Source organism: Hemibagrus wyckioides, linkage group LG26, assembly GCF_019097595.1.
Source record: "Hemibagrus wyckioides isolate EC202008001 linkage group LG26, SWU_Hwy_1.0, whole genome shotgun sequence".
NCBI lineage: Eukaryota > Metazoa > Chordata > Actinopteri > Siluriformes > Bagridae > Hemibagrus > Hemibagrus wyckioides.
In genome coordinates, this window is record NC_080735.1 from 7531463 (window position 1) to 7603551 (window position 72089).

A 72089-nucleotide genomic window follows, 5' to 3' on the forward strand; every position below is an offset into this window, starting at 1 on the left:
ATGTTTACGTCTAGGCTAAAGACACATTTGTTTAGTGAAGCTTTCAATGTATAATTTTTCTTAGGTAAAGGAGCAGATCTGGAAGATTCATGGGCATAGAGTGTTTGGTGTACTGGGATATTTGGATGCTGTCGCCTTACCACCCTCATAAGTCGCTCAGGCTTTGCTGACTGTGAAGTGGTTGGATGCTTTATATCCTGGGAAGCCTTCATGTCTGTCACCTTCTGGTTCTCCCTTTTAGTTATGCTGTCATGGCTAGTCTTGCCGGAGTCCCTGCCTGCACTTTACACATAATCTACATTGTCTTTAAACAACACATGATCACAAGCATACTTAATATCTTTCTCTCTGTCTCTCTGTCTTTCTCTCTCGAGCTCTATGTCCCACTCCCGAGTTCCCAGTGCTCTGAGTTTCCGGTGTGACCACTGGCTCCATCCCTGGTCAGAGTCTCGTCGCTTGGTGGTGCTCACTGATGCTGTGGATGGATCTGTGTGGACAGCCTGTGACCAGGAGACAGCTGTGGACAGAGCCACTTGGAGACTATCCCACCATCAAGGCTTGCTCATGAGGGATAAAATAGGGATAAAGTAGTAACTTTAATTTAAACTTTATATATAACTTTTTTTCTTCTTCTCTGTTTCGCTACTTCTGTAAAGCTGCTTTGAGACAATGTCCATTGTTAACAGCATTATACAAATAAATTGAATTGAATTGAACTGAATTGAATAGACAATTCTACCTTCATGTTGGTATATAACTTATACAAGAGGAGAACTTTGGACGGTTCTGATGAAGAAAATCAGAGAAACCTATCATGAAATCTCAACAGCAGGAGTTACACAGAAAATATTACAAAAAAGAAATATTACTCGGACATTTTTGTTAAAAACATGCTTTATTTAACATCCTCTTTACTCCACTGTCAAACAAACAGGTTTCCATTTGAAAACGGAGATTCGCCATTTGTTTTCTTTCTCCTTAAATACTTAATTTTTTTCAATCAATTTATTTACAAATGCAATAATACTGATTTGACGAGCTGGACTCGACTACCTGGGACTCAAAACTCCAAACACTCTGCAAAGTGTACCAGGTGAGGATAACGCTGCCTTCCTCACACAAATAAAAGGGACATTAAACCGGACAAAAATGGCAATCTGTAACAAACACAGTGAGGCAAACCAGAACACTGTAGCACCTTGTCCAGAAGTCTGGAAGAAATATAGAATAATAAAGAAAATCAAAAGGAACAATCAAAAACATAGACTTTAGCGTGTGCACAAAAAAAACGTAACAGGATGAACTGAAAATCCACTCGAACTCTAGGTTAGTGTTTTTAAATCTTTAAAAGAAATCAATGATCTTTCTACATGATCTACTCCATCACATTTTCTGCATTTGGATGTTACACATCTTGATATGTGCATATATTCTGAATAAAAGAATTACAACTCCTGTTTAATAAAAATCTGAACTGGAAGCCAACAATTTAAAATAAACCTAAACCCCAATACTGCATCTCAGATCTGAAAATCCGTCCATTACAAATGTTAAATTCATTTAAATACTTTCTGGCCACGTGATTAAACTGTATGTAACAATATTTCTGTATGTTTTCCACAACAACACGTCTGTATGTACCACAGTAAAAATCTCATCAGTCCCTTCAGGATTTCCTGATTTTGCGATCACAGAGTTTACAATTTGTCAAAATTACCTCAGATTTTTCCTCAGATTTGGGCCGAGACGAGTCATGTGACTTCATCACAACATGCATTCAGTCAAAGCTCTCCTCCATTCATGTGTGTGGAACATGAGTGCAGCTCTCATAGAAAGTCATTACATGTGTCTTCACTTGTAGGAGTTTAAAAGAAGAATCCTGTGATTGACATTTCACCAATTCAAGCAGTTTTCCACAAAAAAATCACAAGTTGCTTAAAAAATCAGGCACTTTTGGCCACAACAATTGAGAAAAACATTTTGAAAAAATCTGTGTGAAATCCTGGAGGGACTGAGCAGTGATATGGCGTGTCTGCTGGTGTTCTGAGCATCGCTGCATGTTTTCTCACTTCACAATCATGGACTTTTAACCATTGCAAGTTCATCTGGACATCAGACTTAAATTAGAACGTTCAAGTTGGAGAAACATGATTGTAACAATGCGCAATAAAACATCAGGACCTGTACATGATGCTGCTTCATGAAAAAGCATCCTGGGTTTATTTCCGGTTTAAAACTTCAATCAACTGCAAACAACACAACGTCATCTTCATCATGGTGCACTCCAGCGCTCTCAGGTTTCAGCCTTGGCACTTGAGATGCTGCTGCAATGCAACACTCTCCACGTGCAGACTGCTGGAAGTTGGAGGGTTAAAGGAAGTAGGTCTCCATGCATGTTTTGTGAAAGTGGGCCAAATTTCTGAATCTGTCTCCATCAGCTGCTGTTATGGGAATATTCTGAAGAATGTAGGGTGATCATACTGGGGAAAAAAGTGACGGCCAAAACACACACTTTCTCTGACTCCAAAAAAATCCATCATTTCCATCTTTGTTGTGATTTTCAGTTTCCAGTCAGGTTCAAAAGCTGCTGAATGGAAACTCTGACCTCATCACCTCAAAGCTGAGGCAACTCACGTTAAGGGATTAAAGATGGCAGAATTATCTATAACTCGAGTTATGCCTTGCTACAAGTGTCAATCCTGTTAATCCTGTTACAGGCCAATAAACCAAACTCAGAGAAAACCACATTCTACCCTCCTCTACATTAGTGCAGCTGGTGTTTCAGAGTAAAGTACTCTTTAATATTTCCCATTGCACATGCATGTAAATGCCATAAAAATACTATTATTTATTCACATAAAGTCCAAAACAATTTCAGGTCTCTGTTTTCAAAATTAATATTGCCTTCAATGTCAAAGATGTTCCCTTTTTTATGAAAAGAGTCTTTTTCAGTCTTGCTGAGGACATCAGGGTACGTGCAGGGAGACTTGTAAGTAACAGTTTACTGATAATAACAGAATCCATGTGAATGAATGAAATCTGACGAAATTTATTATATTTTAAAGTTCACACAAAATAGCTGATTCAGCTGGTTTGGTTTATGGCAATAAGCTATGTAAATTCATGTTACTAATAATATAACAGGAGTAGCTCTTAATTTTGTAAGTATCTCTCAGAGGAATAAAGGTTGGAGAGCCCTGGCCTGTGTCGTTCATGAACGATTCGTTCATTTTGAACGAATCTTTCCCATGACTCGAGAACATCGAGTCATCTCGGGGAGTGAATCGTTCATTTTGTGTTGAATGCGCATGCGCAACATCGCATAAGATCAGTAAACAGAAAAGATTCGTTCACCTTTCGAGTCCTCGGGTACGAGTCATTCGTTCATCACGTGACAGCCCTGTATGCTAAGGCAATGCAGTCTGAGCCGAAAACAGAAAAGATTAGTTCATCTTTCGAGTCTTCGGGTTTGTACCGTGACATGACCGCTTTATTGGATACAGAAATGAGTTCATTCTCAAACATCCTTACAGTTTTTTTTACTCTTACTGTTACGTGATGCATTATAGCTTTTTATTTCCTACAGACTATAAATGTGTGAATATCTGTCATTATGGTTCTTTTCCATAACACTAAATGTTTTAATAAAAAGTTGGTTAATGCTTTAAACTTCATTAGGGAAAATCATTCTTGCTTTCTTTCTTTCTTATTTATCTACTTACTTTTTATTTTATTTTATTTATTAACTTACTGTTTTTTTATTCTTTGTATCGTGTATCGGTTACTAGAAACTACATTTTATTAGGAAAACAAACTGTCTATTTTAAGTCACACAGTAAAAAATACACCAAACTATTACACTAGGTAAGGAGGTGCAGTCTATACTACAGGGCAGAAAGGGCAATAAATCACTCTTTATCTTCATTCAATAATATAACAAACACTTTGTCCATACCTTCGGGATAAAATTGGATATGCCAATCCATTTATTGTCCATTTAGCATTGCAAACAAAAAAGGAAGCATTCCGATACTTAAGTCCAACTTTCAACTAAGAAACAAATATTTTATTCAAGACAACACGTAACACTCTTCCAGACTCTCTTCCAGACACAATCCATTCAAAATACTCAGATACGCCCTCTAGTGTCCGGAACAACAATTACACATTAATATAATAACTCCAACAGCTACTTTCATTAATCCTTTGTCTTCAGAGTTAATCACTGCTATATTTATATCGTTTTTTCAATGTTTTAGAGCCTGCTTAGCTATAATATCCACCTCCTCATTACCCTCTACTCCAACATGAGCTATGGAAGTATAATAGTGCCAACATTCCTGAAAGTAAAATATCATATTGAATCACATGAATTGAATAAAACTGAATGCTTCAAGTCTTGTTGAAAATATTATGAAGTGAAAAAACATGGAATTATAACATGAACTCTTTAGAACAACAACAACAATAATAATATTAATGATAATAATGATAATAATAATAATAATAATAATAATAATAATAATAATAATAGGCTTCCCCTACTGTAAATGTGTAACCTACAGCAGACAGTAAGATTTAAGGTGTAATTTTGCATAAGTAAAAACTTCAGCTCTTGATTTTCTTTCAGTAAGTCAAAATGAAACATCTTGACATGACTTGATATTTCAATTTAAGGAGCTTTTATTGTTATTTCACCCGAATACAGCTGATGCAGTACACAGTGAAATGTCAGACGGTGCAGTTCTCAAACTGGGCAGTGACACAGCTACTGGGGATGGGAAATGAGCTTTCCCCAGCCTCTACAAAAAGTCTAGAAAAAGTCATGTTACTATTTACAAGCAATTCTACTGCAACAGCTTTGTGGGCTTGTTTCTCAATCCAGTTGCATTAAAGAGATCAAACATTACTGTAATATTAGCAAGTTTGTTTTTTTCCAATTCACATCACAAGACCTTGGAATGATAAGAATCTGATAATTCTGTGGGTGTAAGATTTTTGAGATACAGACTATTATAGGAGTAGGAAGCAGATGAAATATTTCAGCTTTAATCATTCAATCATTTTCCTTCAGCAATCAGGATCTTGAAAGTCAACATAAAATTCCAGTTTTCTCAAGAACGTGGATGTCTGAATGAGGACCAGCTTCATTCTTCAAGGTGTCTATAAATCAGAAACAGTCTGTTTTTTCAATACTATTCCATATAAACAATTTCACTAACACAAAATTCATGTCATGTCACAGATTTTTATTTTCTACAATTAGAATTATAAACAGACTTTTCTACAATCTGGATCTCTTAACAAATTTGTGAAGACTATAAAAATTAGAATTTTGTTATTTGTCATTTTTCACAGTTTCAGTCATTCTTTAAAAAGGATTATGATATATGTATATTAATGAGAAATTCATTCTGTGTGTTTGGTTTGCTTTTTAAAGGAACACTGTATATTGATGAATAGAAATGATCAGAATGATCATACTATAAAAGATAAAACTATTTACAGATAAAGAAGTATTTACAGATGATTATATAGGATACTGTGTCTATGTTCTACATAGAGGGATAAGGGGGTAATTAGGGTGGTGGGATTGATAAAGGGAAAGAGAAAAATTCTACACAGGCTAAAAAAGATGTTCTTGAGTCCTGAAGACCTGTTAAAAAAAGATGAGAGAGATTTATATACAGTCTTAGCTAAAATATAGCAAAATTTATTTATACCTACTTGTGGAGAGCTTGAGCTATGTGGGGCAAATGTGGGGTTAGTAATGGAAATAAGTATGGAATGTGATGGATGGAAGAAAAGGCAAATAACTTTAGTATAACTTACACTCACTGTCCACTTTAATAGGAACACATATACACCTGCTCATTTATGCATTTATCCAATCAGCCAGTCATGTGACAGCAGCACAATACATACAATCATGCAGATACAGGTCAAGAGCTTCAGCTAATGTTCAAACATCAGAATGGTTTAAGTTCTTTCGAAAATGCTGATCTGAGATTTTCACCCTCAACACTCTAGAGTTTACACAGAATGGTTTGAAAGAACAAAACAGAAAAAAACCTCTGAGTGTAGAGTCTGTATCTGAAACATCTTGCTGATCAGAGGAGAATCACCAGGCTGGTTTGAGCTAACTGGAAGACTACAGCACCTTGAATAAGCACTCTTTACCACTGTGGTCAGCAGAAAAGTGTCATCCATATCAAAACCAGGCTAAGACCACATCAGACTCCACTCCTGTCAGCCAAGAACAGGAATTTGAGGCTAATATGAGCACACATTCCTAGAAACTATTGTTAAAGTTTAAAAAGTGAGTCTCTGGGTAGGTCTGTCCCCATAATAGTCTCAAAACCTAATGTCTACTGCTGTTGTAGCCCATCCAACTGAAGGTTATAATGGTGTAATGGTAGTTCGAACCAATCTGGCTATTTTATTTGAGCTATCTTATCAACAAAGTATTTCCACCCACAGAACTGTCAATCACTCAGTGTGTTTTGTTTTTCACACCACTCTGTGTAAACTCAAAGCCACAGAAATCACTTTTCCTCATTCTGATGTTTGATGTAAGCATTAACAGAAACCCTTGACCTGTATCTGCATGAATTTATGTATTTTGCTACTGCCACATGACTGACTGATTGGATAAATGCATAAATGGACAGGTTTACAGATGTTCCTATTAGTGGATGGTGAGCGCATCATGAGTTAAAACATGGGGCATTGATGACCAGAATTAAAATCATTATTAAATTGTGCTCTGTGTGTGTGTGTGTGTGTGTGTGTGTGTTTGGGGTGAGGGATGGCAGGGAATGGGGAGGTGTAGGGTTAAGGGACTACATAGCTCAAAGCTTCTCCATAGTGTTCATCATCATCTGGACATGCTGCCTGATGAGTCGGGTAACTGCAGTGACCAAGGCTTCTGGGTCATCGTAGAGCTCCAGGGGCTGAGAAAACAGAACTACTAAAAGTTCTGTCAGCTGATCCTATTGACACACACACACACACACACCAAACACAAATCCAACAGTGTCACTGACTTAGAGATACAAAGCTGTGAATTTGTGTATCGTGGCATCAGAAGATATTCCACACTTACAATAAGCACTGTAAAATACAGCTCTGCTGCAGGCTCCCACACATCCAGGTCCCACATGCTGAAGAGTGCCATCAGCTGCTGTAAGAATCCTCCCTCAAACTTTGAGAAAGAAGGACAACAAGCTCCATTAGTGCCATATATTATCACTGGGTAAATTCTAAATACAAGAAAAATATTCAATATTCAGGCATAATGTAGAAATCTTCTGATAAGACACTTACTGTCTCAGGTGTAAAGCCGTTCCCGTAATAGCCGACGATGAGCAGTTCATAGAACACATGCAAAAAGTTGAAATGTTGGAGCTGCACAAATGTGAAAAATTAAAAAAATGACATTACATATACATTGCTTTACATGTGGCAGTTCTATGATACCAAAATCTTTGATATGTAAACAAGTCATTTTCTACAGGCATTTGCAAGCTTACACCGGCCCCGGAGAGCTCTGCTGCAATCGATTCCTGGTTAGACGATGTCCTCAGGAACCGGATCAGCGCCTCGTAGGCCAACTGTTCATGACCTGTGTCCTGTTAAAGCAAAACAAAAACAAATCTCTATAACTCACTTTGTCTACGGTGTTCAACATGGCTACTTATTTTAAACCCTGCATGCATGTCCAGTTTTCCTTTAAAGATACACAGATGATAGAACACATAGCCCAAATTTTCATTATGGACATTTTATTTGAATATTTTTCCTAAGAATGTCCTTCATTCATAACAGACTGTGATCATAATAAAACAGAAAATTAACTACTGATAGAAGAATAAAATTCACCTGGTTGTTAGCTGCTGCCAGTTGCATCACAATCTTCTTTCCGGTCAGAAACAGGAAGTTCTGATTAAGCATGCAGCCGAACATAGTCTGAATATAAGACAGCACACAATATAAGTTAAAGCAGAGTGGACTTTACCTGTGCAATAAAAGTAGCTACACAAAGGTTTTACTCACAGCAAACGCCTGGCGGAGAGCAGGCAGCTTCAAGCCGATATCAGTCGCCTCTCTGTCTGAAAGTAGGCAGCTAAGGAACAATGGAAATGCTTAGTGTATGTTACACATAAATAACACCATTACACCATTAAACTGGGAAGAGGATTGTACCTAATAAAAGGCACCTCTGTCTCCTCTGGGCTAAATCTCTCCTCACACTCCTGCAAGACAAATTAGCAATGAATCATTAAAACTCACACAGTACATTTTACAGACTCCTATCCAGGGGAATAGCATGTATGTGTAGATACACGTGAGTTTGGAAACACAGAATTACCTCAGAGTTGCTCTGTGAACTATGAGGAGAGCAAACATCTTGCTTTGCCGAAGTGGCAGTGTCCACCTGTAGTTCAAACACATGCAGGTATGTGCTATTAAATAAAAAATTTAAAAAATAAAAATTATTAAAACATATTATTAAAAATCCATAAAATACATATTCAAAAAATATATAGAGATACTGAATAAATAATAACTAGTGTAATAAACTTACTACATAATCCTCCAGTGCCACAAGGACGGACGATTCCATGCGGTTACAGCGAATGTATTCTGTAACCCTCCCAGATACACTCTTAAAAGACATTTTAAACATTTTACACAATTAATTACTGCAATTAACAAAAGATTTGTGATGCCATAACAAACAATCCCTTACCTTAATGCCAGTGAAACAGTCCTCAATACAGATGTCATAAGGTAATCCCTGCAAATGCACAGCAAAATCAACTGAAACTCAATACTTTTTTTCACTAAAGTTCTCATCTAATAATCATTAATGTCAATTCTCTTCATCAGAGTAATTAAGCCTGTAATTACCATGTGATTCAAGTAGCAGGTCTTGGTGGTACTAAACCAGCAGGCCCCACTCTCTGGACCCCTTATCATCCTGAGGTAGTAGGTCTTAATTTCCACTGACTAGAAATCCAAAAACAAAAGTAAACATTAGAACTTGTAACTAATGGTGTTTGTATCTCAGCTGCAGCTCTGTACAATACCCTAGACTGGGAGCTGAAGTAGTCATCAGAGAGGAACTGAATATTCTACCAGCAGTGAGAGGCTATAAAAAGTAGAGCATAAAGATCGTAAGTGCTTCTTGTCATGGCAGTTTCATACTAACACATCTAACGTTCTGTCACTTTCCTTACCCCCAAAAAACCCCCCACAACCTTGTAAACTGCACTGATTGGCTTTAGTAAATAAATGAATGGTTTGGTTACCAGAACGAAAGCTGAAGGGTCATCGAGAGATGCGGTGGGCAGCGGCTCATCGACCTTAATACACACAAAAATTAGTCACTGCAGTTAACAACATTTTGTAATGCCACAATGAATGAGCCCTTACCTGAGTTCCAGTGAGATGGTCCTCAGTATCATTAAAATGAGAGAATTCCTGCAAATAACATTTAGATAAACAGATCACAAGTGCTTCATATCACAAGAGTTTTACACTAATACACCGAACATTATAACTGCTCTTAATGTCCACTGACTAGAAATCGAAAAACAAAACTAAACATTAGAACTTGTAAAAATGTGTGTGTGTGTGTCTCAGGTGCAGCACTGTACAGTACCTCAGATCAGCTCACCAGCACTGGGAGGCTGTGAAAAGTAGAGCAAACAGTTCACAAGTGTTTCTTATTCTAGCAGTTTCATACTAACACATCTAACATTCTGTCACATGGACAATCCAGCCATCATCTTTCATTAATAAATTGTAATAAAAGTGTCATGGTGAGGTTCAGTGGGGAGAAGCAGCACTTTGGGCTCAACGACCTTAACACACACACACAATTAGTAGCAGCCTACATGTTTAAATTTAGTTAAAATCTGACTATTTATCTGACACATACCTGGAGGACACAGAGTCTGAGAGAGAGAGAGAGAGAGAGAGAGAGAGAGAGAGAGAGAGACTGTTTATAACCCTGTGAGTTTGATAGCTAGTGAACTTGTGAAGAAACAGAAAATTACAGTATTATTAGTCAGCTTCACTGTGCACGTGACCTGATTAAACTCTCTAAACCCTCCTGTCCATCACCCAAGTATTATCTGTATTAATATTATAGTGTCTAATTATTATAATGTCTAATTATTAAAACTATTATTATTATTATTATTATTATTATTATTATTATTAAACCAAGTTCAGCAATCTTTATACTCACTATGATATTGTGTACATTACATGATTAGTTACATTCTAAAGGCAGATAACACATTTATAACAAAAAGACATTAATGACATTAAAAAGTACATTAATTTAACATGTAATCTGTGTAATAATGAAAGTCATAGACAAATTCTCTAGATAAATAACATTAGGACAACAAATTACACCGTGGCGCGTGAGCTAGCTAAAAGTCTGCGGCACGTGAGTTAGCTAATCACTAGGCTAAGCATGATTTCGTGTAAAACCAGTAGTCATTATTGTTAAAAGTGACCGAACAGTGAGGTAAACATTTTATTGCGGAAATAAAATAAATTCTTAAGCCAATGTCATCAATTCCGTTAAGTATTTTGCTGTGTAGTTTATTCCTATGGCCGAGTTCGCTAGCACGGTAACTAGCATTAGGCTAATTCGCGGAAAAAGAGGATATCGCTGATTAACTAGATAACATTAGACTGTAACACAGTGTACCTTAAACATGATTTATTGTAAAAACACTATGATATTAAAGTCAAATCATCCTCCCGTGAGCTGGCTAAGTGTGGTCAGCAGCAGCGCTTTGTCCATGCAAGTAGCGGTAAATGCAGTAACCTGCACCTGCAGAGACACCGAGCAGCCCCACAGCACAGGCCAGCTTGCGGAGAGTCCAGCTCCTCAGACCCGGGAGAAATCGTCGGAAATCCATCGGGTTTCTTCTTCTTCAATCGCTTTCTCTAGTCACTTCGGTTTCAGTCACTTCAGTCTGCACAGGTTCTGACACCGGGGCTTGAGACCCCACGTGGGATTGTCTAAGACTGGGATTTCTGTATAGAAACTCGATTTATGGATTATTTAATAATGTTGTTGTTGTTGATCTTTCGGCTGCTCCCTACGTGCATGAGGGGTCGCCGGATTATTTAATAATAATTTAAAAAATAAAATAAAATAATACAATTATAAAAGAATAAAAAGAAAAATTTAATAATAATAATAATTATTATTATTATTATTATTATTATTATTATGGTTGTATATAGTATAATGTCTATTTTATCTAATAATACTTTATAGTATTATATAGTAACAATATAACCGAGCTCCCTTAACGGGTTCGCCTAAACACGTTTAGAATAATAAAATAATGAAAACGAGAAGTTCATTGAACAGTACCCACTTTTATTCCACTTTTCTCTGCATGACACAAAACCGGTGTTCTGTCGAGTTTTGCTGCTTTGTTGAAAAATGCTACTGTAGCACGAATCATTAGCAGACTCTATCGATTCGCGCTACCCTATCGAAAAATACTGCCTTACAGGTTCACATGTCCAGTTGTGTATATACTTTAAAGGTATAACTCTTACAGTGTTATGGCATATTAAAAGGGGTTAATTGTACTGTTAGAATGCCAGGAGCATGTTTCGATACTCGATTATAACATTATTAATTAAGATTTCATGGGTAGCATGTATCGACAGACCAAGATCCCCTATCAAATAATGCTCCCAGTATAAAACCACTTTATATTACAACACCTCTAATGCTATCTGTACTGTAAGAATATGAGGAGCATGTTTTCATATTTATACTTCTGACTCCCTAATTATTTTAAGCAGACATTAGGCATGGGCGGATCGATCCTAAAGTATCGATATTTTTGATATTGCCACTGTATCAAAAGAATCGATTCTCAAAAGCAAGTATCGATCCTATCTGTTTTTTTAAACAAGTAATTTTAGAACATTTTCATAGAAGTAGTATGCTGTATAGTATATAAATACACTTCAATCGGAACGTCAATGGGAACTATATCTTCTTCCGCTGTATCAACGCATTTGCTCACTCAGTCCAAGGCAGGTTTAAAAGGGGTTCGTTTGAGTGCATGGCTGCAGTCATGACTGAAAAAAAAAGAAGAAGCATAATCTGGAGTTATTTCACTCCAGCTAATAATGATGAAGCTTTATGTGACATTTGTCAAAAAACAATACGCCACTGTGGCAATACCACAAATATGACTAAGCATTTAAAAGCAAAACACCCTATAGAGCACGACGAAGTACAGCTGAGGCGAGCAGAGGAGGTAACACAGACACGACCCCCATCTTCTGGCTTGAGGCAGAGTTCTTTAGCAGAATCCTTTCAGAGAGGTGGACATTATCCAGGTACCAAGTGGTGACTAGATTATTTGAATACAAAAAGTCGAGTCATATTTATCATAGCTATACTCTGTACAATACAAATTGTTTCAGATATGAAGATATTGCAGTATTTCATGTGGAGCCGAATATTACACTGCATATAAGTGTTTAAACTGGATATTTTATTTTAAACAGTAGGATTTTTATTAAAACCTTTTATACATTTTTCATCAGCTTATATCTATTTTTTGTTTCTGATACCTGGTGGATATTCTTAATGAAATCATTTATATATTGTTTATAGAATTTAAAACACGTTTATTAAATAAATTACGTAGTTTAAGTGTCAAGTAATACCTGGGAAGAATTTACTATCATTATATATTCTTAATGCCTGTAACACAGCTTTAAGAAGATAATATATGTATTATATTTTATAGATGACTCACAGAGAGCATCAGAAATTACAAGAAGCATAGGAGAGATGATTGTAAGGGACCTCCAGCCAATCTCAGTTGTAGAAGACGATCAAGATTCTTGATCCACGTTACCAGATCCCTAGCCGGAAAAAGCTGATGGAGGGCACAATTAACAACATGTATGCTGATTGTAAAGTCAAAGTAAAGGCAGCATTCCAAATGCGAACCATGTCATTCTCACAACAGATATGTGGACCTCAAGGTCCACAGAAGCATATTTATCTGTGACCTGTCATTTAATTGACAACTGGCAAATGCAGACATTTGTGCTAGAAACCTGCCATTTCAGTCTACAGCACACAGCTGACAATATTAGTGCGGAGCTGAAAAGAATAGCTGAAGAGTGGGGCATAACTCAAAAGGTGCTTGCAGTTGCCACAGACAACGGTGCGAATATGGTTTCTGCAGTACATAAGGCTGGGTGGAAGCATTACCCATGTTTTGCCCACACATTAAACTTGGTGGTCAAAGATGCAATAAAAGCATCTCCTGAGACCTCTCACCTGCTGGAAAAATGCAGAAGCATTGTATCCTTTTTCCACCACAGCACAAAAGCCACAGAGAAGCTTAAACAGATACAAAATCAACTAAAAGTGGCAGAACATAAACTGATTATTTCAGTTGAAACCAGGTGGAATTCAGCTTTCTACATGTTGGAGAGGCTACATGAACAAGTAGATCCAGTTACCACAGCCCTCTGTTTACTTGGGAAGAGTGACCTGTGCTTTACAAATGAAGAGCAGTCTCTTATTCACCTGATCATTGAGGCCTTGAAACCTTTTTAGGAGGCAACACGTGAAATATCAGCAGAAAAATACATTTCTGTCTCAAAGGTCATTCCTTTAGTATCACTGCTGCTTAGAGCAACTGCTGCCAGTGAGCATCAAGGTAGCTCTTTTGCCACAGAGCTGGCACAGCAATGTCAGCGTAGATTCCGTGGGATTGAAACCATACACAGCCTTGCTGTCAGCACCTTTCTTGATATTAGGTTTAAACACCTGGCATTTCGTGACAAAGATCATGTAGAAGCTGTGAAAAAGCGAGTCCTATCTGAAATGCGGGATGTCCACTTGGCTGCTGCACCACTAGAAGCTACCTCAACATCTGTATTAAGGTCTGTGTTAGAACCTACAGCAAGCTGTGCCTCATCAGTGACAGTGACTCCTCCAGTGACCCCACATGCTGCATCATCTACAGCTAAAGGAGGCATATGGGGGGAATTTGACTTTCAGGTTCTATCAGCACAACAACAAAAGCAAGAGAGTTGATCAGTCAAAGAAAAAAAGGCTCAGGAGGAAAATGTTAATGTCAACATTCACTTGTTACATCTCAAAAACCTGTAAAGGGAAGAAATGTTGAAATATTACATGACAAATATTGAACACGGTTTGTAGAATATGTTATATATTTGTTGTACAAATTGCTATTTGATTAATAGTGTTCAGTGTTTTTAAATAAATGTAGCAAAAAGAACTAATGTCTATTGCAGTTTATTTAATATTAATAATGATGGCTCAAAAGACACTATAAAATCACTTACATAAAAAAATTTCATAGAAGTATCGGTATCGGTATCAATATCGGCGATACTTGTCTTGAAAGTACTTGGTATCGGATCGAAAAGAAAATAAGTGGTATCGCCCATCCCTAGCAGACATGGTAGCCATGTGATATTATTATTTTTGCTTTTGTTTTCTCGTGATCACGACTTAATATTCTCGTGATTTCGAGATAACAAAAGTTGTTTTCTCATGATCTCGACTTAATTTTCTCGTGATCTCGAGATAACAAAAGTTGTTTTTCACTGTTTATATTTACGACTTATGACAGTAGTTGACTTTAGTCAGGATTTTTTTAATGCTTGATTTAGAAAATATGTCTTAATAAGGGCTCCCAGGTGATGTAACTGGAAAGGTCTTTGCCCAATCAACAGGAGCTGAGACATGTTTAAATCATGACCTTTTGTTCCAGCAGCTGACATAATGGAGTTTCCTCCTGTTTAGTTGTGTCCATGTTCAGCATTGAATGTGTTTGTCATTGCACTCCACAGTGGTGGTTAATATGAAGCTCATGTGAAAGTAGATACTCAGGGCTTTATGTATTTTTAGTTTTTCATAAGTATTTCTTTTTTTTCCTAGCCTACTAGGGGCAATATATTCATTGAAAAGGTCCAACATTTTCTTGGAAATATCAAACCCATTCCTGCTCTCTGAGATGTTATCTTCTGTGTAAGGTTAAACAAACGTCTCACACTAAAAAGCAGCAATGTCCTGATTAATTTTATATCAGACTTGCAGCCATAAAATCATTCATTTGTTTATACCAAGGGTCTCCAACCTTTTTCCTGAGAGCTACTTGTGTTATTATTTATTTATTTATTTATTTATTTATTTATTTATTTATTTATTTATTTATTTATTTAGTTTATTGACATAAACCAAACCAGCTGAATAAGCTATTTTTGAGTGAACGTTTAATAATCCCTTTTCACTTTGGAATATTATCATCCCTAATTATATATTTTCTGAAGTTGGTGGGCTGAATTTTTCTCTAACTTGTGCCAATAAGTTGAGTGAAATTATCCCAGGTAATAAGTAAGTAATAATGATGTTGTAAAGATCTCTATCAAATTTCCATAAGCAGACTCTCTTGGCCTGGTCTCTGGTTTGTAAGTGACATTTCTTTCTGTTTTAATGACCTTTTCTTTGGGTTGTTTGACTATTCAAAAGAGACTATGAGAAAATATTACAAAATAAATTTATATTTCCAGGTTTAAAACCTCTATTTTCTTTATTCAAAATAGCTCTAGACAATATATGGAAACTATCCAGAGCAATGAAAACTATATTTCTATATTTGTCCTATAATTATTACATTGTTCTTTGTTTTCTCTGGTGTATATTTTTGCTGCTTTGCTTTCTTTGTGTCTATAACTGCACTGCCTTAATGTTTTACTAATGTCTATGTTTAATAATAATTACTACTACTACTAATACTACTAATAATCCTCTTTGCTCATTTCACTGGTGAAGTGAACAACACTCCCAAACCCAGGGGTTCATGATATTGCCGTTTTTTATCCTTTTTTTTAAGATGACGTCAGATTCCGAATGAGAATGAGAATTTACGTCATTGATCACGTCACGAGGGATTAAACACTCCAAACATTGATCGAGTGCTCAGTGTAAACTGTATGTTTTATCGAGATGAGTGTAAAACCATCAATACAGAGATTTCCATCGAGAAAAATTAAAATGTCCGAGCAAAAGAATAAGACAGAGGCTACAGTGCCTGTGGGGCAGTTTGTCCGGAGAAAAGGCACAATTAGAAAAGGTGAGTGAATAGACACATGCTAGCGTGTTTACTGACTTAAATATGTATGCATAGACTTGGCCAGATTAGATCACTTCGGCTCATTTATAGTTTATAGAATAGTTTTCTGTTGAATTTAGCCTTAACTCATAACCTGTAACAATTTCCCAGCGATTTATTTTGTCTTCATTCAGACTATTTAGCCGTATTGATTATGGTATGGTTACTAACTGCATTATAGCTTTTCCTAATTCCGACAATCCTGCTAGTTAGCAAGATCCGTTAGCATACACACTCTCAGAAAGAAAGGTACAAAACTGGATCTTTTAAGGTACAAGTGGCCGTCGCTGGGGTGGTACCCTGAAGGGTACAATTTTCTACCTCTATTCAGTACCTTTATAACTCGTTTTGGGAACATAATTGTACCCTAAGGACATATTTTGTCCCTTTTAAAGTTTCAAATAAAGTGCAATAATATCCTAGAAAGCTAAAATGTTCCCCTAGATACTTGAGGTTTTCTGTTAGCATACTAACATACAGTATCATTTCCATCATACCATACGATCTGCTGTACACAGTATACCACAGGGCAAGGAAGGGTATGTTCAGCTTTAGGGCTGTTTAAAAGTCTTATTTATGTCTGCTCTTCTGGAGTAAAACCTGATCAACAAGATCATTATTTATGTATGTCCTAACACTACTGGAGAAAAAATGTTTGAGTGTCTTTGAAAAGAACATTCGATTTTGAAGAACCCCATTAACCTATGGTTTTTATTGTCTATCAGTTTTTTAAAAATGTGCACAAAATCCTCTGTAATTTACATCCTGATTTACATCTCAACAGGTGTTCTACCAGAGGTGATCAATACACCGAAGTTACCTGTAGACCTGCACAAAGTGACCGTGTTGTCCACATCAGACTGGAAGAGAATCCAGGACAGTGTGAATCGTGTGAAAGAAGAGCAGGATCGTCTTGATGCAGCTGCGAGAGAGCGAGAGGCCTTGCACCTGCGCTCCAAAGAAGTGGTCAAAAACTGGCCTGACTCCCTAGCTGTAAGTCAAACTTCCTCAGCTCAGCTATGATGCTGACACTTTAGTCTAATCTTATCCACAAAGGGCCGGTGGTGTGGGAGCAGGTTTTCATTCCGACCGAGCAGAAGCCGCATCTGAGTCTACTGAAAGCCAAGATCAACTGATTAAACAGGTGGAATCAGGTGTGGCTTCTGCTTGATGGGTTTGAAAAGCTGCACCACACCGGCCCTTAGCGGATAAGATTGGACACCCCTGCTTTAGTGAGTGTGGAACAAGTAGGAGTGTCTCAAACACAGCAGTGATGCTGGAGTCTGTAAAGTCTGCACTAATTGCCCACTTGTTAGCCACAAGTGTGTTTTATCAGCATTTAATCAGTCTCTGACCACAGGACTAACAAACTGGACACAGCAACAGTTGGGCTACAGTTAGTAATTGTATACCTGTAAAGTAGGATTATCTGATACGATTTCCGTTTAGTGTACGTACATATGAGTATGTGCAGTTTTCACATATGTATATATCCATGTATCTCGAGTGCCACAGATTGAATAAATGATCTCTCTGAAAATCTCTATGAATATATCAATGCATTGTTCATGTATTTACAGGCACAGCGGCAAAAGAGGTTAGAATTAAAGAGAATTAAAAAGGAAATTGAAGAGGAGAAGTTGAAGCAGCTCGACTTGGAGGAAGCAAAGTTTCAAGCGATGAAAAGAAAGGAAGCAATAGAGAGGGCCAAAACCCTGCAGTTCCTCCAGACAGACAGAGTGAAAAGATTTCATGTTAGTATAGGAATATTTTAATTGGATTTCTTGTCTTGCTTTTCATCACATATACTGTATGCAGCATCATATTCTTTGTGATTTCCTTCACATAAATATTGTGTTCATTTTGTTATCGTTGAAATCATTTCTTCCCCAGAGTGCTGTGCGGATGACTGAAGTCCTGAAGGAGAGGGAGGCTCAGATTGAGCTGAAAAAAAGAAAAGAAATTGAGGCTAAAAAAGAAAAAGACGAGATCTCGGCCATGATCGCACAAAACACGGAGCTGGCTTTACAGGAGCAGCGAGAGAAAGCTGAGGAGAGGAAGCAGAAGCGCCTGGCTCATGCTGAGTTTTTGAAACAACAGTAACGTATCAGATTAACCAACATATGCACAGTATTATAGCTATTAGTTTCTGGTGTAACAAAGTAGTTGACCACAAAATTTTGCTTTGATTTAAATGAGAGCTAACATGTTACCTCTGTTTTGCTCAGTGAGGAGCATGTGTGCTATAACTGTGTCCTTGTTTATTAGGGTTAAGGAGCGTGACCAGGCTAGAGAGAAGGAGATGATGGAAAAGAAGAAAGAGGAAGAAGAACTCAGGCATTTCCAAAAGCTTTATGAAATGGAACAAACCATGCTCAAGCAGAAGAAGCAAGAGGAGAAGAGAAAGCGCAAGAAGGCTTTTCAAGTAATTACTTCTCAAACTTGGGGGCAGCAAGTAGAAAATGTGCAGAAGCTGTATCTCAGTTTTCAGGGGAAAAAATGGTCATTTTATGAAATGTGATTTGATCAAATCTAAGAAATAACCTACAGGGTTGGGTTCAATTCCCTCCTCTGCCCTGTGTGCTCTCCGTTTGCATGTTCTCATGTTATTTAATTGAATATAGTGATAGATTTTTGTCAATGTATCCACCTCTAGGTTGCACTAAAATAAGTCTAATCTCCTGTATGTTTTTTATCTTTAATCAGGAAGAGTTTGCCAATAAGAAAATCTTCGAAGCATCTAACGCCAAGAAACAGGAGATGGAAGAAGAGAAAGCGGAAGCTTGTTGTTGAGGCCAAAGACAAACAGATGAAACTTAGGAAGGAAAAAGAGGCAGAGATGTTCAGGTACTCAAAATATCTTTAAAAGTTGTGTTTTACACTGAAACTTGGTCCATACGCCTTCTCTTTACCGCTTGGTGGATCAGATGCTTTTTGTCAGTTATAGCTACTAGTTTTGTAAACACAAAATTGTGATACTGCAGTGTACAAGACATGCTAGACCATTGTGTGCCTCCAACTTTGGAGAAGACCCAAATATGGGTGTGACGGTCAGGTGTCCACATACATTTGGTCATATAATGTAGTGTTACATATTTGTCTGATGATCATTTATTTTGGCAGAGAGTTTCAGAGACCCAGGGAAATCGTTGCAGACAGACTGGCAGAATTTCTCGCGGCGCAAAGCGACGATGAGGATGAGGTGATCTCCAGGGCAGCTGCAGAAGCTGTGGCCAAGAAGGATAAAGAACAGCGTGAGAAGAGGAGAAGAAGAAGGCTGCTGTGTTGAGGAGTATTGCTGAACACAGAGAAGCTGTGGTAAATTCCAGTTTTGGGAATATGTTAAACTATAAGGAGTCAAAGCAAGACAATATTTTACCTTTAATGTTTCAAAGGTTCACACTTTTTAAATGGTTTCTGTTACTTGGGTATTTTTTGGTGCATTTAAATGTATTTTTGTCTCCAATTATACCATTTTAGCATAAAGAGCTGAAGTGCAGGAAGCAGAAGGAGAAGCAGGAGGCTGCTGAGACGCTTAAAGCAAACAAAGCAGCAGATTTCCTTTACCATCAAACTCAGAAAATCAAGGCCCAGAAAAAGAAAGAGGCAGTCAAACTGCTACAAGACTCATATGTCCATCAGATGGTCAGTCAGCTCATTTTTTCTCTAGTTTTATATCAGGACTTTATTTAACTTTACATTTCTTTAGACTTTATTTAACATAACTACAAACTCCACTTTTGTTTGCATCTAGAATGAGAAGCATGCGAAGAAGCAGCTCAGGGAAAAACAGAAGCAGGAATGTAAAGTGAGGAATGCACAGTTTATTGCAGAGGAAGAGAAGCAGTTTCAGACTTATGCCAAGGATGTGATAGAGACAGCTAGGAAGGGTCAGAGGAACACCTCCATCCTGCACAAGGCCTCAAAGGTGGGCATTGGTGGAGGGCGTGGACCTGTGTTTGGAGTCATTAGACCGAGTTACCAAGTGCAGGATAAATCAGGAGTTCAGCTGCCCAGTTATGTGCGCAGAAAGAAGCTGGATGTGACTACCTACATGCAGGAGTCTAGAAAGCGGCTGGGATTTACTGGGTGATCGTGAGATGTATTGCTGATGTTCTGACAAGATATACAGAACTTCTCTTTGAATTCGGTTCCCAGGCAAATTCGGATAAAACATGTCACATGATCAAAGCTAGCTAATATTTTTCTCTCTCTCTGTTCTCTGTCTGTCTCTGTCGAGCTATACGTCCCACTCCCTAGCTCCCAGTGTTCTGAGTTTCCAGTGTGACCACTCTAGCACTGGTTGGAGTCTCGTGGCTTGGTGATGCTCACTGCTGCTGGGGATAGATCTGGATGGACAGCCTGTGACCCAGTCAGTTCACAGCAGGAAGGAATTAGTGCTATGTCAATAATGAGCTCAGAAACTATACTGACCTATTAGTTCCTCAAGAGCTCTTGGTTGCACAATTCTTCCTGATTATAAACTGTAATAATACTGTACAGGCGAGTTATACACCGATCAGCCATAACATTATGACCACCTGCCTAATCTTGTGTTGGTCCCCCCTTTTGCTGCCGAGGCATGGACTCCACTGAAGGTATGTGCTGTGGTATCTGGCACCAAGATGTTAGCAGCAGATCCTTCAAGTCCTCTAAGTTGTGACGTGTTGCCTCCATGGATCAGACTTCAGCACATCCCACAGATATTGTGGGAACAGATATTTCACAGGGAAATTGTGAGGCCAAGTCAACACTTCAAACTTCTTGTTCTGCTCATCAAACCATTCCTGAACAATTTTTCCTTTGTGGCATGGCGCATTAAAACATTCCCCAAAGCATGACACTGCCTCTGCCGGCTTGTCTTCTTCCCATAGTGCATCCTGGTGCTGTGTGTTTTCCTGGTAAGTGATGCACACGCACCTGGTCATCCACTTGATGTAAAAGAAAATTCATCAGACCAGGCCACCTTCTTCCATTTCTCCGTGGTCCAAATGCCCATTTTTGGCACTTTTGGCAGTGCACAGGGGTCAGCATGGGCACCCTGACTGGTCTGCGGCTATGTAGCCCCATACTCAACAAACTGATGCACTGTGTATTCTGACACCTTTCTATCAGAACCAGCATTAACTTCTTCAGCAATTTGAGCAACAGTAGCTCGTCTGTTGGATCGGATCACGCGGGCCAGCCTTCACTCCCCGCGTGCATCAATGAGCCTTGGCCGCCCATGACCCTGTCACCGGTTCACCACTGTTCCTTCCTTGGACCACTTTTGATAGATACTGACCACTGCAGACCGCGAACACTCCACAAGAGCTGCAGTTTTGGAGATGCTCTGATCCAGTGGTCTAGCCATCACAATCTGGTCCTTGTCAAACTCGCTCAAATCCTTACACTTGTCCATTTTTCCTGCTTCTAACATCAACTTTGAGGACAAAATGTTCACTTGCTGCCTAAAACATCCCACCAACTAACAGGTGCCATGATGAGGAGATAATCAGTCTTATTCACTTCACCTGTCAGTGGTCATAATGTTATGGCAGATCGGTGTCACATCTCCCTTTGTAATTTTTTCTTTCTTTCTATACTTCTTTACAGCTGCTTTGATTCATGTACATTGTTAAATTGCTATAAAAATAAATTGAAATAAAAAAATTCAGTGTCTGAGTATTCATTTAATGCTTGTGTGTGTGTCTTTTTCAGTTTTTTGTTTTTTGTATTTAAAGGAGCAGTTTCTACTTGAACTGTACTATTTATTCTGTACTGTAAGGTGAATCTCATCATGAAAACATCCCTAAGGCTGAAGGTCTGAAGGTGCTTTTACTACCTGCAGTATTTCCTCCTTTTCAGCAGGATGGCTATGTGACTGCTCCTGCTTGATGCTGAATAGAGTCTTGTCAGAGTGGATGTTAATAAGCGAATACATTGCTGATGTTAATTGCAGAATAAACTGCAAAATGCCTCTGTTTCTATCTGACTCTGCACTGCACATGCAACTAAACAGCCAGCACTAAAGTCCACAGAGTGTTAAATACTTTGTGTGAAAGTTTGGCATCAACTACTCACTACACATTTTAATTCAGCTGTGAATGTGATATCCTATAAATATTTTGTATTTCAGTATCCAATCACATAATGCATGTTCAGATGTTCAGCATTGATCTGCTGTATTATTCATTATTTAGATAATAAAGTGTTTGAAGTGAAGCTGGATCCCAGCATAGGAGCGGTCAAAGCTCTTAATCTCACTGTGCTTGGGGCAGACAAACCGGTCAATTTTCATGTCTTTTCATGGAAAACTGAATCCACATAAAGTCAGGATTATTAAAAAAGTTTACCTGATTTTCTCTAAAGCTGACAATGATTTTAGTTATGGCTATCAGACAATTACATCTAATTTTCTTTACAAATAAATAGTCATTAAAGCTGTGTTGATTGTTTATCCACTAAGTAAAACTTGTACTTTCTAAATAAATTACTAGATCACACACCTGTGTTTGTGTTAAATCATACTCTCACATACATGTACAAGTCCACAATTACCGAGTCAAAAGTCAGGCCTGTGGAACATGGAAAATGCTATTGCAGAATAATAAATATACTGAAGAAAATACTGAATAATGACATTCTGAAATAAATTACATTGTTTCTTTTCTTTATAATTGTTTTTATTTATTTATTTTTAAATTATTATTAAATAATCCATAAAGGAAGTTTCTATACAGAAACCCCAATCCTCATCTCAGACAATCCCACGTGGGTCTCGAGCCCCGGGTTCAGAGCCTGTGCACGGATCCTACACTCCGGATCACCATCGGCTATCAAGACTACAGAAAGAGACTTGAGAAGAAAACCCCAATGGATTTCGAAGATTTCTACGGACGTGAACTGGACTCTCCGTGAGCTGGCCTGTGCTCTTGAGGCTGCTGGGTGTCTCTGCAGGTGCAGGTTACTGCATTTAGCGCTACTTGTGGAGATGAAGCGCTCCTCCTGACCAGCTCACGGTAGGATGATTTGACTTTAATATCATAGTGTTTTACAATAAATCATGTTTAAGGTACACTGTGTTACAGTCTAATGTTATCTAGTTAATCAGCGATATCCTCTTTTGCAGCGTATTAGCCTAATGCTAGTTACCTTGCTAGCGAACTCGGCCATAGGAATAAACTACACAGCAAAATACTTAACGGGATTCATGACATTGGCTTAAGAATTTATTTTATTTCAGCAATAAAATGTTTACCTCACTGGTCGGTCACTTTAAACAATAATGACTACTGGGTTTACACTAAATCATGGTTAGCCTAGTGATTAGCTAGCTCACGCGCATACAGTTACCGCTTTAAATGACGGTGTATTTGTTGTCCTAATGTTGTTTATCTAGATAATTTGTCTATGTGTTTCATTATTACACAAATTACATGTTAAATTAATGTACTTTTTAATGTCATTAATGTCTTTTTTGTTACAAATGTGTTATCTGCCTTTAGAATGTAGTTCATCGTGTACACTATCATACTGAGTATAAAGATAGTTAGATTGCTGAACTCGGTTAAGCGTTTTAATAATTATACACTATAATATTAATACTCGACAGCTAAATATTCTATTGTGTAGAATAAAACATTAAAACCAGCAGATCGCAAAATATTATCTTTTATTGTTAATGCTTGGGCATGAAGTATACAGTTTAATAGTTAGCTGAATGCTAATGCACTTGAAAACATGGCTACTCATTTTAAGATCTCAACACGATACAATATTTCTCCTAATTTTACCTACTAACTAATAAACCTGGCTCTGGGTTTTACATGTACAATAGAAAATGTTAGTTGTAATTGAAGTCACAGAAAACTCATTTTTTACAGACTCTGTGGATGTGCTGGGAGAATCACTTGATACTCCCTCTGTCCTCCAGGTATGTGTCAGATACATAGTCCTATTTTATCTACATTTCACACATGTAGGCTGCTACTAATCATCTGTCTGTGTGTGTGTGTGTGTGTGTCTGTGTGTGTGTGTGTGTGTGTGTGTGTGTGTGTGTTAAGGTCAATGAGCCAAACCTGCTGCTCTGTCCCACTGAACCTCACCATGACACTTCAGTTGTCCTTCTGGTAACCAAACCTACAATTTATTAACGAAAGATGATCACTGGATTGTCCATGTGACAGAATGTTAGATGTGTTAATATGAAACTGCTAGAATATGAAACACTTGTGAACTTTTCACAGCCTCCCAGTGCTGGTGAGCTGAAAATTTATATCATCTCAAGTTCTATCATCTGTGTATCTTTAAAGGAAAACTGGACATGCATGCAGGGTTTAAAATAAGTAGCCATGTTGAACACCGTAGACAAAGTGAGTTATAGAGATTTGTTTTTGTTTAGCTTTCACTGGACACAGGTCATGTACAGTTGGCCTACGAGGCGCTGATCCGGTTCCTGAGGACATCGTCTAACCAGGAATCGATTGCAGCAGAGCTCTCCGGGGCAGTGTAAGCTTGCATATGCCTGTAGAAAATGACTTGTTTAAATATCAAAGATTTTGGTATCATAGAACTGCCACATGTAAAGCAATGTATATGTAATGTCATTTTTTTAATCTTTCACGTTTGTGCAGCTCCAACATTTCAACTTTTTGGACGTGTTCTATGAACTGCTCATCGTCGGCTATTACGGGAACGGCTTTACACCTGAGACAGTAAGTGTCTTATCAGAAGATTTCTAAATTATGCCTGAATGTTGAATATTTTTCTTGTATTTAGAATTTACCCAGTGATAATATATGGCACTAATGGAGCTTGTTGTCTTTCTCACAGCAGCTGATGGCACTCTTCAGCATGTGGGACCTGGATGTGTGGGAGCCTGCAGCAGAGCTGTATTTTACAGTGCTTATTGTAAGTGTGGAATATCTTCTGATGCCACGATACACAAATTCACAGCTTTGTATCTCTAAGTCAGTGACACTGTTGGATTTGTGTTTGGTGTGTGTGTGTGTGTGTGTGTGTCAATAGGATCAGCTGACAGAACTTTTAGTAGTTCTGTTTTCTCAGTCCCTGGAGCTCTACGATGACCCAGAAGCCTTGGTCACTGCAGTTACCCGACTCATCAGGCAGCATGTCCAGCTGATGATGAACACTTTGGAGAAGCTTTGAGCTATGTAGTCCCTTAACCCTACACCTCCCCATTCCCTGCCATCCCTCACCCCAAACACACACACACACACACACACACACACACAGAGCACAACAATTTAATAATGATTTTAATTCTGGTCATCAATGCCCCATGTTTTAACTCATGATGCGCTCACCATCCACTAACAGGAACATCTGTAAACCTGTCCATTTATGCATTTATCCAATCAGTCAGTCATGTGGCAGTAGCAAAATACATAAATTCATGCAGATACAGGTCAAGGGTTTCTGTTAATGCTTCCATCAAACATCAGAATGAGGAAAAGTGATTTCTGTGGCTTTGAGTTTACACAGAGTGGTGTGAAAAACAAAACACACTGAGTGATTGACAGTTCTGTGGGTGGAAATACTTTGTTAATAAAATAGCTCAAATAAAATAGCCAGATTGGTTTGAACTACCATTACACCATTATAACCTTCAGGTGTATGGGCTACAACAGCAGTAGACATTAGGTTTTGAGACTATTATGGGGACAGACCTACCCAGAGACTCACTTTTTAAGCTTTAACAATAGTTTCTAGGAATGTGTGCTCATATTAGCCTGAAATTCCTGTTCTTGGCTGACAGGAGTGGAGTCTGATGTGGTCTTAGCCTAGTTTTGATGTGGATGACACTTTTCTGCTGACCACAGTGGTAGAGTGCTTATTCAAGGTGCTATAGTCTTCCAGTTAGCTCAAACCAGCCTGGTGATTCTCCTCTGATCAGCAAGATGTTTCAGAATACAGACTCTACACTCAGAGGTTTTTTTCTGTTTTGTTCTTTCGAACCATTCTGTGTAAACTCTAGAGAGTGTTGAGGGTGAAAATCTCAAGAGATCAGCATTTTCGAAAGAACTTAAACCATTCTGATGTTTGAACATTAGCTGAAGCTCTTGACCTGTATCTGCATGATTGTATGTATTGTGCTGCTGTCACATGATTGGCTGATTGGGATAAATGCATAAATGAGCAGGTGTATAGGTGTTCCTATTAAAGTGGACAGTGAGTGTAAGTTATACTTAATAAGTTAATTGCCTTAACATCCATCCATCACATTCCATACTTATTTCCATTACTAACCCCACATTTGCCCCACATAGCTCAAGCTCTCCACAAGTAGGTATAAATAAATTTAGTTATATTTTAGCTAAGACTATATAAATCTCTCTCGTCTTTTTTTAACAAGTCTTCAGGACTCAAGAACATCTTTTTTAGCCTGTGTAGAATTTTTCTCTCTCCCTTCATCAATCCCACCACCCTAATTACCCCCTTATCCCTCTATGTAGAACGTAGACACAGTATCCTATATAATCATCTGTAAATACTTCTTTATCTGTAAATAGTTATTTATCATTATCATTAATATTTTTGTTGTTGTTGTTCTAAATATTTCATGTTATAATTCCATGTGTACTACTACACAGGGAGCAGGATGTACACTTTAAAGTGCACTGCGACACAAGCCGAGAAATCGGCAATCCATTGCTCTGCCTGTAATAACCCGGATGTTAAGAGCTGAATTTGTCGACCTGAATTTTAATACCTGAATTTTAATACCTGAATTTTATTCAACCTGAATTTGTGAGGTTGAAAAATAATGAAGTTTGTGTTTTTTTGTAAATGTTGTAAGGATGTTTTTCATTCAGATCAAACTTAAAAGCAGAAAAATGTCTTTTTGTGACAGATTTTTATTCAGTTCATGTGATTCAATATGATATTTTACTTTCAGGAATGTTGGCACTATTATACTTCCATAGCTCATGTTGGAGTAGAGGGTAATGAGGAGGTGGATATTATAGCTAAGCAGGCTCTAAAACATTGAAAAAACGATATAAATATAGCAGTGATTAACTCTGAAGACAAAGGATTAATGAAAGTAGCTGTTGGAGTTATTATATTAATGTGTAATTGTTGTTCCGGACACTAGAGGGCGTATCTGAGTATTTTGAATGGATTGTGTCTGGAAGAGAGTCTGGAAGAGTGTTACGTGTTGTCTTGAATAAAATATTTGTTTTTTAGTTGAAAGTTGGACTTAAGTATCGGAATGCTTCCTTTTTTGTTTGCAATGCTAAATGGACAATAAATGGATTAAATGGAATAAATGGATAAAAGTGTTTGTTATTTTATTGAATGAAGATAAAGAGTGATTTATTGCCCTTTCTGCCCTGTAGTATAGACTGCACCTCCTTACCTAGTGTAATAGTTTGGTGTATTTTTTACTGTGTGACTTAAAATAGACAGTTTTAAAGTGATTTTATTTTCCTAATAAAATGTAGTTTTTAGTAACTGATACACATGTTTCATGTTTTGTCCTGATAAATTCCCAGTGAGTGTTTTGAAGCAGCATGTCACTGACCAGGCCAGGGCTCTCCAACCTTTATTCCTCTGAGAGATACTTACAAAATTAAGAGCTACTCCTGTTATATTATTAGTAACATGTATTTAGATAGCTTATTGCCATAAACCAAACCAGCTGAATAAGCTATTTTTGTGTGAACTTTAAAATATAATATAAATATAAAATATTGTCAGATTTCGTTCATTCACATGGATTCTGTTATTTATCAGTGAACTGTTACTTACAAGTCTCCTGGCACGTACCCTGATGTCCTCAGCAAAACTGAAAAAGACTCTTTTCATAAAAAAGGGAACATCTTTGACATTGAAGGCAATATTAATTTTGAAAACAGAGACCAGAAATTGTATTGGACTTCATGTGGTATTTTTATGGCATTTATATGCATGTGCAATGGGAAATATTAAAGAGTACTTTACTCTGAAACACCAGCTGCACTAATGTAGAGGAGGGTAGAATGTGGTTTTCTCTGAGTTTGGTTTATTGGCCTGTAACAGGATTAACAGGATTGACACTTGTAGCAAGGCATAACTCGAGTTATAGATAACTCTGCCATCTTTAATCCCTTAAAACCTCAAGTTTAAAGTCAGTACTCATCATCCTGCAGTTGTCTTCTCTTGTTCAACAGATTTGCCACCAAGCTGAGAATAGAACTTGATCCTTGACCACAGTGGGATGATGGTAGTCCACTGGACCAGTATCATCATTCAGAGAGTCCTGTGCTTATCCTAACTGGAAAGAGGACAGACTCAAGGATTTGGTTTCTACTTATTCAAATTCAAATCCAGTGTAACATTTAGTATTTTGTGCCCAAACAGCACAGAGTGTAGTTATGGTACGGTTGATGAGATTGAAGAAAATAAAGGAAGACACACAAGATCACTCCTCAATACACTCCAGATCCTCTGTGCTCATAGGTCCTCTCTTGTGGACTGTCCAGTTGTTCAGTGGAGTTTAGTTTCAGGTAACTGGAGTGTCAGAAGCTTGATACTATTCTACTTGAAACATTTTTGTGTGGAATTGAGCGTACAGAGCCCCAAGATGAGCTAGTTTGATTATTTATTACAGAAGACATTTGGGTTTCAGTTCAAAAGATGAATATGAGACGATAGATCAGAACTACAGCTTTCATTCCCTGATGTTTACATCTAGACGTGTTAAAAAACATAGAACATGACACCTTTTGTTTGAACTCAAAGATTTTTGCAAGTGATCAGAAATATTGGAATACACAATAGACAGATGCTTCTTGTAGCTCTTGTTTGTCCTGTTAGATTGATTATTTAAATAGTTAACAGATCTGAATATCTACTCTTGGTTAGAGCTCTGGGTTTCACCTGTGAAGACTACATTTGTTGTTAAAAAGATAAATCAACATGAAGACCAGAGAGCTGTCTTTGCAAGGAAAGTAAGCATTTTGGAGCAAAAAAGAGGGAAAATATTTCAGTCAGTGCACAAGTACTGGGTATAACCAATACAACAATTAGGAATGTCCTGAAAAAACAAGAAACCACTGATGTACTAACAACCAGCCATCAAACACGTTGGCCAATGGAAACAGCAGCAGCTGATGACAGAAACATTGTGAAAGCTGTGAGAAGTAAAACCCAAGAACAGTCAGTGACGTCACCAACAACCTCCACAGAGCAGGCTGAAGGTACCACAGACCACTGTTTGAAGAAGCCTTCGAGACCAAACCACAAGATGTACACCCCTCTCAGCCATGTTGAAGTTGTTTAACACATCTACATGTAAATCTCAGTAAATGAAAGCTGAAATTCTGATCTCATGTTCATCTTTTCATCTCAAACCCAAACATCTTCAGTGTATAGACGTGGCCTTGCTGTTCCAATACTTTTGGAGGGGACTGTAGGTCTCGGCTCATTATTCTGCTGGATGATCAAAACTTTAATGTAAAATTACACCCCCACCCCCCTGCTTTCAGGGGCGTGGCCCGTCCTCATAGACGACTTTGTGGAGTTTGCTCGGCCAATCATTATATCAGGCAAGCGCAAAAATCTTTAATCATCACCTTCTGCTTAGAGAAGTGACCTCTCTCTCTCTCTCTCTCTCTCTCTCTCTTTTAGACAGTTTTATATCAAAAAATATTTAAATAGAAAACATAGAAAATACAAGAGACTTTTAAGATGTGCGTCTGTGCTACCAAACATGAGATGAGTGCAGGACGATGCAGAGCTGAACACACCGCGTCAGGACGAGTCCGAGTGCGTCGTGGGCTTCACCACCAGGGGGCGACAGTGACGTGAGTTGCCTCAGCTTTGAGGCGATGAGGTCAGAGTTTCCATTCAGCAGCTTTTAAACCTGACTGGAAACTGAAAATCACAACAAAGATGGAAATGATGGATTTTTATTGGAGTCAGAGAAAGTGTGTGTTTTGGCCGTCACTTTTTCCCCCAGTATGATCACCCTACATTCTTCAGAATATTCCCATAACAGCAGCTGATGGAGACAGATTCAGAAATTTGGCCCACTTTCACAAAACATGCATGGAGACCTACTTCCTTTAACCCTCCAAATTCCAGCAGTCTGCACGTGGAGAGTGTCGCATTGCAGCAGCATCTCAAGTGCCAAGGCTGAAACCTGAGAGCGCTGGAGTGCACCATGATGAAGATGACGTTGTGTTGTTTGCAGTTGATTGACTTTTAAACCGGAAATAAACCCAGGATGCTTTTTCATGAAGCAGCATCATGTACAGGTCCTGATGTTTTATTGCGCATTGTTACAATCATGTTTCTCCAACTTGAACGTTCTAATTTAAGTCTGATGTCCAGATGAACTTGCAATGGTTAAAAGTCCATGATTGTGAAGTGAGAAAACATGCAGCGATGCTCAGAACACCAGCAGACACGCCATATCACTGCTCAGTCCCTCCAGGATTTCACACAGATTTTTTCAAAATGTTTTTCTCAATTGTTGTGGCCAAAAGTGCCTGATTTTTGAAGCAACTTGTGGGTTTTTTGTGGAAAACTGCTTGAATTGGTGAAATGTCAATCACAGGATTCTTCTTTTAAACTCCTACAAGTGAAGACACATGTAATGACTTTCTATGAGAGCTGCACTCATGTTCCACACACATGAATGGAGGAGAGCTTTGACTGAATGCATGTTGTGATGACGTCACATGACTCGTCTCGGCCCAAATCTGAGGAAAAATAGGAGGTAATTTTGACAAATTGTAAACTCTGTGATCGCAAAATCAGGAAATCCTGAAGGGACTGATGAGATTTTTACTGTGGTACATACAGACGTGTTGTTGTGGAAAACATACAGAAATATTGTTACATACAGTTTAATCACGTGGCCAGAAAGTATTTAAATGAATTTAACATTTGTAATGGACGGATTTTCAGATCTGAGATGCAGTATTGGGGTTTAGGTTTATTTTAAATTGTTGGCTTCCAGTTCAGATTTTTATTAAACAGCAGTTGTAATTCTTTTATTCAGAATATATGCACATATCAAGGTGTGTAACATCCAAATGCAGAAAATGTGATGGAGTAGATCATGTAGAAAGATCATTGATTTCTTTTAAAGATTTAAAAACACTAACCTAGAGTTCGAGTGGATTTTCAGTTCATCCTGTTACGTTTTTTTTTGTGCACACGCTAAAGTCTAGGTTTTTGATTGTTCCTTTTGATTTTCTTTATTATTCTATATTTCTTCCAGACTTCTGGACAAGGTGCTACAGTGTTCTGGTTTGCCTCACTGTGTTTGTTACAGATTGCCATTTTTGTCCGGTTTAATGTCACTTTTATTTGTGTGAGGACGGCAGCGTTATCCTCACCTGGTACACTTTGCAGAGTGTTTGGAGTTTTGAGTCCCAGGTAGTCGAGTTCAGCTCATCAAATCAGTATTATTGCATTTGTAAATAAAGTTTATTTAAGGAGGAAAAAAAAACAAATGAAATCTCCATCGTCAAATGGAAACCTGTTTGTTTGACAGTGGAGTAAAGAGGATGTTAAATAAAGCATGTTTTTAAGAAAAATTTCTTTTTGTAATATTTTCTGTGTAACTCCTGCTGTTGAGATTTCATGATAGGTTTCTCTGATTTTCTTCATCAGAACCGTCCAAAGTTCTCCACTTGTATAAGTTATATACCAACATGAAGGATTGTCTATTCAATTCAGTTCAATTCAATTCAATTCAATTTATTTGTATAACGGTGTTAACAATGGACATTGTCTCAAAGCAGCTTTACAGAAGTAGAGAAACAGAGAAGAAAAAAAAAGTCTCCAAGTGGCTCTGTCCACAGCTGTCTCCTGGTCACAGGCTGTCCACACAGATCCATCCACAGCATCAGTGAGCACCACCAAGCGACAAGACTCTGACCAGGGATAGAGCCAGTGGTCACACCGGAAACTCAGAGCACTGGGAACTCGGGAGTGGGATGTATAGCTCGACAGAGAAAGATATTAAGTATGCTTGTGATCATGTGTTGTTTAAAGACAATGTAGATTATGTGTAAAGTGCAGGCAGGGACTCCGGCAAGACTAGCTATGACAGCATAACTAAAAGGGAGAACCAGAAGGTGACAGACATGAAGGCTTCCCAGGATATAAAGCATCCAACCACTTCACAGTCAGCAAACCTGAGCGACTTATGAGGGTGGTAAGGTGACAACAACCAAACATCCCAGTACACCAAACACTCTATGCCCATGAACCTTCCAGATCTGCTCCTTTACCTAAGAAAAACTATACATTGAAAGCTTCACTAAACAAATGTGTCTTTAGCCTAGACGTAAACATTGAGACTGTGTCTGAATCCCGAACGCTAATTGGAAGGCTGTTCCATAACTGTGGGATTTTGTAAGAAAATAATCTGCCACCTGCTGTAGCCTTTACTACTTGAGGTACAACCAAATAACCAGCAACCTTGGATCGGAGTAGGCGTGGCAGATCATAAATAACCAAAAGGTCACTTTTACTAGTCCATACTATTATTATTATTATTATTATTATTATTATTATTATTATTAGTAGTAGTAGTAGTAGTAGTAGTAGTAGTAGTAGTATCTTATATTTAAGTATTAAGTAGTAGTATTTTATATTTATATATTTATCTGTTTGTATTTTTAAATCTATATTATCAGTTACAATTTATAAAAGTCACTTTGTCTTAATATTATCTTTTTCTTTATCTGCTATACCTTTACTGCTGCAACTATGCAAATTTCCCCACTGTGGTCCAAATAAAGAGTGATCTTATCCAATCCTTTTTGTTTAATGGGCTGGAGTTTCACCCAGGGAGTGTTACACCCAGTTTTCCAAGATGGGATCCAGCTCCTCTGTGAATTGCACTGTCTCAGACCGCAAGACCCTTCAGCGTATAGTGAAGACAGCTGAGAAGATCATCTGAGTCTCTCTTCCCTCTATCACAGACATTTACTCCACATGCTGCATCTGCCAAGCTAACAGCATTGTAGATGATCCCACACACCCCTCACACACACTCTTCACCCTTCTGCCATCTGGTAAGAGGTACCGAAGCATTCGGACCCGCACAACCAGACTGTTAAACAGTTTCTTCCCTCAGGCAATCAGGCATCTCAACAGAGAACTGAGCTGTACTGGACACTCGCACACACACATGTACAACACAGAGGAGAACTGAACTGTGCTGGACACGGACACACATACATAACACACGCAAAAAACAAACAAACAAAGAATTGAACTGTGCTGGACATAGTCAGACACACACACACTAAATTGTCGCTTTAATATCTGCAATCACTGTATACACTGTTCTTTGCACATTGTCTTGTTCATTGCACAAAGTCGGCCTATATGTTGTTTGTCTGCACTGTCTTGTCTTCCAGTGCAATTCTGTTGTATGTCTAGTTCTTAAAGACATTTTGACAATGTTTTGACATTCTATTTCCTTAAGTATAGTTTAATTCTTTAGTCTAATTTTAATTTTTAAATTATAGTTTAATTTTTTTTATCTCTGTTATAGCTCTATGTTTGTCTGCGTCACTGTACTTTGTCTGTGTTCTGTGTAGCACCTCTGGTCTAGGAGGAACGTTGTTTCACTTCACTGTGTACTGCATCTGCTATATATGGTTGAAGTGACAATAAAGCTTCTTTAACTTTTGACTTTGACTTTGAAACTAAAGGTAAATTACTGAAATTGTATGAATGAATATAATTATTATGAATTATACTTGCTATGTATGTTTATTACAGAATACACTGGTAAAAAGAAAGTGTAGCCAATTAATTGTGGATAATTAAGAGATATGAACGTCCTGGGTGTTTAAGAGAGTCCCAGTGTGCTGTCCTAAAAGATTTACTTAATAACAGAAAACGTTTACAAAAATTGCCCCAGATTACTTGATGTCATCTCATCGATTCTCCAGCAGATGGGGAAAAAGGATTGTTGAATTTTTTAGTGACTTGCATTTATGAGTACTGTGTTCACATTTACAAAGCTCTTCACACAGTTACAGCAACAGCAGTCTATGTGGACTAAATTGTATAATCACCTTTCATTGTTTTGACACAAAGCATCAAATAACCTCAGCTTTCAGACTTCATCTATTCTTTTCTCGTTCAAACTCACCCTTCAACAAAACTATGTGTATCTACAGATCTACGTTTGCATTCTGTTTTCAAAACTAATCAATATCATTAAAAAACAAGCAAATTCTCTTTATTTGTCTAATGAAATATATTTATTTAAAGTTGTAAACATATAAACCAATAGATTAAAAAATAAATAACGTAATAAAGAAGTAAAGTTTATTATTAATTAAGTGAATTATTAAATGATTAAGTATATATTAATATATAAGTGTAATTAAAGTAAATAAGTGCATTAAAGTGTGTGTTAATAAGAACACCATAATAGTAATTTTTATTACAGTAATAATAAAATAATAATAACAATAATAATAATAATAATAATAATAATAATAATAATAATAATAATAATAATCATCATCATCATCATCATCATCTCCGTGACCCCAATCCGCATCTCAGACAATAGCACGTGCGGTCGCATCTCTTCATCCTTGACGTCATCTGCGTCTTCGCTGCTGTAGAGTTGTTTATTTGTATTTAAACTGTCTCCATGGTGATGACGCGTTCATCCAATAGTTTTCATTCAAAACCTGCATTGAGTTTCTGCCTGGCATCGGATAAACATCGGATAAACATCGTCTCCATCACCACAACTCTACAACTCTACAACTCCACAAGACAACTCTACAGCTCTGCAAGACAACTCTACAAGACAACTCTACAAGACAACTCTACAAGTCATCTCTACAATCAGCGACTTCTACGATCGACGAAGGACTTCTGACCACACCATGTCTTTCCGTGGATTTCTTCAGGGACTGAAGAACTGGACTCTGGGTGAGATCGCCTGTGCTGCGGGTCTGGTCACTCTGTCTGCCGGTGCGGGATACTTCATTTACCGCAGCCTCCGGACAGAAAGAGCTCCTCCTGACCACACTGAGCTTCCTCAAGGTAGGAGGAGCTTTATCCTACCTCGTGACTTTAATGTCTCACTGATTTTACAATAAATCCAGTAGAAGGTACAGTGTTACAGTCTAATGTTATGTAGCTAACAAGCCACCTCATCTACTGCTAACAATTAGCCTCATGCTAGTTATCGTGCTAGCGAACTTGGCTACTGGTTTAAATTACACAATAAAGTCCTTAAGCTTGGTTCAAGAATGTATTTTATTTCCACAATGAATTATTTACCCTGTTAGTAGGTCACTTTTAACAGCCCTGGCTACTGGTTTTACACTAAATCATGCTTAGCCTTGTGATTCTCCAGCTAGCGCGCTAACAGACTTTAGCCGATTTTTACCGATTTAAATGACACTGTAATAGTTGGACTAATCATATCTACAACTTATCATATTCTCAAGCTCTAGAGAACATGTCTATTTGCTGTAATTATTACACAATTAATATAATATAAATATAATGTTTAGCCTAATGTTAGTTAAGCTGCTAGCGAACTTGGCTGTTGGTTTAAATGACACTAAAATCCTGAACCGAGTTGATGAGCTTGAACAAGGAGAATTTCATTTATTTCTACAATATAATATTCATCCCCATTAAAAAGTCACTTTTACCAACCCTGACTACTGGTTTTACACTAAATCATGTTTAGACTACTGATTAATCAGCTCTCCTAAAGGGCTTGGTTACAGGTGTATGTTATCTACCTAGAGAACTTCACTAATCATTTTATTTACACAATATCACAGTGAGTATGAAGCTAGTTAGCTTGATGAAGTCCGTTTTAATAATTACACAGTATAATATTTTTTATAGATTTGGGTGGTGGACAGGGGCAGGAGGTTTTAGAGAGTTTAATCAGGTCACATGTACAGTGAATTTACACAATCTGACTGCTACAATTTGTCTGTTTCTTCACAAGTTAACTAATTATCAAACTTGACAGGTTATTAATCATTAATAGGAAAGTTTGATGTTGTGTAATTGAAGAGTCAGAATTCTGAGTCACATAAAAGTGATTTTGTTACAGAGCCTGTGGATGTGCAGGGGGAATCAGTAGATACTCCCTCTGTCCTCCAGGTATGTGTCAGTTAAATAGTGATATTTAACTTAATCTGAAACCTGTAGGCCACTTTTGTCTAAGTGTGTGTGTGTGTGTGTGTGTGTGTGTGTGTGCACGTTAAGGTCATTGAGCCAATCCTGCAGCTGCTGCCTCCCGAACCTCAGGACGAACCTTCAGCTGTCATTCTGGTAAACAAATCATTCATTTATTTACTAAAACCAATCAGTAGATTTAACAAGGTTGTGTTTACTGTAAAGAATGTTAGTATGAATCTGATTTGATAAGAAGCACTTATGATCTTCATGCTCTACATTTCACAGCCGCTCGATGCTGATGAGCCGAACAGCGCCTGCCGTGACGTCCAGTGCGTGTCTGCAGACTCCTCCCTCTCCCAGTCTGGGGTATTCTACAGTGCTGCAGCTGAGATACAAACACACAAACACCCTTCTTTACAAGTTCTAATGTTTAGTTTTGTTTCTCTATTTCTAGCCAGTGGACATAGTTGGAATGAGAAGGGGTCCAGAGAGTCGGCTCTACTGGTTTGACACCGCAGAGACATGCTGCTTGACTCTCGAGGTAATCACAGTCTTTATTACTCTGGTGAAGAGAATGGACATTATTGAATTGACATGGTTTTTAGTACTTTGTTGAAAGGTGGATCTTGAATTTCATCAAATTGTCATTTGCAGGGATTCCCTTATTATACCAGATATGAGGGGAGATTCACTGGCATTCAGGTAAGGGACTATTCATTGTTGCATTGTAAAATTATGGTAATTGCAGTGACTAATTTTGTTTGTGTGTTTTAAGGTTGTTGAGCCAACTGTTCAGCTGCTGCCCACAGAAGAAGACCAAGACCCTTCACCTGTTTTTCTGGTAACCAGAGCTTTAAGGAAAAGAATATTATTATGAAACTGCTATGATCAGAAGCACTCACGATCTTCCTGCTTTACTTTTCACAGCCACTCGATGCTGGTGAGCTGATCAGTGCCTGCCGAAACATACAGTTCCTCTCTTCAGACCCCTCCATCTCCCAGTTTAAGGTATTCTACAGTGCAGCAACTGAGATACAAACACACAAACACCCTTCTTTACAAGTTCTGATGTCTAGTTTTGTTTCTCTATTTCCAGTCAGTGGACGTAAAGTCCTACTACTTGGGGATGATAAGGGGCCCACAGAGTCGGCTTTGCTGGTTTAAAACCACCACAACACACTGCTTGACTCACATGGTAATCACAGACTTGATTATTCTGAGGAAGAGAATTGACCTTGATGATTATTAGATGCTCACGTTTGTGAAATAGATCTTGAGTTCCAGCTATTTGTCATTTGCAGGGATTCCCTTATCATACCACCATAGAGGACTGTTTCACTGGCATACAGGTAAGGGATTATTCGTTGTGGCATTAGGAAACTTTTGCTAATTGCAGTGACTAATTGTGTTCACTTTAAATTGTTCTTTTAAGTCTGAATCTGGGAGGGTTACAGAATCCATCTCCTGTAACCGAGTGGAGACATCGTTCATCGTGCCACATTACAACATGGTAAATTTATTGCACTGTCATGAAGTGTATATTGTAGTTAGTAACTTTTGGAATTTTGTCAGATGTACTTTTGTCTGCAGTGACAATATATTTTTATATTCAGCACAAAACCGTTAAAACGGTAACCTGCCATTACGTGTATGTGGCTGGAGATGGGCAGATGTGCACCTCCACCTGGGAGTATGACCAGGACGACTCTGAGGTAATTCAGAGTTTCAGATCTGATGTGTAACTACATATGTTGCTATTCCTCTGATTCGGATGCTGTAAAATTTACTGTGTGAGTTTTAATGATTTAATGATTCGGCTTGCAGGAAAATGAGGAGGAGGTGGAGATGGAGGTGCCCTTTATTTGGTACGATCCTATTCATTGTTTATTGATGTAACAGTGTATTGTATGTTTAACATACACTAAGCATTTACATCTCTTCTTTCTTAGCTGCCATCTTTCAGAAAGAGGGGTGACTGACATCGGCCTGAAGGTGCCCGCTGTCCGTGAGGCGTTCGCTGTGAGTAAAACCTTTCTTCAGCTGCTGTTATTGCGCAGGTAAAGTCCTCTCTGCTTTAACGTATATTGTGTGCTGTCTTATATTCAGACTCTGCTTGCCAGCGTCCACAACCAGGACTTCTTTTTCATGGTGGGAAAAAGGATTGTCATGCGACTGGCAGCAGCTAACAACCAGGTAACTTCAGAATGATGAAAGACTGTTTGATTTTTGTGATGAAAATACTTTCAGTTACTCAGTCATAGCCAAAGTGAGTTACAGAGATTTTCTTGTTTGTTTGAACAGGATGTAGTTGGTGTGCAGTTGGCATACGAGGCCCTGATTCGATTCCTGAGGACGCCTTCATATCAGGATTCGATTAAAGCAGAGCTCTCCGGGCCCGATGTAAGCTAATAAACACCTGTGTGAAATGACAGATGTTTAAACAGAAAAGATTTTGATAATATAGAAAACTGAACTTCAATATGTCAAGCTAATTTCTTTTTGTACCTTTACTCCTATGTGCAGGTCTACCACTACAACTTCCTGGATGTTTTTTATGAGCTGATTCTCTTCAGCTGCTTTAAAAATGGCTCAACACCTCAGCTAGTAAGTGTCTTATCAGGAGATTTAAGTTTCAGAACATGGTCTATTTTATCTCATTTTCCCTTATTTTTTAATCCTGATAAGACATGGCATTAATGAAGTCTGTTGTCTTTCTTTTCTAAAGTTTAAGGGAGGATTCTTGGAGCGCGTGCTTCAGCTCATCAGCATGTGGGATATAGACGTGTGGGAGCCTGCAGCAGAGCTGTACTTCAAAGTGCTTATTGTAAGTGTTCCAATATCTTCTGATGCCACGATACACAAATTCTCAGGATTGTACCTTAAACTCAGTGACACTATGTTGAATATGTGTGTGATTTGTCAATAGGATCACCTTACACAGATATTTGAAGTACTGTTCACTCAGCCTCTGGAGCTCTACAGCAACCCAGCAGCCTTAGCCTCCATAGTTCAGATTCTCGTCATGCAGGACGTCCAGCAGATGATGAACATTTTGGAGAAGCTCTGAGCAATGTCTTTCCCTTTGTCCTTTTCATCTTTTCTTCCTCTCTTTCATTTCATATTTCTTCTTTTCTCTCACTTCTTTTTCCTACATTTGCTCAGGCTCTCCACACGTGAGTATGAATTAATTTTATTTCTATTTTAGATTAATGTAATATTTTAAAAATCTTTTTTTCTTTCTTACAGGTTGTACAGTGAACCCCAGGACTGAAGAAGGGCTTAACCCTGAATCATATGTCACCCTAAAATCACCCCTATCCCTTAATAATCATCCCTTATTAATCTATCCCTCTATTCCTGTCCCACTCCCCCATTTCCATAAATACCCTATAGTTCATAAATAGATAAATAGAATTGATTGTAAATAAACTTATATCTGTATAGTGCTTATATGCTTTATTTTAATAAATGTTTATATTTGTTCCTATTTCAGTCTCATTCTGATTATTTTTAGTCATCAGTATGTCTGAATAATTTCCCTTCAAAAAGCAACACAAAATGAATTTTTCACTTATATACAGATCCTTTTTAAAGAATTTCACAACCTTTAAATGGTTCACTAAAATGTGAAATTTTATATTTTATTTATATTATGTAATGTATTTATGAATTGTATAATATGATATATAATCTAAAAACACAAGCATGATCACAATGGCAGAAAAGAATGGAGCTCCACATTGAAGAATAAAACAAGATGAAGGTCTTACAATACACTATACAGTTACTGGGGTGTGGTATAAATAAAAAAATGAGGTAATTATCATTATTTTGTAATCATAGTAATGTAAATAAGAGGATAAGGCCTTCAACCCTCTCTCTGCTTAGTGCCAAGCTGTTCCCCACCTTTTCTACATGAGATATCATGCTGACCAGAGAAAGGGTCAGTCTACTGCTCATGATTTTTGAGTCAGTGGTAAACACAAGTCAGTGTCGTAGGAAGTCTCTTTCTGTTCCCATCCTCTCCTGTTTTCACTACAGCCATGTAAGTTAAATGCCCTGTAAGTTAATGATACTGGAGCTGCACCCTCGTTGCCGGACACCCCAACTTCCTGGCCTGCCCTTTAGATACACCTCTACTGTGTAATAATTTAAGATCTGTGTAATACTCTGTAATCTTGGCATGTAATGCTAAGGAGGAGTCTTCATCTATCTTCATCAATAAATAAAAGCAGGGGGCAACAATTACTTGTGTATTATGTGGGAGAAACTCTTACTCAGATCATAAAGAGGCAATGTTTGTGACATGTAATCCTGGAAAAAGTGTTATATGAGATGGATATTATATCATTATTATTAACCTATCATTTTTAATAAATGTAATCTTTTGTAAAACGTTTATTCATATTAAAAAAACATTATTTCATGTTATTTTATTCATTCATGTTCTTATTTTCTTTTGGGTAATGAACCAGTATTTTATTTCACCACCTGAATAGCTTGTTCTCTTTTCATAGACAATTATATACTCTTTATCTTATCTTAGGCCTACAGACTGCATAATGCAGATTTATCCCTGTATAACTGTCTGTTAGACACATTTCATCAGTATCCATCTGACCAATAACCACAAAGAAATAAAAAGTGACATTCTTTAATTCTGCTTCATACTTGATTTACTGTTGTTGCAGTTCCAAGCTGCTTGATAAAACAACAGAAAAGAGATGTTGAAATGAACAATTCAACAATTCAGAATTCAATTTGTATTATATAAAGCTGCTGCTTGTTTTTTTCTGCCATTTACTTCCCACAAATCCATGCAAATTTCCTGTAATCTTCTTCTCCATTCTTTCACATGCTAAAGTCATTAGATAATTAGCTATGTATAATGTAGTTAATATTCTCCAGCTAGCAATTACTGCTTATTGAAATTAAAACAGAATATGGAGTGGGTGGAATAATCGACCCATTTGCTCAGATTTCTTATATCACATCTATAACTAGACCAATAATTCCATCTAAAACTCTGTCTATCTATATGCAAGTAGCCATCTGATTCTTTAGAATTCCACCTCAGGCACCTTAAAGCAAAATAAAATTAATCCCCCCTAAAAAATTAAGCATCTGTAAAGAGTATTATAAGTCATCTCTTTCCCCTTCTATACTTCTCGTACTAAAAGAACTCAAAGGCTCTCAGATTAACACTGTCAGGTAAATTTCCATTACAGCAGGTCTGAGGTCTTGAGGAGTCATCCCACCCTCGTACCACAGTGTTGCTGTAATTATAAAAAGTCTAATAACATTTTCTATTACATTGACTACACTTTACCTACAGTAATCACAGTCAAGTGGCCTTTACAAAGGCATTTGGCCACAGGAAATGTATCCCCAAATCAATCTAAATATAATGGGGTCTGCTTGGTATCAATGGCTCCATTTTTGGCAGCAGAAAGTCCAGCTGAACGATGATGGGCCATTTAATGCATATTCTAGGGTTTCAGCTGAAACTGATAATAATAATAATAATAATAATAATAATAATAATAATAATAATAATAATAATAATAATAATAATAATAATAATAATAACATAAAACATTATCAGGCAATGTATAAATGAAAAATATATGTTGATTATCTAAAAATGTTCTCATTCAGCCCTGTACCCAAAATATATAAATAAAACAATTTCATTATTTAACCAAGTACAAAGAGACTACAGTCTAATCGCAAATGTTTCAAATCATTATCATGTGGTTACACAATCAAGGAATTGCTTATGTACAAAAAATCTGCAATTATTTCAGTGCTTAAAAAGAGAAAGATCGAGATCAAGTGCATAGAGTATTATGAACCCCTAGAAGAATTTCTTCTAACTGAAAGCAGAACAAATGTGAAAGGTTTTTTTCAGAAGTGAAGAAAGGAAAAGTCACTTGGAATTAGCATAGTCTGAGAAAATATCTACAAAATCTTGTACCACTTTGTAGCAGAAGTCATACTGTTCCTGAAAGAATGAAAAAACATAATTGTTTACATATTAGTACGACTGTGCAGCAATGCACAGCTCCAACCATATCATCTAGTTCTCCGATGACACGACCGTGGTGGGTCTCATCAGAAAGAACGACGAGTCAGCATACAGAGAGGAGGTGCAACAGCTAACAGCCTGGTGTAAAGCCAACAACCTGTCCCTGAACGTCGACAAGACTAAAGAGATGGTTGTTGACTTCAGGAGAGCACAGAGTGACCATTCTCCACTGTTCATCGACGGATTCTCTGTGGAGTTTGTCAAGAGCACCAAATTCTTTGGTGTTCATCTGGCGGAGAAGTTCACCTGGTCACTCAACACCAGCTCCATCACCAAGAAAGCCCAGCAGCACCTCTATTTCCTGAGGAGGCTGAAGAAAGCCCATCTCCCTCCCCCCGCCCTGACTGTGTTCTACAGAGGGACCATCGAGAGCATCCTGAGCAACTGCATCACTGTCTGGTTTGGGAACTGCACCGTCTCGGATCGCAAGACCCTTCAGTGCTGGAAAGAGGTACCGGCGCATTCGGGCCCTCACAACCAGATTGTGTAACAGTTTATTCCCTCAAGCCCTCAAGCCATCAGGCTTCTCAACACCCAGGACTGAACTGTACAAAACCCTCTCTCTCTCACACACACACACACACACACACATACGCACACACAGGACTGAAATGCACAAAACTCTCTGTCTCTCTCTCACAGACCTGAACATATGGGCATTTGATCTTCATTTTAACAATATTGAAAGATTCAAGTAATATAACTAAACATATAAAACCAAAGAAAAGTCTTTTTATTAATTATTTTAAAAAAATAAAGTAAGAACACTCCCACATTTATTTGTACTTAAAATGGATAAAATGACCTACAGGTGTATAACATCTGGTGCAAATTATTAGACCATTGTTATAGAGCATTTTGAAGGAGGCTTGCCTTATTTAAACCTCAGACATTTAGCTTGGTTTGTTCTTAATTGTTGAAGTGAGAGGTATCACCATGGTGAGATCCAAAGAGCTCTCTGAGGCCTTCAGAAAGAAGATTGTTGATTATTATGAGTCTGGTAAAGGATAAAAAGATCTCAAAGGAATTCAGCCATTCCATGTAATCAGCCATTCCATTGTCCAGAAAATCATTTACAAGTGGAGAACATTTAAAGCAACTGCCAACATGGCCAGGTCAGGCCATCCATGCAAAGACTGCAAGATGCTTAAAGATGTCTCCAAAAATCCTAAAATATCATCACTGGACCTACTGAAAGCTTTTTCTACAGTTTATGCCAAAGTGCATGAATCTACAATCAGAAAGAGACTACACAAGTTTAATGATTATGGGAGGTGTGCAAGAAGGAAACAAACATCACACAGCTGAAAGAAATCTGCATTGAGGAGTAGGGGATACTTTCCTCCAGTCGATGTCAGAAACTGGTAGATGGCTAAAAGAAACGTCTCACTGAGGTTATTTCAGCCAATGGGGGAAACACTAGCTATTAGGGCATAGGGTGTCCTAACTTTTTCCTCAGGTGAAATACTCATTTTTGTTAATTTTTTTTGTTTTTTGTTTTTTGTTTTTTTGTATAAGTGATATATATATATATATATATATATATATATATATATATATATATATATATATATATATATATATTTCCTCTCAGTTCACCTTTTAGACAGCAATATTCTGCCACAGAAGACGGCATCATGTTTTGTGCTGCATCACACACACACACACACACACACACATATATATATATATATATATATATATATATATACATATAAAGATTTTCATTATCGGGTATGGTATTTTGCTAGGCATGATACAGAATTTTGCTGTCTGGAATATTACAATACAGAAAACTGACAAGATGACTTTTGCTTCTCTGATGTGTATCACAATATTTTCATTTAAGGTTTATTAATGCGAGTGGGAACCTAACTGCCTCAAAGCATGCTTAATAAAGCTAATCAGAAGCAAGCATTGTGGCATGTTTGTCCAACACAAGACCTGAAATAATTGTTTGGTCTGAAAACCACACACCTGGCAACACTCACAGACATCATCTGACATTCATTGAATTTAACTAGATGACTGTTCCTGAGAAAATTCAGCTTCCTATTATTTCAATCAATTTGCCCACTAGGATTTCTCACAACAAATCTATCTCACTGTTGGTTATGTAATCCAATAATTGTCAGGTAGTTCTAGGTTTCACCTTGTTTTATATAAACTTTATATAATCCTGCCATCCTGTGGAGAGATAGAGAATTACCTAGCACAGGAGACTGACTAGGAGGTACCACAGAAAAAGAGTTAGGAGAGGAAATGTCTGATCAGAGTGATGATGAAGGACTGGAGGAAGTCACATTTGATGAGTCGAAAGCAGTCGCGTTAAAGAGCGTTAAAGACGCACGGGATTAAGGTACACAGATCTGGGGCTGCTAGCTAGTCTGTCTGAATCATTCCTTACAGCTAGTACAGTGCACTACTCAGCACATGGACAACGATATATTCACTCTCTGTAGTCAAACTATGTATGAAGTAGGGATATATTACTAATAGATCTGCAGTTAATGAAAATCTGCAGTTAATGAAAACATGGTTTGGGAGTCGACTCCGAAGAGTCGACTCATACCAGTCGACTCCGAACCGTATACATCAGAATTTCGGATTTTTAGTGCACTGACTGTAAAGATCTCTTTGAGAGTACATGACCATAGGACCAGTCCAGCTGACAAATACAGCCAGGGTGTTATATATGATCAAAGTTTGGTGAATAAATAGGTTAAATACAAGGGTGTAACTATGGTTTGAGAAGTGGGGGAGGACACAAAATAGGGGAAAATGTTTTTGATTTGAATCCCATTTCCTGCATTTCCATACATTTAGGGACTATGGTGATACAAAATCCAGGAAATAATTAAGTTGATTAGAATGATAAATTCTGCCAAAAAGAATAGTAGGCTACTAAACTATGTATATAAAAAAGATGTCTTCATTTCTTTATTGTTCAATAGCGGTCGATCAGCAAGACTCCAGAGAATCATTTTATAAAGTCAAAAATGTTCACCAGTAATGTTTTGTGTGTGAATAAAATGTAAATAATGTGAGACTCAATTTCCACTGTTCCAACTAACCGCTGAACCTGAAAATGTAAAATAAATCACTTGTTGAACAGGATGTCTGTCAGAGACACATCCACCAAACCACAGGGGTTTAGAATAGAAAAAGCAAAAAGCTTTTATGAACTGGGTGTGTTACATCACTGTTTTGTAATATCAATTGCAGATAGACAGCCGCAACATTAATATGTAATTATATGAAAATGTTGATCATTACTTTAATAATTGTTTCTCATGCATAAACAAGCACCCTTAGTTAATGAACAAATTAAAATATTTACATTCCTGAGTATTTATATTCTGTTCCAGGAAGTATTTATATTTATACATGTTTCAGCTGTGTAGTAATGATACTTTGTTCATCAGGGGAAAGAGTTGTTGAAGGAGAAGAGGCGAAAAAGACAGTTGCTTTTCCAAGAACAAAATGTACAAACCTTTGCATAGTAAACTTTCATATTTAAGCAATGCAAATGTTTTAAAGTCTTTGTAATTGCCTAATGTTTCTAAGCTCTAATTACATGTATTGTTTAATGCTTTGAAGAAAAGCAGGCTTTTACCAGAAGCTCTTTTAATTTGAGACAGTGGTCCATAAGTAGGTGATGTTTTTATGCTAACATACACCAACCAGGCATAACATTATGACCACCTGCCTAATATTGTGTTGGTCCCCCTTTTGGTTCTAAAACAGCCCCGACCCGTCATGCACTGTATATACTGACACCTTTCAGTCAGAACCAGCATTAATTTCTGCAGCAATTTGAGCAACAGTAGCTCGTCTGTTGGATTGGATCACATGGGCCAGCCTTCACTCCCCACTCAGCGTTATTCACTTCACCTGTCAATGCTCATAATGTTATGCGGGATCTGTTTATGTATACACACACACACACACACACACACAAACTTATTCATATTCACTTGTATAATTGTGTATTCCTGTTGTTTCTGTTTAGACCACCATCATTGCCAGATGATCAAGCTAAGATCTAAAATTCTTCTGGTAGGTTCCCAACTCTGATCAGATCAGGCATTATCTCTTTAGTTGGTAGACAGTACTTTCCTTGTAAGTTTCCTTTGATTTATTGGAGGAGAAGAAAATAAAAGTGAAGAAGTCAAAGAAAGTGTCCAAACGGTAGGCTGAAACATTATGAATACAACTCGATGTTCTTGCACATGATTATGAGGAAGTGAACAGAACAAAATGACTGCAGTAAAATTCGATGTGTTCAGTCTAATCCATGTGGCTAGAATACACCTGATGTAGACTGACACAGCAGTGCTTCTGCACAGGAGCACAAATTGTGTTAAACTGCAGCTTGATGCACAACATCTGTGATTTCTGACATAACATAGCTACAGAAGGTAGAGACTGTTGCTGTGAGGATGTCTGTACTGGATCAGTGCTAGTGGCTGATACTCGGAGTTCAGTATCAGTATTGTCAAAAGCATTAAGCAAAAAATGCAATGCAAAGCATTAATAGCATTAATGCAAAAAAAATGGATGATACTTTTTGAGGCAAACACTTCAACTGGTGGTTTAGTGCTAACTCTTAGTATACTAACACTGTATTTACTCTCCAGTAATGCGTATATCTGCTTCAAATGCTTGATAGTGAGCTGTTTGAAGAGGAAATGGTGTCAAACTCAGGCTATATTTTGAGCAGAGATGATGCTTGATGGAACACCGGGTGTTGGCTGCTGATATGAATTGTTTTAACATCTTTTGCTAGTTTTAGGCAATAAGTACAAGTAAAAAAAAAACAAGTAAAGTGGTGAAAGAAGAGTTTCATGTATATTAAACTAATGTGTGATAATTATAATTTATTCTATAATAAATGTGAGGAATTGAATAGAGCAGTCAGATTGTGGCCTCAAAGCATCATCACTTATTTATAGTTTGTAATGTTGCTGTCATGAGAATCCCAGGTCAGAATTTGTAGGAAATGACTGGTCATCTGCTAGTTTATTTGCTTGTGTGAATGGAAGCTCTGGGGTTGTTTTGCAACAGCAAACAAGAGACTTCACCTGAATTTACTGTGTCTTTTTCAAATGCTGAACTTCTCTCTCTGGAAAAGAAGCATGGACTCAATCAAGGAGCAGCAGTGCAATTTACAAATAAGGAGTGGGGTGAGTTTGAGCTCTGAATGTTCATCTCTGGTTATTTAAGATGAAAATTCAGCAAAGGTTTTTATCTTGAACACATGTGGGATCACATACTCAACAACAATAGTTTAAGGCAAGGCAGCATTAGGACTGATTCACTCACTGATCAGTCATGATGCTCTCTGAAAGGTTTTGCAAGCTTTATGACGATGATTGAGTTTAAGTTAATTCGACTAGAAAATATTAGAATAAAATGTTATACTGTACTTTAGAAAGTAGTGAGTTATTTTAGAAAATGTTGGGGAAAAAAGATTACTTGAGATAGTATGGAATGATCCCAATAATATATGTTTATGATGACACGTGTTCCAGATTGTCCTATTAAACAATAAAGATCCTGTTTTAACAGACACATGAGCCATGATTCAAAATTGCAAGCCAGAATGAAAGAAGAGCAAAATTTCTTTCTTGTTGATACAGTGCACTGTACAAAATATCACAATCTCCAATAGTCACAGAGAAGGCCAGAGCATATCATTTACATCATTTTTATACTCATTAAACTACTCAGTGATCCCTCATGCCCTGTAGATATGGATATTGTCATGCTGTAAGATCAGAATAAAATGTTTCATTATAGACATACATATATACACACATTACATACAGTAAATATAATATGTGTTCTTAGGAGAAGCAGTCTCGTCTGGTCAGACGCCTGGTCATTTCCATGGTTGGCCAGAGATTGGAATCTCTTCGGATGGAAAAGGAATGATTATTCTGATTGCTGCAGTGCAGAAACAACAACAGCAATCTGGCAACCCCCCTATAGTGGTGCACTGCAGGTACACATACACACCCACTCACACACTCAAGCTGCAAACTGATGATTAAAGCTCAGAATTGAAGTGAACAAGAATCCTTGCTGGCTTGGCAAAGGACTGATTGAGGAACCAATCCAATTATTTGCAACACTATTATTTTGTGTCAATATATAATCACACTTTCACGGTTTTATATTGCTGTTTTATACACAATAGTTACCACTTGTGTTTTGGTTTTAATCAGTGCTGGTGCAGGCCGGACTGGAACGTTCATTGCTCTCGTTTTGGAGCGGGTTAAAGCCGAGGGCTTACTGGACGTGAAGAGTTTACGCACTCAGAGACCACACATGGTCCAAACTGTGGTAAGAATCTTTTACACACAAGTGCCTGATTTGTGGAAAAATAACTAGGTCCTGTCACTGTTAGTTTAATACTTCTTATCAATATGTGATAGTGTACTAATAGTGTACTAAATTTGAAACATTTGCGATTAGACTGTAGTCTCTTTGTACTTTGTTAAATAATGAAATTGTTTTATTTATATATTTTGGGTACAGGGCTGAATGAGAATATTTTTAGATAATCAACATATATTTTTCATTTGTACATTGCCTGCTACTGTTTAATGTTATTATTATTATTATTTTTTTTTTTTTTTTTTTTTTTTATTATTATTATTATCAGTTTCAACTGAAAGCCTAGAAGACACGTTGCATTCAGGTATGCTTGTTAAATGGCCCATCATCGTTCAGCTGGACTTTCTGCTGCCAAAAGTGGAGGCACTGATACCAAGCAGACCCCATTATATTTAGATTGATTTGGGGATACATTTCCTGTGGCCAAATGCCTTTGTAAAGGCCACGTGACTGTGATTACTGCAGGTAAAGTGTAGTCAATGTGATAGAAAATGTTATTAGACGTTTTATAATTACAGCAGCACTGTGGTACGAGGGTGGGATGACTCCTCAAGGCCTCAGACCTGCTGTAATGGAAATTTACCTGACAGTGTTAATCTGAGAGCCTATGAGTTCTTTTAGTACAAGAAGTATAGAAGGGGAAAGGATGTGATTTTTAAAAAATCTGAACAAATGGGTTGATTATTCCACCCACTCCATATTCTGTTTTAATTTCAATGAGCAGTAATTGCTGGCTGGAGAATATTAACTACATTATACATAGCTAATTATCTAATGACTTTAGCATGTGAAAGAATGGAGAAGAAGGTTGCAGGAAATTTGCATGGATTTGCAGGAAGTAAATGGCAGAAAAAAACAAGCAGCAGCTTTTTATATACAACGTCCTCTGAAGGTATTCTGAATTGTTCATTTCAACATCTCTTTTCTGTTGTTTTATCAAGCAGCTTGGAACTGCAACAACAGTAAATCAAGTATGAAGCAGAAGTAAAGAATGTCACTTTTTATTTCTTTGTGGTTATTGGTCAGATGGATACTGATGAAATGTGTCTAACAGACAGTTATACAGGGATAAATCTGCATTATGCAGTCTGTAGGCCTAAGATAAGATAAAGAGTATATAATTGTCTATGAAAAGAGAACAAGCTATTCAGGTGGTGAAAGAAAATACTGGTTCATTACCCAAAAGAAAATAAGAACATGAATGAATTAAAAAACATGGAATAATGTTTTTTAACACGAATAAAATTTTACAAAATATTACATTTATTTAAAAGGATAGGTTAATAATAATGATATAATATCCATCTCATATAACACTTTTTCCAGGATTACATGTCACAAACATTGCCTCTATGATCTGAGTAAGAGTTTCTCCCACATAATACACAAGTGATTGTTGCCCCCTGCTTTTATTTATTGATGAAGATAGATGAAGACTCCTCCTTAGCATTACATGCCAAGATTACAGAGTATTACACAGATCTTAAATTATTACACAGTAGAGGTGTATCTAAAGGGCAGGCCAGGAAGTTGGGGTGTCCGGCAATGAGGGTGCAGCTCCAGTATCATTAACTTACAGAGCGTTTAACTTACATGGCTGTAGTGAAGACAGGAGAGGATGGGAACAGAAAGAGACTTCCTACGACACTGACTTGTGTTTACCACTGACTCAAAAATTGTTGAAGGCCTTATTCTATTATTTACATTACTATGATTACAAAATAATTACCTCATTTTTTTTATTTATACCACACCCCAGTAACTGTATAGTGAATTGTAAGACCTTCATCTTGTTTTATCACTTCAATGTGGAGCTCCATTCTTTTCTGCCATTGTTATCATGTTTGTGTTTTTAGATTATATATCATATTATACAATTCATAAATACATTACATAATACAAAATGTTATTTTTAAACATTTTGAAAGGTTTAAAGGTTGTGAAATTCTTTAAAAATGATCTGTATATAAGTGAAAAATTCATTTTGTGTTCCTTTTTAATGGGAAATTATACAGACATCCTGATGACTAAAAATAATCAGAATGAGACTGAAATAGGAACAAATATAAATATTTATTAAAATAAAGCATATAAGCACTATACAGATATAAGTTTATTTACAATCAATTCTATTTATCTATATATGAACTATAGGGTATTTATGGGAATGGGGGAGTGGGACAGGAATAGAGGGATAGATTAATTAAGGATAATTGTTAAGGGATAAGTGATCTAATGATTTAGGGTTAAGCCCTTCTTCAGTCCTGGGGTTCACTGTACAACCTGTAGGGAAAAAAAGAGATTTTAAAAATATTACATTAATCAAAAATAGAAATAAAATTAATTCATACTCACATGTGGAGAGCCTGAGCAATGTAGGAAAAAGAAGTGAGAGAAAAGAAGAAATATGAAATGAAAGAGAGGAAGAAAAGATGAAGAGGACAAAGGGAAAGACATTGCTCAGAGCTTCTCCAAAATGTTCATCATCTGCTGGACGTCCTGCATGACGAGAATCTGAACTATGGAGGCTAAGGCTGCTGGGTTGCTGTAGAGCTCCAGAGGCTGAGTGAACAGTACTTCAAATATCTGTGTAAGGTGATCCTATTGACAAATCACACACATATTCAACATAGTGTCACTGAGTTTAAGGTACAATCCTGAGAATTTGTGTATCGTGGCATCAGAAGATATTGGAACACTTACAATAAGCACTTTGAAGTACAGCTCTGCTGCAGGCTCCCACACGTCTATATCCCACATGCTGATGAGCTGAAGCACGCGCTCCAAGAATCCTCCCTTAAACTTTAGGAAAGAAAGACAACAGGCTTCATTAATGCCATGTCTTATCAGGATTAAAAAATAAGGGAAAATGAGATAAAATAGACCATGTTCTGAAACTTAAATCTCCTGATAAGACACTTACTAGCTGAGGTGTTGAGCCATTTTTAAAACAGCCGAAGAGAATCAGCTCATAAAAAACATCCAGGAAGTTGTAGTGGTAGACCTGCACATAGGAGTAAAGGTACAAAAAGAAATTAGCTTGACATATTGAAGCTTCAGTTTTCTATATTATCAAAATCTTTTCTGTTTAAACATCTGTCATTTCACACAGGTGTTTATTAGCTTACATCAGGCCCGGAGAGCTCTGCTTTAATCGAATCCTGATATGAAGGCGTCCTCAGGAATCGAATCAGGGCCTCGTATGCCAACTGCACACCAACTACATCCTGTTCAAACAAACAAGAAAATCTCTGTAACTCACTTTGGCTATGACTGAGTAACTGAAAGTATTTTCATCACAAAAATCAAACAGTCTTTCATCATTCTGAAGTTACCTGGTTGTTAGCTGCTGCCAGTCGCATGACGATCCTTTTTCCCACCATGAACAAGAAGTCCTGGTTGTGGACGCTGGCAAGCAGAGTCTGAATATAAGACAGCACACAATATACGTTAAAGCAGAGAGGACTTTACCTGCGCAATAACAGCAGCTGAAGAAAGGTTTTACTCAACGCCTCACGGACAGCGGGCACCTTCAGGCCGATGTCAGTCACCCCTCTTTCTGAAAGATGGCAGCTAAGAAAGAAGAGATGTAAATGCTTAGTGTATGTTAAACATACAATACACTGTTACATCAATAAACAGTGAATAGGATCGTACCAAATAAAGGGCACCTCCATCTCCACTTCCTCCTCATTCTCCTGCAAGCTGAATCATTAAATCATTAAAACTCACACAGTAAATTTTACACCATCTGAATCAGAGGAATAACAACATATGTAGTTACACATCAGATCTGAAACTCTGAATTACCTCAGAGTCGTCCTGGTCATACTCCCAGGTGGAGGTGCACATCTGCCCATCTCCAGCCACATACACGTAATGGCAGGTTACCGTTTTAACGGTTTTGTGCTGAATAAAAAAATATATTGTCATTGCAGACAAATAAAAGTACATCTGACAAAATTCCAAAAGTTACTAACTACAATATACACTTCATGACAATAAATTTCACTTCAAGTGCAATAAATTTACCGTGTTGTAATGTGGCACGATGAACGATGTCTCCACTCGGTTACAGGAGATGAACTCTGTAACCCTCCCAGATTCAGACTTAAAAGAACAATTTAAAGTGAACACAATTAGTCACTGCAATTAGCAAAAGTTTCCTAATGCCACAACGAATAATCCCTTACCTGTATGCCAGTGAAACAGTCCTCTATGGTGGTATGATAAGGGAATCCCTGCAAATGACAAATAGCTGGAACTCAAGATCTATTTGACAAACGTGAGCATCTAATAATCATCAAGGTCAATTCTCTTCCTCAGAATAATCAAGTCTGTGATTACCATGTGAGTCAAGCAGTGCGTCGTGGTGGTTTTAAACCAGCAAAGCCGACTCTGTGGGCCCCTTATCATCCCCAAGTAGTAGGACTTTACGTCCACTGACTGGAAATAGAGAAACAAAACTAGACATCAGAACTTGTAAAGAAGGGTGTTTATGTGTTTGTATCTCAGTTGCTGCACTGTAGAATACCTTAAACTGGGAGATGGAGGGGTCTGAAGAGAGGAACTGTATGTTTCGGCAGGCACTGATCAGCTCACCAGCATCGAGTGGCTGTGAAAAGTAAAGCAGGAAGATCGTGAGTGCTTCTGATCATAGCAGTTTCATACTAATATTCTTTTCCTTAAAGCTCTGGTTACCAGAAAAACAGGTGAAGGGTCTTGGTCTTCTTCTGTGGGCAGCAGCTGAACAGTTGGCTCAACAACCTTAAAACACACAAACAAAATTAGTCACTGCAATTACCATAATTTTACAATGCCACAATGAATAGTCCCTTACCTGAATGCCAGTGAATCTCCCCTCATAGCTGGTATAATAAGGGAATCCCTGCAAATGACAATTTGATGAAATTCAAGATCCACCTTTCAACAAAGTACTAAAAACCATGTCAATTCAATAATGTCCATTCTCTTCACCAGAGTAATAAAGACTGTGATTACCTCGAGAGTCAAGCAGCATGTCTCTGCGGTGTCAAACCAGTAGAGCCGACTCTCTGGACCCCTTATCATTCCAACTATGTATACTGGCTAGAAATGGAGAAACAAAACTAAACATTAGAACTTGTAAAGAAGGGTGTTTGTGTGTTTGTATCTCAGCTGCAGCACTGTAGAATACCCCAGACTGGGAGAGGGAGGAGTCTGCAAACACGCACTGGACGTCACGGCAGGCGCTGTTCGGCTCATCAGCATCGAGCGGCTGTGAAATGTAGAGCATGAAGATCATAAGTGCTTCTTATCAAATCAGATTCATACTAACATTATTTACAGTAAACACAACCTTGTTAAATCTACTGATTGGTTTTAGTAAATAAATGAATGATTTGTTTACCAGAATGACAGCTGAAGGTTCGTCCTGAGGTTCGGGAGGCAGCAGCTGCAGGATTGGCTCAATGACCTTAACGTGCACACACGCACACACACACACACACTTAGACAAAAGTGGCCTACAGGTTTCAAATGAAGATAAATATTACTATTTAACTGACACATACCTGGAGGACAGAGGGAGTATCTACTGATTCCCCCTGCACATCCACAGGGATGGGTGTGAGTCACACCACTGGGTGTGAGTCTCCCTGGGTGGAACTCAGAAACTACAGTACACTGACCTAATAGTTCCCCATAAGCTCTTGGTTGCTGTTGTAGAAAGGATATTATTTAGTTACATTTACATTATTTACTTTCCAGTGTCACCAAAATGAGGATGGGTTCCCTTCTGAGCCTGGTTCCTTTCAACGTTTCTTCCTCATATCATCACAGGGAGTTTTTCCTTGCCACAGTCACATCAGGCTTGGTCATTAGGAATAAAATAATGATAAAATAGGGATAAAATAGTAAGTTTAAACTTAAATTTAAACTTTTTATATACAGTCTTGTGAAAAAATTAGGACACCCCATGAAAGCCTGTGTTTTTTAACACATGGGATTCACTAAAAAAGACACATAACTTTTTTTTCTTACTGTCTGTCATTAAATCAGACTAAACTTTTCCTGATTTAGGTCAGTTCGGATTACCAAAATTATTTCTATTTACTAAATGACAGAATAATGAGAGAGAGAATTTTTTAGAGAATTTTTTTTAGTACTTTCTTCAGAGTCAGAAGTTTACATACGCAAAGATTACTATGTCTTTAAACAATTTGGGAAAGCCTAGATGATGATGTCATGGTGGTGAAAGCTTCTGATAGGTTAATTGACAACATGTGAGTCAATTGGAGGTACAGCTGTGGATGTATTATAAGGCACACCTCAAACACTCTGCTTCCTTGTGGGACGTCATGGGAAAAACAAAAGAAAATCAGCAAAGTAATCAGGAGGAGAATTGTGGATTCTGCTGTATTTTGTGTTCTTTCCTTCGTAGCTTAGCCAGTGGGTCATAAAAGAGTTAGTTTGGTTATATTTGTTATTTTGGCCTTGCGCCCTTCTGAAGTTGATACCCTTTTATTATTTCTTTGTTTTGAAATTTGTAAATAATTTTTTTTCTGTATTGGCTGTGGTTGCTTGGGTTATTGTAGCCATTGCTGGGCCTGGAGACAGCGTTTTTTTCTGCCGCTGCACAGTCTCTCACCACCAACCATTTAGCTCTGTTGCTGTCTTCCCTAGACTAATTTAAGACCGTACCAATACGCAAGTATAAGTCCTGTACCGACATGGGCTGAAATTCCACTCAGCAAGGAAGAAGCCATTATTCAAAAAACATCATAAAGAAGCCAGACTACAGTTTGCAAATGCACACTGAGGACAAATACCTTAATTTTTGGAGACATGTCCTGTGGCCTGATTGAACTGTTTGGCCATAGTGATCATCGTTACATTTGGAGGAAAAAGGGGGAAGCTTGCAAGCCTGAGAACACCAGCTGTGAAGTGCGAGAGTGGCAGCATCATGTTGTGGGGGTGTTTTGCTGCAGGAGGGACTGGTGCACTTCACAAAATAGATGACATTATGATGGAAGAACATTATGTAGAAATATTGAAGCAACATCTGAAGACATCAGCCAGGAAGTTAAAGCTTGGGAGCAAATGGGTCTTCCAAATCAACAATGACCCTAAGCATACCACCAAATTAGTTACAAAATGTCTAAAGGACAACAAACTCAATGTTTTGGAGTGGCCATCACAAAGCCCTGATATCAATCCTTTAGAAAATTTGTGGGGAGAGCTGAAAAGGCGTGTGACAGCAAGGCGGCCTACAAATCTGATTCAGTTACACCAGTTCTGTCAGGAGGAATGGGCCAAAATTCCAGTAAACTATTGTGAGAAGCTTGTGGAAGGATGCCCAAAATGTTTGACCCAAGTCATACAGTTTAAAGGCAATGCTACCAAATACTAAGGAAATGTATGTAAACCTCTGACTTTGAAGGAAGTAATAAAAAAGTTTCTAAAAAATCTCTCTCTCGTTATTCTGACATTAAGCAAATAGAAATATTTGGTAATGCTAACTGACCTAAAACAGGCAAAGTGTAGTCTGATTTGATGTCAGACAGTAAAAAAAAGGTTATGTGTCTTTTTATACAGTGTATGTAAACTTCTGTTTTCAACTGTAAAGCCACTAAACCATTCCTCACTATGTATGCTAACCCTAGAAAGAAATGGCATGCTTCAAAAAAATCTGAAATCATTTTGTTGTGTTACACTCCACTGTGGTGGTTAATGGATGGTCATATGAAAGGTGACATTCAGGACTAATAATGTGTAGTTTTATTCATTTATATTTTATTTAGTTGATTATTGGGTTTAAATGTTATAATTTTATTGTAGCAGTTGTACATTGTTTGTTAAGTCAAATGGAAGGAACACCAGTATGATGATAAAACAGAGTAAAGGGTTGTTTTGTGACACCAAGTTAGTGTTGTGCGGTTCTACAATTAACACCAGCTTGTAGTGTAAGTGACCTTTCATCTGAGGGTTTCATCAGTTTTCAAGATTATTACACAGAAGTGGTCATCCACATGTTACACAGCATACAGATCAGAAGAGTGAATGTCAGAGTGAATTTACTGAACAGCATGACTTCTGTAGGAAAACTTTAAAAAGGTCTGTTTGAAGGTCAGAAACCGGAGACAGTGGCTGATTTCTGGAGAATGGTTTGGGAGCACAAATCTGCCACCATAGTCATGCTGACTAACATACGGGAGAGAAAAGAGGTAAAATACATAAATATAGCACACAGTTTGTTCTGGAAATGCTTGAAAGGGTTAAATGATTTTGAATCTGCATATGTTTTTAGGAATAATGCTGTCAGTACTGGCCACAGCAGGGCTGCTGGCTGTACAGATGTGTCCTTGGAGGATGTAGCAGTGCTGATCGACTACACTATCCAGTAGTTCTGTGTGCAATATGTATGTCTGAAAGAAACAAATGAACAGAAGAATAAAGAATGCAGAATTGTACATATATTCAATTCAATTCAATTTTATATGGATAGTGCTTTTAACAATGAACAGTGTCTCAAAGCAGCTTTACAGAACATAGGAACAAAAAACATAGATGTTAGACAAAATCATCCCTAGTGAGCAAGCCTATGGTGACTGTGGCAAGGAAAAACTCCCTTAAATGGTTTAAGGATGAAACCTTGAGAGGAATTAGACTCAAAAGGGAACCCATCCTCATTTGGGTGACACCAGAGAGTGTGATTATAAATTATTCTAAACATCGAAGAGTGTGATTATGAACAATGTTATTTCTGCAGTTATGTACAGTCTACAGTGTGATGCAGATACAGCATATGTAGAATGTTAGTGTGTGTATTAATTAGGAGGTTGTTGTCGTCCTCTAAGTCCACATAGGGCTGGCAGCATTGCTTTGATATACACAAATCCTCACGAAGCAGAACCCGGCTGAAGCTGGTCCATCTCTGGATGCCTCAGGATCCTTGCAGGATTGGCCTCTGATTACTGAAGCTGGCACAATCTCCAGATGCCTCAGGATGGGTAGGAAAAAAGGAACATGTGGAAAGGAATTAGCGTAGCTGCCGTTTATGATATTAGCAGCACTAGATGATAATGTACTGGAGCACAAGGTTATGGGATGTATTATGTGTATGCCAGGCTAAAGGAAGGCTATTCCAAAGTTTAAAAACCCTCTACCCCCTTTTGTAGACTTTGATATTCTGGGAACTACCAGAAGTCCAGAGTTTTGTTCTACACTCTCACACACACACACACACACACACACTCACTCAGGACTGAACTGTATACAACTCTCTGTCTCTCTCACACACATATACACACACACTCTCTCTCTCAACTGTGTGGACGCACACACATAATTTATATTCTTCATTACTTAGTGCACTACCTCAACCTGTCAACTGCTGCTATAGTTGTATTTATGTTTATTTCTATTTGCACTACCTCAACCGCTGCTGTTGTATTTTTGCACAATATTTTTTTTTACATCATTTCATTTTATCTTATTTTATTTCACTTACATTCCATTACAAATATTCTTTTCTTTCTTTTTCGGCGCTAATTGTCCTGTGTTTTTTGTGTTGTCTTTCTTGTATTTATTGTCTATGCTCTGTTTGCACCTAGCTGCACACTGTGCACTTTACGTGGCTAAGACAAACTTCTGTCCTAGCTCTGTGGTGTTGTTTTTTTTGTGTTGAACTCTTTGTTGTTGTATGTTTATGTAGCACCAGGTCCTGGAGAAACTTTGTTTCATTTCACTATGTACTGCGTCAGCTATATGTGGTTGAAATGACAATAAATCTTGAATCTTGAATCTTGTGATCTTAAAGAGCACGGTGGATTGTAGCGAGTCAGAAGACTGGCTAGATACGTGGGAGCTAAACCATTTACAGCCTTGTATGTAAGTAGTGCTAGTTTGTAATCAATTCTAAGTTTAACAGGTAGCCAGTGCAGGGATGGTAATATTGGGGTTATATGATCATATTTTCTTGATCTGGTAAGAACTCTGGCAGCTGCTTTCTGGACTAACTGTAGCTTGTTTATTGAAGATGCAGGACAACCACCTAGTAATGCATTACAATAGTCCAGTCTGGAGTTCAGGAATGCATGAACTAGCTTTTACATATAAAATGTTCCTAAGCTTGGCTATATATATATATATATATATACAGTATATATATATATATATATATATATATATATATATATATATATATATATATATATATATATATATATACACAGTACATTGGCTCATGGTGGTTTGTGAGGAGTTTCATGTATGTAGTTTTTACATAGATGCAACCCAATGATTTTACACACAGCTCCATTTCACCAGCTGGCCTGATTTTGGTGTTCCACTCTCGCCTATCGGTATGCTCAAGTTTCTTAAGGAAGCCAAGAGTGTTAACCCAGCACACACCGGACCCATCATAGTTCACTGCAGGTGACAGTGACCATCAATCTGAACATTCTTCATCTGAATGTAAACATAAATTTACTATTTCAGGCTAATTACAGCAACAAATAATGGCATTTCACACTGACACTGTGGACCAGATGTGCACATGTGATGCAGCACAAAACATGATGCTTTCTTCTGTGGCAGAATATTGCAGTCTAAAAGGTGAATTGGAGGAAATGATCAGGGATGAAAGAAGTACTGAGGATTTGAAAGTATAGATTTTTCAGGAGTGAAAATTGAAATAAAATTTGTTGCTCAAATTGCTGAAGAAGTTAATGCTGGTTCTGATAGAAAGGTGTCAGGATACACAGTGCATCACAGTTTGTGCACCGCCAAGAGTGCCAACAATGGGCATGTGAGAATCAGAACTGAACCACAGAGCAATGGAAGAAGGTGGTCTGGTCTGATGAATCACGTTTTCTTTTACATCACATGGATGCCCGGATGCGTGTGAGTCGCTTACCTGGGGAACACATGGCACCAGGATGCACTATGGGAAGAAGGCAAGCCGGCGGAGGCAGTGTCATGCTTCAGGCAATGTTCTGCTGGGAAACCTTGACACCTGCCATCCATGTGGATGTTACTTTGACACATACCACCTACCTAAGCATTGTTACAGACCATGTACACCCTTTCATGGAAACTGTATTCTCTGATGGCTGTGGCCTGTTTGTTTGTTTTTGTGTAATTGTTCTTTGTGTATTTGCTATTTATTGATGCCTCCTTTGTATATGTTTTATCATTTCGTAGCCCACTTGTGTTTAGGACAATCTTGAAAAGGAGATGCTACACCTACAGAGGCTACTGTTTCAAGAAATTCAAATTAACTTAAAGAGAAAGTGCTTTCTAAAAAGAGAAGTCAAGAAAAGACTAAAGTTTAGCAGTAAAAGTTGCTCTTTTATGTGGCACAGCCTGGATGTAGCAATGCTACTATTTTACATTACAACTGCAAACAAAGAAAAAAACAAACAAAGGTCACACCTTGTACTGTTACATGTTACACCATGATCCTAAAGAAACCACATTTCACTCCAACATACACGAGCTATATACATATTGTTGCTGCCCCTTGAAATTTTTCTTCCATTTTCAGTTCAGTTGAAAGTCTGTGAATGGTCTTCGGTGGTAAAAACCCTGTCGAGCTTCTTCAGGACTGGAAGAGTAGTGCAGTGTTTTTTTCCCATGGTTATTAGTGACCGTTCCAGGGAGAGGTCGCCCTGAACACGCCGTTTGGTCCAGCTGCCTTAAAAAGGTTAAAACTGACCACCTTTCTGTCTCTCTTATTGTCCACTGACTAGAAATAGAAAAACAATTCTAAACATTAGAACTTGTAAACACGTGTGTGTGTGTGTGTGTGTGTGTGTGTGTGTGTGTGTGTGTGTTGTTTCACGGAATTCAACACAAACCATCGTACTTAGACAGTAAAGTCTGATCCTGAGGTTGATGAGATGAATGTGTGGGACACTCGGATGGATTACCATAAAGGAGATTCACTGTGAATACCACAATTTTCACAGTTTTTGTTAAGCTGTTCTTATTAAAATGATGTTTTTATTTATTAATCTTTTGGAATTCACTGCTTCAGAAGTGATCTATGAGCAGTAGATATGGAGAGCTGTGCATTAACTCCAGAGGAAATGAAAGCCATTATTGAGCCAAGTGAAATTTAACAGTTTTTTATTTTTTATTTTGTTAGCAGTAACAACAAAAAAAAGTCTATTTTTAACAATTTCTATAATATATTAAAAAAGTTTAATATAAAACCTGTTTCCCTATTTACAGGTAATTTCTTTATTTTCTGCTCTCTGGTTGAGCATCGTCTGGCTTGCTTTCTACAGCTTCATCCTCAGCTTCAGCCTGAACCATGTTTTCAGCCTCATCTACTGACACAGATAAAATCTTACACTTTCAATTCCTCATTAATTTAATATCAGCAGATCTCCAGGTACATTACTGACATCATGACATGATATTAATATTCATACCTGATTTGTTGACTTGGACTTTCTTCTTTCTTCTGCCTCGTGTCCCTTTTTGGTCCGTTTCTTCTTCTCCTTTTTAACTGCTGGTGTGCTGTTCTCTGCTTCAGTATCTCCTGGTTTGCTTTCTAAAGCATCAACCTCAGCTTCAGTATCAAAATCAACTTGAGCTTCAGCTTCAGCCTCAGCTACAGCCTCAACCTTCACTTCAGCCTCAGCTACAGCCTCAACTTTCACTTCAGCCTCAGCTACAGCCTCAACCTTCACTTCAGCCTCAGCTACAGCCTCAACCTTCACTTCAGCCTCATCACCAGCTTCAGCCTCATCTTCCTTCTTGACCTCAGCCTCAGCATCGACTGCTTCAGTCTCGGCTTCCACTTCAGCCTCAGTCTTAAACACTATCACTATTGACATTTTTGATTATTAATAATATTTTTTTATAAATAAAGGATGAATTTGTATTTTTTATGCTCGTTTGTTTAGTTACTTATTTCTTTGAGTAGTTGATGTTCAGAGGGATCATGTGCAGTTTAGTTTACAGTTAAAGAGTTATCGGTGTGAGTGATTGCTTTTACAAACTGCTTCTGGAAATTTACATGATAAACAATTCATTTATTTTGTTTTATTTTTCAGTACCTTTAAGCATTTATCTTATTAACATTGTCCATGTCGGTTTTGTGGTATCCTGAACTAAATATTATCGCCATGGAAAATGCTTCCTGGATTGACCACTAGGTGTCACTGTGTGATTACTGCTGTTAATATGCTCTCACTAGTTACTGAGAGAGTTGAGTTTTTGGGCTGAAAATGAAGAAAATCTAATCGGTTGTATGTCAGGTTCATTTTTGTTCATTTACTTACTCATTTTCTGGCTGCTCGTCATTTCAGTGGTTTTTATAAAGACATTAATATAATTAACATTAAACTAGCATCCAGAGTCTGCTTGTCATACATTGCTGAGAGAAACATGGGGATCATGAGTGTCTGAGAAATTACAAGCTTCTTACAGATTTCTTTTTTTAATGCTAAAGTCAGTCCTGTTCTGTTGTTTATGTCCATAATAGGTAAACATTTCTGTGTCAGAGTTTCATACAGTTAGAGGATGAACTGATTTACATGAGAGCATTGTGTATAACATGCCCCATACAGGAAGTATTTATATTTATACATGTTTTATACTGTGTAGTAATTATACTTTGTTTATCAGGGGAAAGAGTTGCTGAAGGAGAAGAGGCGAAAAGACAGTTGCTTTTCCAAGAACAAAAGGTATAAACCTTTGCATAGTAAACTTTCATATTTAAGCAATGCAAATGTTTTAAAGTCTTTGTAATTGCCTAATGTTTCTAAAGTTTAATTATTACTCATGTATTGTTTAAAGCTTTGAAGAAAAGCAGACTTTTACCAGATGCTCTTTTAGAAGAATTTGAGACAGCGGTCCAGAAGTACGTGATGTTTTTATGCTAACATACACTGACCAGGCATAACATTATATCCACATTATGACCATTATGACCACTAATATTGTGTTGTGTTGTTGTGTTGTGTTGACACCTTTCTATCAGAACCAGCATTAACTTCTTCAGCAATTTGAGCAACAGTAGCGATCTGTTGGATCGGATCACACGGGCCAGCCTTCAATCCCCGTGTGCATCAGTGAGCCTTGACCGCCCATGACCCTGTTTCCGGTTCACCACTGTTCCTTCCTTGGACCACTTTTGATAGATACTGACACTGCAGACCGGCAACACCCCACAAGAGATGCTCTGATCCAGTCGTCTAGCCACCACAATTTAGCCTTTGTCAAACTCGCTCAAATCCTTACGCTTGGCCATTTTTCCTGCATTTAACACATCAACTTTGAAGACAAAATGTTCACTTGCTGCCTAAAACATCCCACCCACTAACAGGTGATAATGAGGAGATAATCAGTGTTATTCACTTCACTTGTCAGTGGTTATAATGTTATGCCAGATCTATTTATGTATATATACACACACACACACACACACACACACACAAACTTCTTCATATTCACTTGTATAATTGTGTATTCCTGTTGTTTCTGTTTAGACCACCATCACTGCCAGATGATCAAGGTAAGATCTAAAATTCTTCTGGTAGTTTCCCAACTCTGATCAGATCAGGCATTATCTCTTTAGTTGGTAGACAGTAATTTGCTTATAAGTTTCCTTTGACTCATTGGAGGCTATTTTGTCCTGCAGCTGAGCAGCAGAAAGAGAAGAAAATAAAAGTGAAGAAGTTGAAGAAAGTGTCCAAACGGTAGGCTGAAACATTTATGAATACAACTAGATGTTCTTACACATGATTATGAGGAAGTGAACAGAACAAAATGACTGCAGTAAAATTCGATGTCTTCAGTCTAATCCATGTGGCTAGAATACACCTGATGTAGACTGACACAGCAGTGCTTCTGCACAGGAGCACAAATTGTGTTAAACTGCAGCTTGATGCACAACATCTGTGATTTCTGACATAACATAGCTACAGAAGGTAGAGACTGTTGCTGTGAGGATGTCTGTACTGGATCAGTGCTAGTTCAGTATCAGTATTGTCAAAAATGGGATTGGTAGCATTAATGCAAAAAAATGGATGATATTTTTGGAGGCAAACACTTCAACATGTGGTTTAGTGCTAACTCTTAGTATACTAACACTTAGGCTCAGGAAAATGAACCATTTTACCACATACCCTGACTACAGTGCCATGTTGTATAAACAAAAACAGCAATCCAACATGTGGCACTGGTTTAATAAGTTGTGTTACAATACAGATTCACAGACACAAACACATCTGTGGTAGAAAACTGACTTTTTTGCTCATCACTATAAAATTTGTCACTTGTTTATGAAATGATATGAACGCCACAATTTCCCTTGCTTTAGTTTGCAGGGAAACTGCAGGGCGATGCAGGTGAAGGATGGGTCTGGAAATACCTCCATGCAGAAATCAGCCATGGATTTCATCCAAGCAGGTCTGTATGGCTCAGGAACCCAGAGAACAACCATTAAGGAAACAAAACAAGCCAGTGTATATGTGTTTAACAGAAAAGTCCACACTGAAACACATTAAGTTTACACTGAAATATTTATGATGTGCATAGAGATTATTTTTGGATAACGCTGCATGATTATTATAAGTTCACAGTTGTCAGTTACTGTTACCAGCCGGACAGTACCAGCTCAGTTACTATGACATTTTATAGGACAGAAAAAAACACTAAGGGATAATAACGTGTAAGCCTTGCTGTAATGTTCAGTATTTACTCTCCAGTAATGCGTATATCTGCTTCAAATGCTTGATAGTGAGCTGTTTGAAGGGGAAATGGTTTCAAACTCAGGCTATATTCTGAGCAGAGATGATGCTTGATGGAACACCGGGTGTTGGCTGCTGATATGAATTGTTTTAACATCTTTTGCTAGTTTTAGGCAATAAGTACAAGTAAAAAAAAAACAAGTTAAGTGGTGAAAAGTTATTTAAGATGAAAATTCAGCAAAGGTTTTTATCTTGAACACATGTGGGATCACATACTCAACAACAATAGTTTAAGGCAAGGCAGCATTAGGACTGATTCACTCACTGATCAGTCATGATGCTCTCTGAAAGGTTTTGCAAGCTTTATGACGATGATTGAGTTTAAGTTAATTCGACTAGAAAATATTAGAATAAAATATTATACTGTACTTTAGAAAGTAGTGAGTTATTTTAGAAAATGTAGAGAAAAAAGATTACTTGAGATAGTATGGAATGATCCCAATAAAATCTGTTTAGATGACACGTGTTCCAGATTGTCCTATTAAACAATAAAGATCCTGTTTTAACAGACCCATGAGCCATGATTCAAAAATAAAAATGAAAGCCAAAATGAAAGGAGAGCAAAATTTCTTAATTTCTTTTTCAAAATAGTGCCACTGGCCTGCGATTAGGCAACTTTCCAGTGTGTGTGTGTGTGTGTGTGTGTGTGTGTTTAATGATTACCTTCATTACTGATAATAATCCCACATTGAATGTTGGATCTCTACAATGTATGGATCTGTATTCAATGTAATAGAAAATGTTATTAGACTTTTTATAATTACAGCAGCACTGTGGTACGAGGGTGGGATGACTCCTCAAGACCTCATTCCTGCTGTAATGGAAATTTACCTGACAGTGTTAATCTGAGAGCCTTTGAGTTCTTTTAGTGCAAGAAGTATAGAAGGGGAAAGGATGTGATTTAAAAAATTCTGACCAAATGGGTCGATTATTCCACCCACTCCATATTCTGTTTTAATTTCAATGAGCAGTAATTGCTGGCTGGAGAATATTAACTACATTATACATAGCTAATTATCTAATGACTTTAGCATGTGAAAGAATGGAGAAGAAGGTTGCAGGAAATTTGCATGGATTTGCAGGAAGTAAATGGCAGAAGAAACAAGCAGCAGCTTTTTATATACAACTCCTCTGAAGGTATTCTGAATTGTTCATTTCAACATCTCTTTTCTGTTGTTTTATCAAGCAGCTTGGAACTGCAACAACAGTAAATCAAGTATGAAGCAGAATTAAAGAATGTCACTTTTTATTTCTTTGTGGTTATTGGTCAGATGGATACTGATGAAATGTGTCTAACAGACAGTTATACAGGGATAAATCTGCATTATGCAGTCTGTAGGCCTAAGATAAGATAAAGAGGATATAATTGTCTATGAAAAGAGAACAAGCTATTCAGGTGGTGAAATAAAATACTGGTTCATTACCCAAAAGAAAATAAGAACATGAATGAATTAAATAACATGCAATAATGTTTTTTAACATGAATAAACGTTTTACAAAATATTACATTTATTAAAAAAGGATAGGTTAATACACAAGTGATTGTTGCCCCCTGCTTTTATTTATTGATGAAGATAGATGAAGACTCCTCCTTAGCATTACATGCCAAGATTACAGACTATTACACAGATCTTAAATTATTACACAGTAGAGGTGTATCTAAAGGGCAGGCCAGGAAGTTGGGGTGTCCGGCAATGAGGGTGCAGCTCCAGTATCATTAACTTACAGAGCGTTTAACTTACATGGCTGTAGTGAAGACAGGAGAGGATGGGAACAGAAAGAGACTTCCTACGACACTGACTTGTGTTTACCACTGACTCAAAAATCATGAGCAGTAGACTGACCCTTTCTCTGGTCAGCATGATATCTCATGTAGAAAAGGTGGGGAACAGCTTGGCACTAAGCAGAGGGAGGGTTGAAGGCCTTATCCTCTTATTTACATTACTATGATTACCAATTAATGATAATTACCTCGTTTTTTTTATTTATACCACACCCCAGTAACTGTATAGTGTATTGTAAGACCTTCATCTTGTTTTATCACTTCAATGTGGAGCTCCATTCTTTTCTGCCATTGTGATCATGCTTGTGTTTTTAGATTATATATCATATTATACAATTCATAAATACATTACATAATACAAAATGTTATTTTTAAACATTTTAGTGAACCATTTAAAGGTTGTGAAATTCTTTAAAAAGGATCTGTATATAAGTGAAAAATTCATTTTGTGTTGATTTTTAAAGGGAAATTATTCAGACATACTGATGACTAAAAATAATCAGAATGAGACTGAAATAGGAACAAATATAAATATTTATTAAAATAAAGCATATAAGCACTATACAGATATAAGTTTATTTACAATCAATTCTATTTATCTATTTATGAACTATAGGGTATTTATGGGAATGGGGGAGTGGGACAGGAATAGAGGGATAGATTAATAAGGGATGATTTTTAAGGGAAAGGGGATCTGAAGATTTAGGGTTAAGCCCTTCTTCAGTCCTGGGGTTCACTGTACAACCTGTAAGAAAGAAAAAAAGATTTTTAAAATATTACATTAATCTAAAATAGAAATAAAATTAATTCATACTCACGTGTGGAGAGCCTGAGCAATGTAGGAAAAAGAAGTGAGAGAAAAGAAGAAATATGAAATGAAAGAGAGAAAGAAAAGATGAAGAGGGCAAAGGGAAAGACATTGCTCAGAGCTTCTCCAAAATGTTCATCATCTGCTGGACGTCCTGCATGACGACAATCTGAACTATGGAGGCTAAGGCTGCTGGGTTGCTGTAGAGCTCCAGAGGCTGAGTGAACAGTACTTCAAATATCTGTGTAAGGTGATCCTATTGACAAATCACACACATATTCAACATAGTGTCACTGAGTTTAAGGTACAATCCTGAGAATTTGTGTATCGTGGCATCAGAAGATATTGGAACACTTACAATAAGCACTTTGAAGTACAGCTCTGCTGCAGGCTCCCACACGTCTATATCCCACATGCTGATGAGCTGAAGCACGCGCTCCAAGAATCCTCCCTTAAACTTTAGGAAAGAAAGACAACAGGCTTCATTAATGCCATGTCTTATCAGGATTAAAAAATAAGGGAAAATGAGATAAAATAGACCATGTTCTGAAACTTAAATCTCCTGATAAGACACTTACTAGCTGAGGTGTTGAGCCATTTTTAAAACAGCCGAAGAGAATCAGCTCATAAAAAACATCCAGGAAGTTGTAGTGGTAGACCTGCACACAGGAGTAAAGGTACAAAAAGAAATTAGCTTCACATATTGAAGCTTCAGTTTTCTATATTATCAAAATCTTTTCTGTTTAAACATCTGTCATTTCACACAGGTGTTTATTAGCTTACATCTGGCCCGGAGAGCTCTGCTTTAATCGAATCCTGATATGAAGGCGTCCTCAGGAATCGAATCAGGGCCTCGTATGCCAACTGCACACCAACTACATCCTGTTCAAACAAACAAGAAAATCTCTGTAACTCACTTTGGCTATGACTGAGTAACTGAAAGTATTTTCATCACAAAAATCAAACAGTCTTTCATCATTCTGAAGTTACCTGGTTGTTAGCTGCTGCCAGTCGCATGACAATCCTTTTTCCCACCATGAAAAAGAAGTCCTGGTTGTGGACGCTGGCAAGCAGAGTCTGAATATAAGACAGCACACAATATACGTTAAAGCAGAGAGGACTTTACCTGCGCAATAACAGCAGCTGAAGAAAGGTTTTACTTACAGCGAACGCCTCACGGACAGCGGGCACCTTCAGGCCGATGTCAGTCACCCCTCTTTCTGAAAGATGGCAGCTAAGAAAGAAGAGATGTAAATGCTTAGTGTATGTTAAACATACAATACACTGTTACATCAATAAACAGTGAATAGGATCGTACCAAATAAAGGGCACCTCCATCTCCACCTCCTCTTCATTCTCCTGCAAGCCAAATCATTAAATCATTAAAACTCACACAGTAAATTTTACACCATCTGAATCAGAGGAATAACAACATATGTAGTTACACATCAGATCTGAAACTCTGAATTACCTCAGAGTCGTCCTGGTCATACTCCCAGGTGGAGGTGCACATCTGCCCATCTCCAGCCACATACAGGTAATCGCAGGTTACCGTTTTAACGGTTTTGTGCTGAGTAAAAAAATATATTGTCATTGCAGACAAATAAAAGTACATCTGACAAAATTCCAAAAGTTACTAACTACAATATACACTTCATGACAGTGCAATAAATTTACCGTGTTGTAATGTGGCACGATGAACGATGTCTCCACTCGGTTACAGGAGATGAACTCTGTAACCCTCCCAGAGTCAGACTTAAAAGAACAATTTAAAGTGAACACAATTAGTCACTGCAATTAGCAAAAGTTTCCTAATGCCACAACGAATAATCCCTTACCTGTATGCCAGTGAAACAGTCCTCTATGGTGGTATGATAAGGGAATCCCTGCAAATGACAAATAGCTGGAACTCAAGATCTATTTCACAAACGTGAGCATCTAATAATCATCAAGGTCAATTCTCTTCCTCAGAATAATCAAGTCTGTGATTACCATGTGAGTCAAGCAGTGCGTCGTGGTGGTTTTAAACCAGCAAAGCCGACTCTGTGGGCCCCTTATCATCCCCAAGTAGTAGGACTTTATGTCCACTGACTAGAAATAGAGAAACAAAACTAGACATCAGAACTTGTAAAGAAGGGTGTTTGTGTGTTTGTGTCTCAGTTGCTGCACTGTAGAATACCTTAAACTGGGAGATGGAGGGGTCTGAAGAGAGGAACTGTATGTTTCGGCAGGCGCTGATCAGCTCACCAGCATCGAGTGGCTGTGAAAAGTAAAGCAGGAAGATCGTGAGTGCTTCTGATCATAGCAGTTTCATAATAATATTCTTTTCCTTAAAGCTCTGGTTACCAGAAAAACAGGTGAAGGGTCTTGGTCTTCTTCTGTGGGCAGCAGCTGAACAGTTGGCTCAACAACCTTAAAACACACAAACAAAATTAGTCACTGCAATTACCATAATTTTACAATGCCACAATGAATAGTCCCTTACCTGAATGCCAGTGAATCTCCCCTCATAGCTGGTATAATAAGGGAATCCCTGCAAATGACAATTTGATGAAATTCAAGATCCACCTTTCAACAAAGTACTAAAAACCATGTCAATTCAAAAATGTCCATTCTCTTCACCAGAGTAATAAAGACTGTGATTACCTCGAGAGTCAAGCAGCATGTCTCTGCGGTGTCAAACCAGTAGAGCCGACTCTCTGGACCCCTTCTCATTCCAACTATGTCCACTGGCTAGAAATGGAGAAACAAAACTAAACATTAGAACTTGTAAAGAAGGGTGTTTGTGTGTTTGTATCTCAGCTGCAGCACTGTAGAATACCCCAGACTGGGAGAGGGAGGAGTCTGCAGACACGCACTGGACGTCACGGCAGGCGCTGTTCGGCTCATCAGCATCGAGCGGCTGTGAAATGTAGAGCATGAAGATCATAAGTGCTTCTTATCAAATCAGATTCATACTAACATTCTTTACAGTAAACACCTTGTTAAATCTATTGATTGGTTTTAGTAAATAAATGAATGATTTGTTTACCAGAATGACAGCTGAAGGTTCGTCCTGAGGTTCGGGAGGCAGCAGCTGCAGGATTGGCTCAATGACCTTAACGTGCACACACACACACACACACACACACACACACACACACTTAGACAGAAGTGGCCTACAGGTTTCAAATGAAGTTAAATATTACTATTTAACTGACACATACCTGGAGGACAGAGGGAGTATCTACTGATTCCCCCTGCACATCCACAGGCTCTGTAACAAAATCACTTTTATGTGACTCAGAATTCTGACTCTTCAATTACACAACATCAAACTTTCCTATTAATGATTAATAACCTGTCAAGTTTGATAATTAGTTAACTTGTGAAGAAACAGACAAATTGTAGCAGTCAGATTGTGTAAATTCACTGTACATGTGACCTGATTAAACTCTCTAAAACCTCCTGCCCCTGTCCACCACCCAAATCTATAAAAAATATTATACTGTGTAATTATTAAAACGGACTTCATCAAGCTAACTAGCTTCATACTCACTGTGATATTGTGTAAATAAAATGATTAGTGAAGTTCTCTAGGTAGATAACATACACCTGTAACCAAGCCCTTTAGGAGAGCTGATTAATCAGTAGTCTAAACATGATTTAGTGTAAAACCAGTAGTCAGGGTTGGTAAAAGTGACTTTTTAATGGGGATGAATATTATATTGTAGAAATAAATGAAATTCTCCTTGTTCAAGCTCATCAACTCGGTTCAGGATTTTAGTGTCATTTAAACCAACAGCCAAGTTCGCTAGCAGCTTAACTAACATTAGGCTAAACATTATATTTATATTATATTAATTGTGTAATAATTACAGCAAATAGACATGTTCTCTAGAGCTTGAGAATATGATAAGTTGTAGATATGATTAGTCCAACTATTACAGTGTCATTTAAATCGGTAAAAATCGGCTAAAGTCTGTTAGCGCGCTAGCTGGAGAATCACAAGGCTAAGCATGATTTAGTGTAAAACCAGTAGCCAGGGCTGTTAAAAGTGACCTACTAACAGGGTAAATAATTCATTGTGGAAATAAAATACATTCTTGAACCAAGCTTAAGGACTTTATTGTGTAATTTAAACCAGTAGCCAAGTTCGCTAGCACGATAACTAGCATGAGGCTAATTGTTAGCAGTAGATGAGGTGGCTTGTTAGCTACATAACATTAGACTGTAACACTGTACCTTCTACTGGATTTATTGTAAAATCAGTGAGACATTAAAGTCACGAGGTAGGATAAAGCTCCTCCTACCTTGAGGAAGCTCAGTGTGGTCAGGAGGAGCTCTTTCTGTCCGGAGGCTGCGGTAAATGAAATATCCCGCACCGGCAGACAGAGTGACCAGACCCGCAGCACAGGCGATCTCACCCAGAGTCCAGTTCTTCAGTCCCTGAAGAAATCCACGGAAAGACATGGTGTGGTCAGAAGTCCTTCGTCGATCGTAGAAGTCGCTGATTGTAGAGATGACTTGTAGAGTTGTCTTGTAGAGTTGTCTTGTAGAGTTGTCTTGCAGAGCTGTAGAGTTGTCTTGTAGAGTTGTCTTGTAGAGCTGTCTTGCAGAGCTGTAGAGTTGTCTTGTGGAGTTGTAGAGTTGTAGAGTTGTGGTGATGGAGACGATGTTTATCCGATGCCAGGCAGAAACTCAATGCAGGTTTTGAATGAAAACTATTGGATGAACGCGTCATCACCATGGAGACAGTTTAAATACAAATAAACAACTCTACAGCAGCGAAGACGCAGATGACGTCAAGGATGAAGAGATGCGACCGCACGTGCTATTGTCTGAGATGCGGATTGGGGTCACGGAGATGATGATGATGATGATGATGATTATTATTATTATTATTATTATTATTATTATTATTATT

General features: G+C 37.7%; 2 pseudogenes; both read left to right on the forward strand.

Annotated features, from left to right (window-relative positions):
- Positions 1–16108: 16108 nt before the first annotated feature.
- Positions 16109–23126, forward strand: LOC131346410 (cilia- and flagella- associated protein 210-like; annotated as a pseudogene).
- Positions 23127–43380: 20254 nt separating this feature from the next.
- Positions 43381–64349, forward strand: LOC131346411 (nucleolar protein 7-like; annotated as a pseudogene).
- The last annotated feature ends 7740 nt before the right edge of the window (positions 64350–72089 follow it).